The 72089-nt window shown below is 40.8% G+C and overlaps 1 protein-coding gene across 1 annotated transcript; it reads left to right on the top strand.

Annotated features, from left to right (window-relative positions):
* The first annotated feature begins 31457 nt into the window (after nucleotides 1–31457).
* On the top strand, nucleotides 31458–37469 carry APELA (apelin receptor early endogenous ligand). The gene is made up of 2 exons (XM_021938918.2): nucleotides 31458–35438; nucleotides 36931–37469. Exons 1-2 carry the CDS (start codon nucleotides 35363–35365, stop codon nucleotides 37017–37019), a joined length of 165 nt encoding a protein of 54 aa, XP_021794610.2. The 5' UTR covers nucleotides 31458–35362; the 3' UTR covers nucleotides 37020–37469.
* Nucleotides 37470–72089: the final 34620 nt, after the last annotated feature.

The raw sequence follows: 72089 nt of genomic DNA, 5'->3' as shown, positions 1-72089 counted from the left end.
TTTAAAATACAAATAATAATTCAACCACAGTAAGTGTAAAAAACAAGGGTATTGTGAGGCACAGTGGCTCACACCTGTAATCCCAGCACTTTGTAAGGTCAAGGCAGGAGGATTGCTTGAGGCCAGGAGTTGGAGACCAGCCTTGGCAACACAGCAAGACTTGTCCCTACAAAAAAATAAAAATAAAAAAGTAGGGGGTGAGGCGGCACACACCTGTAGTCCTACCTGATCAGGAGGCTGAGGCAAAAGAGTCGGTTGAGCCTAGGAGCTCAAGGCTGCAATGAACTATGATCACACCACTGCTCTTTAGCCTAGGCAACAAGGTAACAGAGCTAGACCCTGTCTCTGAAAAAAACAAAAACCCAAGGGCATTAATAACATGTCGTAGACTCATATTACCCAAGGATACACAGGAAAGCCTAGTAGAGGCTGATATTTGAGCTGAAAATCAAACTTTGAGGTAGGCTGGAGGAGAGAAGTGGGGAGGCAAAGCTTGTGCTCAAGTGCAAAGAAATGTGTAAAATAAATGCAACGGTGAACACGTATTATGGGCCTACTGTGTGCTCTGTACCAGCCACTTACTAGAATTATTTTAGCATGTGACACTTTCAGGAAAGAGCAAGGGTTCTGTTGGTCCTGGACTTTCAAATGTTCTTCTTGATGACAGCCATGAGGCTAGATATGAGGAAGTGTTTTCATCAAAGGTGAAGCTCAAAAATAACAACAATGTGGAAATTTTATTTTGTCTTATTTATTTATTTTTATTTATTATTTATTTATTTTTTGGAGACAGGATCTTGCTCTGCCACCCAGCACCCAGGATAGAATGCAATCTCGGCTCACTGCAACCTCCACCCACCAGGCTCAAGCAATCCTCTTGCCTCAGCCTCCCAAGTAAATGGGACCACAGGCATGCACCAACATGCCTGGCTATTTTTTTGTGTTTTGAGTAGAGATGGGGTCTCACTGTGTTGTCCAGGATGATCTCAAACTCCTGAGCTTGATCTGCTCGCTTTTGCCTCCTGAAGTGCTGGGATCACAGGCATGAGCCACTGTGCCTGACCAGAATTTTTTAATAAAGTTAATTTGACTCTATTTTTTTAATGTTCTTTTTTTTTTTTTTTTTTTTTTGAGACAGAGTCTCACTGTGTCGCCCAGGCTGGAGTGCAGTGGCCAGGTCTCAGCTCACTGCAAGCTCCGCCTCCCGGGTTTACACCATTCTCCTGCCTCAGCCTCCCAGTAGCTGGGATTACAGGCGCCCGCCACCTCGCCCGGCTAGTTTTTTGTATTTTTTAGTAGAGACGGGGTTTCACCGTGTTAGCCAGGATGGTCTCGATCTCCTGACCTCGTGATCCACCCGTCTTGGCCTCCCAAAGTGCTGGGATTACAGGCTTGAGCCACCGTGCCCGGCCTTTTTAATGTTCTTTACCGTACAATCATCACCTTCCTATTTTTGGTATTATAATATCACTTCTTTTGTTAAATAAATGTAATAATAATAGTGTTATGGATTGGTTTGTTTGTTAGTTTTTAATATCCCAGCCTAGCGCTTTTACTCAACAAATAGTCAGTGAGCTTCTGCTTTTTTACCAGGTGCAGTGCTAAGCCCTGGAGATACATCAGTGAATAAGAGTTGGAAAAAGGAAAAAAAAAGGTCCTTCTCTTCACAGAGCTACATTCCGGTTGGGATGCAGATTATAAACAAGTAAACTAACAAACCATAACCAGGATAAGTAGAGATTGAAATATAAGCAATGATGCATATAACACAGATGACATGACAATAATTGGGGCTGCCTGTTTTGGTTGCTGGCATCAAGGAGAAGTCTATCGGAAGGAATAAAATTTAAATTGAGAAAGTACATTCTAGGCAAAACATAATGCCTGGAATAGAAGCACTAATAATCAATGACTATCATGCTTTTTAGTTCGCTAATCTCTAGAGACTTAATTGTCAATTATATTGGACAATAGATTCCACACTGCAAAGCACTAAGCTGTTGAGGTCTGAATACATTTTGGCTTTAGGAAGATCTATTTGTCAGCAGCAAACAGATTACACTGGATGAAGTAGAGGAGCACAGAAACAAAAGAGATGACTATTAGAATACATCAAGAAATGATGAAAACCTGGATAAAATCAAAGATTGAAGTGACAAGATATGGTGACACCAAAATTAAGGAAATTGAGAAAGGTAAAGTCAATAGGACTTTCTGGCTTGGATGTAGGAAATGGATATGGGAAGCATCAAGGATTACTGTGAGGTCACTAGCTTTTGTAAAGCAAGATTGTAATGCTATTAACCAAAATGCAGCACCTGAAGATAACATTACTAGGATTTATTGACAACCTACTGCATGTCAGGTACAAACTTCAGGATACCCAAATGCTAGTTTTGTCTCTGGGATCACGGAGTAAAATGCACCTTACTGCCTTTATGACCATGGGCAATTTTACTATGAAAAATAATTTTAAGGCCAGGTCCAATGGCTCATGCCTGTAATTCCAACACTTTGGGAAGCCAAGGAAGGTGGATCACCTGAGGTCAAGAGTTCAAGACCAGCCTGGCAACGTGGCAAAATCCCATCTCTACCAAAAATACAAAACAATTAGCTGGGCATGGTAGTGTATGCCTGTAATCCCAGCTATTTGGGAGGCTAAGGCAAGAGAATCACTTGAACCCAGGAGGCGGAGGTTGCAGTGAGCCAAGATTGCGCAACTGCACTCCAGCCTGGGCGGCAGAGTGGGACTCCGTCTCAAAAAAGAAAAAAAGAAAAGAAAAATAATTTTAAAATTACAAATACAAATTCCTAGGACCCTCCCAGAATCTTAAAAGAGACCTGTGCAAGTGAAGAGACCTTAAGCTTCATCAGCTTCCTGGTGACTCCTCCTTTGCATAGCCTATAGGATAATGAGTTTGAGTTGCTTGCAAGACACCAAAGAAGAATGTAATGTGGAGAGTTGAACCTGTGAGTCTGTAGACTGTGAAAGATAGCCCTGCAGGCCGGGCGCAGTGGCTCAAGCCTGTAATCCCAGCACTTTAGGAGGCCGAGACGGGTGGATCACGACGTCAGGAGATCGAGACCATCCTGGCTAACACGGTGAAACCCCGTCTTTACTAAAAAAAAAATACAAAAAAAACAAGCCGGGCGAGGTGGCGGGCGCCTGTAGTCCCAGCTACTCGGGAGGCTGAAGCAGGAGAATGGCGTAAACCCGGGAGGCGGAGCTTGCAGTGAGCTGAGATCCGGCCACTGCACTCCAGCCTGGGCGACAGAGCGAGACTCCCTCTCAAAAAAAAAAAAAAAAAGATAGCCCTGGGAATCACTGGTCATGGTTGAAACCTTGAGAGAAGGTGAAATCTCCAAGCGAGAAAATGTAGAGAAAGGAGAAAAGAGGGTCCCATGTGGAGCTTTGGGGTAAAACAAGGGTTTAGGATAGAACTGATAAAGGTACAGTATGTTAGTTTCCTACTGCTGCTATTACAAATTACACAAATTAAGTGGCTAAAAATAATAAGTATCAGCTGGGCACAGTGGCGCATGCCTGTAATCCCAGCATTTTGGGAGGCCAAAACGGGTGGATCATCTGAGGTCAGGAGTTTGAGACCAACCTGGCCAACATGGTGAAATCCCATCTCTACTGAAACTACAAAAATTAGCCAGGCATGGTGGTGCACGCCTGTAATCCCAGCTATTCAGGATGCTGAGGCAGGAGAATCACTTGAACCTGGGAGGCAGAGGTTGCAGTGAGCCAAGACTGTACCACTGCACTCCAGCCTGGGCGATAGAGCAAGACTCCATCTCAAAAAAAAAGAAAGAAAAAATAAATAAATAAATAAATAAATATGTATTCTCTTACTGTTCTGTAGGTCAGAAGTCCAAAATGAGCATTACGGGCTAAAGTCAAGGTATGGAAAAAGCCTGTTCCTTCTGGAGGTTCTGAAGAGACAGTCATGTCTTTGCCCTTTCCAGTTTCTAGTGGCTACACCTGTATTCCTCAGTTTGTGGCCCCGCCTTCAACTTCAAACCACCTACTCCACTTTCTGCCTATGCTGTCATATTACCCTCTCCTACTCCAACTCTGATGACTGCTGCAGTCCCCTTATAAAGGCCACTGTGATTGCAACTTCTCTACTAGTTAATCCAAAATAATCTCCCCCTCTGAAAAGTGTTAATTTAATCACATCTGCAAAGTTTCTTTTGCCATAGAAAGTAACATTCACAGGTTCTGGGGATTAGGATGTGAATTTATCTGAGGGCCATTATCAACTCACCACACAGAGCAACAAAGGAAACTGAAATAGAAGGGTAATAAATGGAATCAGAAAAAAATGAGAGATGCTACGGAAGGAAAAAGCCCAAGGATGTCTTACTTGACTACGTCAGTTAACTGAGTTAAAAAAGGGATATAAGTGGAAAAGTCAGAAAAGGCTATTTGATGTGTTAATAAGAGAGCTTTCCCAGGTTGATTTCAAACAGCAATGATATTGCAGGAGATTGAAGAGCAAACAGGAGAGAAGGACTTAAAGTTGGTAAGAGTTGACTTAATTATTTTAAAAAGAAAAGGTAAATGATTTGTTGAAGAAGGAAACAGAATCCAGAGAAGATTTTTGCTAGGGTTTTTCTGTTTGTTTGGTTTCAGTCTTGCTTTTTTTTGGCGGGGGGTGGGGGGAGAAAAAGACTTGAGCGTGTGTCTATAACCTTAAGTTTATTTATTTATTTATTTTTGAGACAGGGTCTTGTTTTGTCAGCCAGGTTGGAGTGCAGTGGTAAAATTATGGGTCACTGCAACCTCCACCTCCTGGGCTCAAACAATCCTCCTGCCTCAGCCTCCTGAGTAGCTAGGATTACAGATGTGTGCTATCACATCCAGCTATTTTTTGTATTTTTAGTAGAGATGGGGTTTCACCATGTTGCCCAGGCTGGTCTCAAACTCCTGGCCTCAGCTGGGCGTGGTGACTCACGCCTGTAATCCCAGCACTTTGGGAGGCCGAGGTGGGAGGATCACGAGGTCAAGAGATTGAGACCATCCCGGCCAACATGGTGAAACCCTGTCTCTACTAAAAATACAAAAATTAGCTGGGCGTGGTGGCACATGCCTGTGATCCCAGCTACTCGGGAGGCTAAGGTAGGAGAATCTCTTGAACTAGGGAGGCGGAGGTTGCAGTGAGCTGGGATCTTGCCACTGCACTCCAGCCTGGTGACAGAGCTAGACTCTGTCTCAAAACAAACAAACAAACAAAAAACACAAAACACAACAAACGAGCAACAACAAAAAAAAAACACCTGGCCTCAAGCGATCCACCTGCTTCAGCCTCCCAAAGTGCTGGTATTACAGGCATGAGCCACCACACCTGGCCTATTTTCAACTTTTTATTATAAAAGTTTATAGCCAGGAGCGGTGGCTCACGCCTGCAATTACACCACTTTGGGAGGCTGAGGTGGGCGGATCACCTGAGGTCGGGGGTTTGAGACCAGCCTGACCAACATGAAGAAATCCTGTCTCTACTAAAAATACAAGAATTAGCTGGGCATGGTGGTGCATGCCTGTAATCCCAGCTACTTGGGAGGCTGAGGCAGGAGAGTCACTTGAACCCAGGAGGCAGAGGTTGTGGTGAGCTGATATCATGCCATTGCACTCCAGCCTGGGCAACAAGAGCTAAACTCTGCCTCAAAAAAAAAAGAAAAAGAAAAAATTGCAAATACAGAAAAGTTTAAAAGAAAAGTACATGGAACACACACTTACCAAACAATTAGATTTAACAACATTTTAACAATTTATCCTATTTCCTTTATCTCCGTGTTTTTGGCTGGAACTTTTCAAAATATGTTTTAGACATCATGCCACTCAACATGCATCTCCTAAGAATCAAGACATTCTCATACATAACTACAAAGTCATCACCTGCCCAAATATCATCTACACCGAATGTAGAGAAGTTTTTAATTGTCTCACTAAAAACTTTGCACCCACCTAAAGCATTTAGATGGGTAAAACCATACAGTTACACAGAAGGAATACATACTAATATTTGATAGTAGAGTAGGGTGACTGTAGTTAACAACAATGTATTGTACATTTAAAAATGGCTAGAAGTAAGGACTTGCAATGTTCTCAACACATAGAAACGATACATGCTCATGGTGATGGATATGCTCAGTGCCCTGACTCGATCTTTACACATTCTATGTATGTAATAAAATATTACATGTACCCCACAAATATGAACAAATATGTACCAATAAAAATGTTAAAATAAATCAGTCTGTTAGTATCCAAAATCAAAGAAGATGGCTTTCAGTGACTCAATTCGTCATTTAAATTTTCTAGCAAGGCTGTAACAATCTATACAGATCATTAAAAAAAGAAATTTACTTTGCCGCTGGCACTCTTATTCTCCCCACTTCACGCCACAGCTGCAGTGAAGATCAGTAGAACCAGGGAATTCTCCCTAGGTGGTGAGAAGCTCTCGTCACCCTTGATCATCCCGTCTTTCTCTATTCTAAATATTCCTCATAAAGTAATTCAAATGAACCCAACAGCTAAACAGGAGACACCTGGGAACAACTGCCTGAAAGGCTGCAGTGGAAGTTGTTAGCCTCATATAAACATGAGTAAACAGACCAAATAACAGCTTGAAATATTTAGTTTAACCCTCCGTGAATCTACCGGATACGCGAGTCATTTGTCTTGTAATTACCTCCCATCTCCTAGGCACAAATTTATCTACTTCAAACATTTCCCAGGAGAGCAGCTTTCCTTTCAATACATCTTGGTGTGCTTAAAAAGAAAAGAAAAGATTGTGTTCCCAGAACTTTTGTGCAACCAAATATGTAATACAGACAAATTTGTAATTTTTTCCAACCTTTTATCTCCACTCACTATTCCATCAGAAGATCATTTTGTCCTTCAAATCCAAACCAAATGATGCAAAATAGAGGTTGCAAAATGTGTACTCATCTGAACTCTTTCACTAGAGTGACTATTGAAATTTGAGAGAAGCTCAAATATTTTATTTTTAAGTGTGACTTAGCAGAGACTGGAAGACATTAAAGACTGCAGAGCTCAGCACCTGTTCAGCAACATTTAATGAAAAGCAGAAAGTTCTCTCTTGGGCCATGAATTCAAACAATTTAAAATTATTACCAGTAATGGGCCTGAAACCCATTATAAAAAGTGTGGGTTTTTGTGCCCTGGAATTTATATCATCAGCAAGTTGTTAGAACCCGGAGGTTTGGTTGTAACAGCAGAGAGAGAGGCGGGAGTCCACAATTGCCTTGCATTCAATGAGGCATTCATGACGGTCTAATCCAGCCAGCCAGGCATGTTAAAATACAACAGGAGAAGTAGGTGAGTGTATTCTCTTACGTTCAACCACACTCTTTCCTTGCATTTAAGACGTCTCCACATCTTACTGATTCATCAAAAACATAGGCTGGGTGCAGTGGCTCATGTCTGTAATCCCAGCCTTTTGGGAGGCTGAGGCAGGTAGATTGCTAGAGGCCAGGAGTTCATAGACAAACCTGGGCAACATAGCAAGATTCCATCTGTACAAAAAAATTAAAACTTAGATGGATGTGGTGGCATGCACCTGTAGTCCTATCTACTCAAGAGGCTGAAGTGGAAGGATCACTTGAGCCCAAAAGCTCAAGGCAAGAGTAAGCTATGATGGTGTCATTCCAATCTAGCCTGGGTGGTAGAGTGAGACCCTGTTTCCAAAAAGTAAATTTGTTTAACTTAAAAAAAATTGTAAGTAAAAAAATAAATGTAGGAGCTAAGATGCTGCTTGCTGTTGCAAAGTCAAATCCCTGCTAAATGGTGAAGGTAGACATTAAAATCCGTCACTTTAGGAAGCAACAAGAGAACCTGAGTGTTTGTGAGAACAGAAGATAGAGGAAACAGAAGTCACACTACAGAGTTTCAGAGAGATTTCACTATGCTCCAACACACTGCATTTCTGGTAGAGGACTGAAGTCAGAGCTTTCAAAGGTAATCATTAAAATGTACAGTCAAAGTACTAAGACTGTTAAGGACCCCACAAATCATGAAAAGTTTAAAGGTACCCAATTCAACGTGTGATGTCATGCCTCTCTAACTTCTGCCACCAAATAAAAATCCCACTGTTTTGTTCCCTTTTCTTGCAGTCAAATCTAACGTTCTTCCCCACACACCCTACACAAGGACGGGTGAAGCAGGCAGCAGGAAATGAGACTAAGGAGCCATGTTATTAAAAATAAAGAAACTGGATATGCTGCATGATCACACTTTACTAAGTATGTCATTCACCAGCTATTGTTGTCTCAACCTGAATGTAATTCTAAGTGCAGCAGGGTTGCCATTGATAATCAATGCAAGCGTTTAGCTCACAGGCCCAGCACTGAGTGCTTTACATGCATTCTCACTCATTCCTCACCCTTCTCCAATCAGGCTTTATTCCCATTTGCAGAGAAGAAATTAGAGGACACAGTCAACATGTAAAGAGCTAAAATTTGCACCCAGATCTTTCTGATTCCAGAATATAGGACTCTTAACTACTGCATTATACTGTCTTTATTGAAATGCAATGAGATGCCTAAAAATTGATATAAATGAAAAGAAAGAGGGAAATCAAAACGGAAAGAAATGCATGAGGCGATGTCGCCCAAGTTCCTTCAAAAAGGCAAATTCCATTCCCATGTGAAACATGCAGATGATGTTTCCTGTGATACATTCAAAATGTCACTGTAAATAATATCAATAAAGCATTTTCTGTACTGCATGCATGCTGCGCAGTTGGGTAAATGGGGTGCCCGCCTGGGACCGGCTACCACAGATAGTTTGGAGAGGATGGAGAGTCTTTACTGCTCTCCTGTGACCTGATATCCATGGTAAAATAAATATCTGTCATGTCACTGCAAATCGCAATGTTTTAATTCTTTTTGATTTAGGGGCAGGAGTTAAAATATGTAATGTACATAGAAGGAATAAAGAGGTATGGGCTTCGTCCTCTTGGGAGAAAATCGGTTTATATTATTAGCAACATTCCAAAGCTGAAAAGTGCTACTGTTTAAAGGATACTTATGGGGCGTAAGAATCTTCCTTGGCAAGAATAATTTGATTCCATGGCAGAGAAAGAAAGAGAAGGCCTTATTGTCTGCAAAAGTAAAAGTGGTTTTCTGTCTAATCTTTAGTTTGACCACTACCATTGTGTAATTAGCTACTTCTAGATTGATTGTTAAAGCCCATTTGATCAAATGGAAAACTTTAGGAAATAAAATCACAAATCGATGGCTAAATTTGTGTGGATTATTCTAAGTCATGAAATGATAATGCTTTTAGAAGGGTTGAGCTTCTTGAAAGCATCTGATGCCAAAAGAGTGTTGGTGGCCTTAATAAGCATTTTAATAATTAAGAGATGTATAAAGTTATTTGTTGAATTATTTTTAAAGTCAGTATGTTTGTTGGCTACTCTGACAATAGCTAAGTCTATTTCAAATGCTTTACTTAATTTCATTTAAAGAGCCTTTTAAAAGAGAAATTAGCCCAGGCATAGTGGCTCACGCCTGTAATCTCAGCACTTTGGGAGGCCGAGGCAGGTAGATTACTTAAGGTCAGGAGTTCGAGATCAGCCTAGCCAACGTGGCAAAACCCTGTCTCTACTAAAAATACAAAAATTAGCTGGGTGTGGTGGTGTGCACCTGTAATCCCAGCTACTCAGTAACCTGAGGCAGGAGAATTGCTTGAACCAGGGAGGCGGAGATTGCGGTGAGCTGAAATCACACCACTGCGCTCCAGCCTGGGAGACTGAGTGAAACTCTGTCTCAAAAAAAAAAAAAAAAGGAAAGAAAAGAAAAAAAAAAAAAGAAATTACAAATCTATAAGTTTAAGTACAGCCACGAAAACACTGAAAAAGTCATAAGGACTTCAATATGAAAACACCTTTAAAAACAGATCTTTGCTTGATATGTAATTTTAACATTCTGTGGGGTGAATGACAGTGGGGAATAAACTTCCCTTCTCCAATAAAGGTCTTGACTATGTCTCCTTCCCCATAGTAATTCAAGAGGTGATGGTGGAACCATTTCATTTCATTGTCATTTCCTTGTCCCTTAACATACAGATATTGGTTCTTCTTTTACAATAATGATATTGGTTCTTCTTTTTCTTACATCTCTAGAAATCTATCTTAGTCCTAAAAAATAAGTACCTTATAATTTAAAAATTCTCCAAATTACAAATTAACTCAATATTTCATATGTGAATTCCATATAGGGAAATGGCTGAGGAGGGTGATGGTCAAAGAAAGAGGCCTACAATTCTGTGATATCTTAATTTGTCCCCTCCCATACCCATTCACAGCACACAGACACACACAAAACTCACACACAATCACATGCACACTCACACAAACATACTTGTACACACAAATTCATACACACATCCATGCACACACACACTGCCTGAGCCCTCTTAACTTGTCCATTCTCACTGGGTAGTCAACATATTCTGATAAAAGATGAGGGTCAAAATTTTTCTTTGATAAGGGATGAAACTAACACCAACAACACCAAAAGCCACTTACATTTATCTTAGGATATGATAGGACAAAGAAAACTAGAAATAGCTTTGCAATCAAACAAGATGTGGAGCTAAGTAAGGCAAATCTCATAGACTCATGTTCCATGATGTACGGTTTCATTCACAACTTACACACACACACACACACACACACACACATATATATATATATTTTTTTTTTTTTTTTGAGACGGAGTCTCGCTCTGTCACCCAGACTGGAGTGCAGTGGCTCGATCTTGGCTCACTGCAACCTCCGCCTCCCGGGTTCGAGCAATTCTCTTGTCTCAGCCTCCTGAGTAGCTGGGATTACAGGCACACGCCAAACCCGGCTAATTTTTGTTTTTTTAGTAGACATGGGATTTCACCATGTTGGCCAGGCTGGTCTCAAACTCCTGACTTCAGGTGATCTGCCCTCCTCGGTCTCCCAAAGTGCTGGAATTACAGGCATGAACAACTGCACCCGGCTGCAGCTTCTATTTTTATGCACAAGTGAAAGTTGGTAAGAAGTTGAACACTGGTCCTCTATAATAAATCTAAGTGCCACTTTTGATTAGCTGGAAACCGTTAAATGTCCTTTCCTAATTCCTTTACCATATAGTGTGCACAAAATGTGAATTACTTCCCAAAGCAAGTCCATTAATTAGGGGGAATATTTTTACCTTTCCCAAGTTTTTGTATCTCTCTCTAGAGAGGAATATGACATGTTGCCCTAATTTGGAGTATACAATTTCATAGAAGAATATTTACTTTATAAATTAATTCTGACTGATGATTTAAAAAAAGAGAAGCATCCAGAAACTAGGCACAATTTTTAAAAATATTTTTATTAGTGGTACATCCCTAACTCTTTTTTCCACTTGTATTTAGTTGTTATTTTCTTACTTTCACTTTATTTTTCAGTCTTCCCCACTCCCTGCTGAGACGGAGTCTCATGTCTACATTCTCATGCCTGACACCATTCTAATGTATAAAATGATAGATCAACACATCAATCATAAAGTGTGTAGAGAGGTATTTTTATTAGAAGATAAAGGGCAACATTAGAATGAGAAGAATAGGAGAAAATATTTTTAAAGAAGAGAAGGGATAGTCAATAGATATTTATGGCTGGGCGCAGTGGCTCATGCCTGTAATCCCAGCACTTTGGGAGGCCGACGCAGGCAGATCACCTGAGGTCAGGAGTTTGAGACCAGCCTGACCAACATGATGAAATCCTGTCTCTACCAAAAATACAAAAATTAGCCAAGTGTGGTGGTGGGCACCTGTAATCCCAGCTACTCGGGAGGCTGAGATAAGAGAATGGCTTGAACTCGGGAGGCAGAGGTTTCAGTGAGCAGAGTTCGAGCCATTGCACTCCAGCCTGGGCAACAAGAGCGAAACTTTGTCTCAAAACAAAACAAAAAAAATTACGGTAGCTGTCTTTAAGTGGTGGGATTATGAGTCACTTTTTCTTCTTCCTCATACTTCTTCTACACGAGACTCAAATTTGGAATGGGTGCAGAAAGATCTATGGTTGGCTGGCTGTGGTGGCTCACATCTGTAATCCCAGCACTTTCGGAAGCCGAGGCGGGTGAATCACTTGAGCCCAGGAGTTCAGGACCAGCCTGGGAAACTTAATGAAACCCCATCTCTACAAAAAAAAAAAAAATACAAAAATTATTTGGGCATTATAGTGCACACCAGTAGTTCCAGCTACTTGGGAGGCTCAGGTGGGAGCATCACTTGAGCCTGGGAGACAGAGGTTGCAGTGAGCCAAGATAACACCACTGCACTCCAGCCTGGGCAACAGAGTGAGATCCTATCTTGAAAAAATGGAAGGAAGGAAGGAAGGAAGGAAGGAAGGAAGGAAGGAAGGAAAGAGGGAAGGAGGGAAGGAGGGAAGGAGGGAAAGAGGGAAGGAAGGAGGGAAGGAGGGAAGGAGGGAAGGAAGGAAGGAAGGAAAGGAGGGAGGGAGGAAAGGAAAGAGAAAAGGAAGGCTCTACTGTTTAAAATTTCCAGATCTAAAAAAAGACTCAAGTGATCTTGGTTGGGGGTGGTAATGCCAAACTATTAAGGTAAGTAACTGTCATACATCACATATTTGACAATTCTTTTGGTTCAGGCAACTTTCGTGGAAGATAATACAGGCAGTTTTGCCAACATGACAAAATAATACAGTGGTCCCTTGGTATCCATGGGGAATTGGTTCCGGTACCCCCACGGATATCAAAATCTGTGGATCCTCAAGTTTCTTATATAAAATGAGGTAGTAAGCTGGGCATGGTGGGCCAGGCCCTTAGTTCCAGATGTTTGGAAGTCTGAGGAGAGAGGATTGCTGAGTCCAAGAGTTCAAGTCCAACCTAGGCAATATAGAAAAATTGATGTAGTATTTGTATATAACCTGTGCACACCCCCCTGTATGCTTTACATCATCTCCAGATTACTTATAATACCTAATACAATGTAAAGTCTATGTAAATTATTGTTATATTGTATTATTAGTATCTTTTATTGTTATTTTGAAATTTTTTTCTATATATTTCCATTGGTTGAACTGGGGATGTGAAACCCAGGGATTCTAAGGGCCAACTGTAATTGAATTAAAACCCTTCCTCCTGTTTAAGACTTTGAAGAAAATGAAAATAATGTGTAAGAGCTGGCCTTTTCAATACCCCTCTGTGAGTTTATTATCTTGAAAACCTGGATATAGTTTTTAACTCAAAGTAATAATTGATGCCTTCAGACCAAGGTGTTTTAATTTCCCAGAGTTTACAAAATCTCCAAAATAGATACTATTAATCTAATTTGTAAAGCACATAGATTGACGCTTATATATTTGCATAAATTAAACCTACCAGTGATTAATCCAGAGGTGAACTTTGCCAGTTGGTGGTTGTTTTCTGGTTCTCTGGACACAAAGGGAGCAAACAAGACATTTGAATGGCTCCCTCTGTGTGATATTTTGTAACCCACCAGGCAGGTCCTCCCTACCAGTCAGCCCTGGGCTGCATTTTCTGTTCTGTGTGGACAGTGACAGTGTTCTCTTGGAATTTAACTCTTACCTTTGTCTGGAGGCTGTGCAAATTAGATTATTTTATAAAATAAGAAAAATAACTTCCCAACCACATTACAATATAAACACCCCGAACTTAATGTAGTTGAGCCATAAAAATGGTTTGTAGCACGGGTAGTCAAAATATAGAAGCATATACAAGTCAGATTGAAGTTATTCCGGAAAATATCATTTTCTAGTATGGTAAAGACTCCCAGACATTAGCTGTTTTTGCAGAAATGTTAAATTATCTTCCATTTGTTCTTTGTCCTTCAACATTTATTTGCCTCATGACTACTAAAAGTTCATTAGTTCCTTCATATGCATCTATAACTTCTTTATATTTTGTTATTTAGAGTTAGGCTTTTTGAACTTACAAAGGTTAGTAATTATGAGCAAAGGGAAAGTATTATCATTCAATATTATAGCAAAAGTAGGAGGGTTTCCTGAGTGATAGCTAAGTCTTCAAACACATTTCTTCACACCCAGATGCATTTTGAAGTCCTTCAGCTCATGCAGAGACTATCTTCACATTCATTCAGTTATTTATCAGGTATTTCTTGACTGCTTGCTATGTATCAGGCAGTATTCTAGAATCTATGGATAGAGTGACGAGCACAAGAGACAACATCTCCACTGTTGTTTTTGTTTTGTTTTTGTTTGTTTTGTTTTGTTTTGTTTTAGAAAGAGTCTTGCTGCAACACCCAGGCTGGAGTGCAATGGTGCTATCTTGGCTCACTGCAACCTCTGCCTCCCGGGTTCAAGCAATTCTCCTGCCTCAGTCTCCCAAGCAGCTGGGGTTATAGGCGCCTGCCACCACATGTGGCTAATTTTTGTATTTTTAGTAGAGATGAGGTTTCACCATGTTGGCCAGGCTAGGGTTGAACTCCTGACCTTAGATGATCTGCCCACCAAGGCCTCCCAAAGTGCTGGGATTAGAGGCGTGAGTCACCACGCCCAGCCAACATCTCCACTTTCACAGAGTTTATGTTCTAATGGAGAGAGACCACCAACATTAAACAAACACATACAAAGAATTGTAGCCTGCATTAAATGTTCCCAAGATAAGAAAACAGTAATATCAGCTGGGCACGGTGGCTCATACCTGTAATCCCAGCACTTTGGGAGGCTGAGGCGGGAGGATCACCAGAGGTCGGGAGTTCGAGACCAGCCTGACCAACATGGAGAAACCCCATCTCTACTAAAAATACAAAATCAGCCAGATGTGGTGGCACATGCCTGTAGTCCCAGCTACTTGGGAGGCTGAGGCAGGAGAATTAATTGCTTGAACCCAGGAGACAGAGGTTGCAGTGAGCCAAGATCACACCATTGCACTCCAGCCTGGGCAAAAAGAGTGAAACTCCATCTCAAAATTAGAAGAAGAAGAAAAAAACAATAATATGTGAGAATGTAACAAGAAAGAGTGGGTCGGGCGCGGTGGCTCAAGCCTGTAATCCCAGCACTTTGGGAGGCCGAGACGGGTGGATCACGAGGTCAGGAGATCGAGACCATCCTGGCTAACACGGTGAAACCCCGTCTCCACTAAAAAATACAAAAAACTAGCGGGGCGAAGTGGCGGGCGCCTGTAGTCCCAGCTACTCGGGAGGCTGAGGCGGGAGAATGGCGTGAACCTGGGAGGCGGAGCTTGCAGTGAGCTGAGATCCGGCCACTGCACTCCAGCCTGGGCAACAGAGCAAGACTCCGTCTCAAAAAAAAAAAAAAAAAAAGAAAGAGTGGCTGAGACCAGAAGGAAAATCTATCCATGTGAAGATTTGGGGAAGAGAATTCCATGACGGGGAAGAACAGGTGCAAATACCCTATGTGTGGGTTTCACAAGACTGGAACATAGCAAAGGAAGAGGAGGAGTAGGAGGTTACAACAGACAGATAGGCAAAAGACAGACGACAAAGAACTCGGAAGGAATTTGTGCCATATTTGACTTTGAGTGGGAAATCTATCCAAAATACCTCCCATCATTTAAGACTTTGCTTCTGGGACTCCATAGAATCTTTTCTCTAGAAGAGAGTCTTTTCTGTAAGCATATTCCTGCTGCTCACTCAGCCACACTTATCCCACAACAAGCCCCAGCTATACAGAGTTTTAGTCTGTGTTTCAAATAATTTGTATCATCTAAAATTATTTCAAAACTAATAAGGGTGTTTTAGAAATAAACAAACAGAAAGTTTAGTATAACAAATCCCAAGTTTCAACAAGGATACACTAATTTTTTTTTTTTTCCTGAGACAAAGTCTTGCTCTATCACCCAGGCTGGAGTGCAGTGGCACGATCTCCGCTCACTGCAACCTCTGCCGCCCAGGTTCAAGTGAACCTCCTGCCTCAGCTCCCGAGTAGCTGGGATTACAGGTGCCGCCACCACACCCAGCGAATTTTTGTATTGTTGGTAGAAATGGGGTTTCACCATATTGGTCAAGCTGGTCTCGAACTCCTGACCTCAGGTGATCCACCCACCTCCCTCCTGAAGTGCTGGGATTACAGGCATGAGCCACTGCACCCAGTCTCCACTAATTATTTTAAATCACAAAAGCAATATATGCTGTCTGCAGGTAACACAAAAATCTCGAAGAAGAAACAGCACTCAGAATTCAACTCCATAGAGATAACCACTGATAAATACAGTAAAATAGTACGTCTCCTTCCAATTTTTAAGAATGTATAGGGCTAGGTAAGGTGACTCTGTCTCAAAACAACAACAAAAAAAGAATATATATAAATACATAGAGAGAGAGTTTTTGTTGGTTTGTTTCTTGTTTTTGTTACCAAATTGAGTTCATGCTGTATGTGCCGTTTTTTCACCTTGCTTAAGCAATCTTTAAGCCATTTTTTCTTCTTTACCCTTCCACCTCCTGAGGAATTCCCCATTTTATCTGAACTCATGACACATTTATTTTAAAATTTTGATATTTCCAATGTTTATTCATTGTTTGTGCATGTCTAGCATAGCAGAAGTGTGCTGAGAATAATGTTCCTATGGTAAACCACCCACATAGTTGGGAACCGCAGGTTAGTACAGTGGATAGCAATGTGGAATCCAGGTTCTAATTCTGACTCTGACTCATCCCTCTGAGGACAGCCAAGTTATTAACCTTTCTGTGGTTCAACTGCACTGTTCCTCCAGTAAAATGGAGCAACGATAGTTTCTACCTCCTAATGTGGTGGATATTGTAGAAGAATATATGCCTTCAAGGTGTTCTCACATACCATGGACTTGATAAATGGTTGCCATGTTTTAAATTACAATGTTTGTTACCAATGAAGTGTATTTTCCCTCCAAATAATATCTAGGATATTGCTTTAACTGCCCAAAAAGCTGTGGCATCTTTGGTAAGTCATTGTCTTATAATTGTATAATTCAGAAAGCACATTTGCTTGTTAAGCCCTTGGTTGCTGTCAGTCCATAATGTTATGTTGGCATTTGTATTTATCAATCAATATATCCCATGGAATATCCCACTTGAAGAGCAGCATTTACTAATAGTATATTGATGTTGAAAATATTAGGTCTTACTCTGTGTTCAAGAAGGACTACTTAGTATTTGATCTGTTCGCACTCCCAGAAGGGAGATGGAAAAATCATTGGTATGGAGATAAAAGTTATCACCTTTCATTAATCAACAGTTGTGGGCATTTGAGAGTAGGAAGAGTCTTGCTACCGCCCACCTATATGAGAACTTGGGAAACAGTCATCTGGGCCGCACCTAGCAATCATCTGAGCTTCACTCCTAACCTGAGACAATGCCCTGTTCTTGGCACATTACTAATTGTATTAGCACAAGTCCACTTAAATATATTTGCGGAGGCCGGGCACGCTGACTCATGCCTGTAATCCCAGCACTTTGGGAGGCCAAGGTGGGCAGATTACCTGAGGTCAGAAGTTCAAGACCAGCCTGACCAACATGGAGAAACCCCATCTCTACTAAAAGTAAAAAAATTAGCCGGGCGTGGTGGCACATGCCTGTAATCCCAGGTACTCAGGAGGCTGAGGCAGGAGAATCACTTGAACCTGGGAGGCAGAGGTTGCGGTGAGCCAAGATCCCACCACTGCACTCCAACCTGGGCAACTACAGCAAAACTCCATCTCAAAAACAAACAAACAAACAAACTATATTTATATATGTAGTTTTTTATATATATATATAGTTTTATATCTTGTATATATATTTTTATATATATATAAAATCTGGGGAAGGAATGCAGAATAGTGATTTTTGCAAATTGTATTAGTATTGGAAGTAGTCAGATAACAGTTATTCCTAAACTGCTTAGTAGTTTTTTCCCTTCCTATTTGGCTCTGCAGGGGTAGACAGTAGTACTTTCGCAAACTGGTTATCCTTGAACTACTCTTTAAAACAGATAGGTAAACTAGGCCGGGAGAGATGGCTCACGCATGTAATCCCAGCACTTTGGGAGGCCGAGGCAGGCAATCACTTCAGGTCAGAAGTTCAAGAATAGCCTGGCCAACATGGTGAAACCTCGTATCTACTAAAAATACAAAAGAAATTAGCCAAGCATGGTGGCGGGCACTGGTAATACCAGCTGCTCAGGAGGCTGAGGCAGGAGAATTGCTGGAACCAAGGAGGTGGAGGTTGCAGTGAATTGAGACTGTGCCACTGCACTCCAGCCTGGGCAACAGAGTGAGACTCTGTCTCAAAAAAAAAAAAAAAAGGTAAACTAAATTTATCAAAAGAAATATTTACGGAAATTTTATTTTATTTTATTTATTTATTATTATTTTTTTTTTTGAGACGAAGTCTCGCTCTGTCACCCAGGCTGGAGTACAGTGGCCAGATCTCAGCTCACTGCAACCTCCGCCTCCCGGGTTCACGCCATTCTCCTGCCTCAGCCTCCGGAGTATCTGGGACTACAGGCGCCCGCCACCTCGCCCGGCTAGTTTTTTGTATTTTTAGTAGAGATGGGGTTTCACCGTGTTAGCCAGGATGGTCTCGATCTCCTGACGTCGTGATCTGCCCGTCTCGGCCTCCCAAAGTGCTGGGATTACAGGCTTGAGCCACCGCGCCCGGCCTTACGGAAATTTTAAAATCATCAGTATGAAAGTATTATCTCTGTTCATTGGCTAAATATTGACTAAATCTGAAACTGAAATTCTGATAGACTGACGGAAATTAAATTTGCTTTTAAATAATATATTAATTTAAATGTAATTAGAGTTATAATTGAAATAAAACATTTGAGTATTCATGATACAAATAAGACCAGGTTTTAGCTTTGTAAAAATCATAAATAAAAATATTTAATTTAGACTTTTATAATTTCGAGCGGTTAAAAGGTTTTACAACCAATCTCAATGTGAATAACATTCTATGTAGAATAGCAAGAGATCAGTTTTCTAAACTACTTAGTAATGAGAGGCAAGTATCAGAAGAATGTTTATCTAGAAAACTGTCAGGTCCCTATCAATCTTTAGAGTTCGAAATTTTACAATTCTCTAACAGTATTAAGAGTTTTTCATGGCCTTCCTCTGAATGTCTTAATACGATTCCACTATCTGTAATATAAAAATACTGTTAGAATATGATCACTAATTAGAAAATTATTTTAGAAAGTAATATATTCAACTTTGAGTTAGTTTAGATAACCTTAGTGATGCAAAATATTTCATTAATATAAAGCAAGAGGCCGAGCGCAGTGGCTCATGCCTGTGATCCCAGCACTTTGGGAGGCTGAGGTGGGTGGATCACGAGGTCAGGAGTTCAAGACCAGCCTGGCCAACATAGTGAAACCCTGTCTCTCCTAAAAATACAAAAATTAGCCAGGCGTGGTGGCAGGCACCTGTATTCCCAGTTATTAGGGAGACTGAGGCAGGAGAATCGCTTGAACCTAGGAGGTGGAGGTTGCAGTGAGCCATAATGAGCGACAGGGCAAGACTCCATCTAAAAAAAAAGATATATATACACACACACACACACACACAAACACACACACACGTATGTATATATACACATATATGTGTGTGTGTATGTGTGTGTGTGTGTGTGTGTGTATACAGCAAGTAAGTTATTTTTTGTCACTTATTTATTTGAAAGCTTAAAAAGAAATCCTGGAAAATGTAAATAATTGCTATCTTCCTTGAGACCACTTCAGACTCCTCAGTAATTTTTCCTGTTGTCTCGTAAGTTGAATTTTCTTTCTTTTTTTTATTTTATTTTTTTGAGACAGAGTCTTGCTCTGTCACCCAGGCTGGAGTGCAGTGGCACAATCTCAGCTCACTGCAATCTCTACCTCCTGGGTTCAAGCGATTCTCCTGCCTCAACCTCCTAAGTAGCTGTGATTACAAGCACACGCCACCACGCCCAGTTAATTTTTGTATTTTTAGTAGAGATAGGGCTTCATCATGTTGGTCAGGCTGGTCTCGAACTCCTGACCTCGTGATCCGCCCACCTTGGCCTCCCAAAGTGTTGGGATTACAGGCATGAGCCACCGTACCTGGCCATAAGTTTATTTTTCTAAATGTGGCCAGATGCGGTAGTTCACACCTGTAATTCCAGCCCTTTGGGAGGCAGAGGCAGGAGGATCACTTGAGCTCAGGAGTTCAAGACCAGCCTAGGCAGTGTAGTGAAACCTCATTTCTACAAAAAATTTAAAAATTAGCTAGGTGTGGTCGGGCACAGTGGCTCATGTCTGTAATCCCAGCACTTTGGGAGGCTGAGGCAGGCAGATCACAAGGTCAGGAGATCGAGACCATCCTGGCTAACACAGTGAAACCCCGTCTCTACTAAAAATACAAAAACTTAGCCGGGCATGGCGGCACGCGCCTATAGTCCCCGCTACTCGGGAGGCTGAGGCAGGAGAGTGGCATGAATCCGGGGAGCAGAGGTTGCAGTGAGCTGAGATCACACCACTGCACTCCAGCCTGGGCAACAGAGCAAGACTCCGTCTCAAAAAAATAAAATAAAATAAAATAAAAATTAGCTAGGTGTGTGGTGATGTGTACCTGTAGTCCTAGCTACTCTGTAGGCGGAGGCAGGAGGATTGCTTGAACCCAGGAGGTCTAGGCTGCAGTGAGCCGTGATCATGCCACTGCATTCCAGCCTGAGTGACAAGGAGATACCCTGTCTCAACAAAAAAAAATTCTAAATGTCATCATATTAAATGATAGAGTGCCCACTTTTTCACTAGCAATTTTTCATGTCACTTTAAACATAGTCTTCTGAAAGCAGAGACTAGAATTTCACATGATAGACCAAATTCAAACTTTTAAGATGTAAAACATTTTAATCTGTAAAAACAAAAGCAAAGATTGCAAATAGAATGTCTAAAATCTCCTTATTATAAGGAAGCATAAGGTATGTGTAACATTAACATCGTGAATATGAATATACTACCCTCAATCTTAATGCCCTCCCCAACTTGCCTCTTCCTTTTCTGAACTGTTCAGGAGGAAGAGGCTCTACAGGTGGCTGAATAGGCTGGGCACAGTGACTCAGGCCTGTAATCCCAGCATTTCAGGAGGCTGAGGCAGGCTGATCACCTGAGGTCAAGACTTCAAGGCTGGGCCGGGCACGGTGGCTCAAGCCTGTAATCCCAGCACTTTGAGAGGCCGAGGAGGGTGGATGACCTGAGGTCAGGAGTTCAAGATCAGCCTGGCCAACATGGTGAAACTCCATCACTATTAAAAATACAGAAAAAATTAGCTGGGCGTGGTGGTGTGTTCCTGTAACCCCAGCTACATGGGAGGCTGAAGCAGGAGAATCACTTGCACCTGAGAGACAGAGGTTGCAGTGAGCCGAGATCTGCCACTGCACTCCAGCCTGGGTGACAGAGGGAGACTGTCTCAAAAAAAAAAAAAAAAAAAAAATAGTTAAAGACCTGCCTGACCAACTTGGTGAAACCCCATCTATACTGAAAATACAAAATTGTCGGGCATGGAGGCAGGCGCCTGTAATCCCAGCTACCCTGGAGACTGAGGCAGGAGAGTTGCTTCAACCAGGGAGGTAGAGGTTGCAGTGAGCTGAGATTGTGCCATTGCACTCCAGCCTGGGCAACAAGAGTGAAACTCCACCTCAAAAATAAATAAATAGGCCAGGAGCAATGGCTCACGCCTGTAATCCTAGCACTTTGGGAGGCCGAAGGGGGGCGGATCATGAGGTCAGGGGATTGAGATAATCCTGGCCAACATGGTGAAGCCCTGTCTCTCCTAAAAATACAAAAATTAACTGGGCGTGGTAGTGTATGCCGGTAATCCCAGCTACTCAGGAGGCTGAGGCAGGAGAATCACTTGAACCAGGGAGTCGGAGGTTGCAATGAGCTGAGATCATGCCACTGCACTCCAGCCTGGGCGACAGACCAAGACTCAGTCTCAAAATAAATAAATAAATAAGAAAAAAATAATAAATAAATATAAAGGTGGCAGAATATTCTGCAGTTGTATATAATTCTACGAAAAGAAACTAATGAGGCCAGTCATGGTCTGAAACAATGCGAAAGCCAGTATCTAGATTCACAGAGGAAGTAGGTTTGCTCTGTTCTTTTAAGAGCTATAAAATGTCTGGTTGTTTTTAAATTAAAATTCCAGTGTTCATCCATATGTTTGGCATTAGGGAGACCTAATCTTTTTTTTCTTTTTTTTTTTTTTTTTTTTGAGACAGAGTTTTGCTCTTGTTGCCCAGGCTGGAGTGCAATGGCACAATCTCAGCTCACCGCAACCTCCACCTCCCGGGTTCAAGCGATTCTCCTGCCTCAGCCTCCAGAGTAGCTGGGATTAGAGGCACACGCCACGACACCCAGCTAACTTTGTATTTTTAGTAGAGACAGGGTTTCAGCATGTTGGTCAGAGTGGCCTTAAATTCCTGACCTCAGGTGATCTGCCCACCTCAGCCTCCCAAAGTGCTGGAATTATAGGCGTGGGCCACCGTGCCTGGCCAGGGAGACCTAATCTTAATCACCAGTTAGAAAAATGGAATGTATGGCCAGGTATGGTGACTCGTACCTGTAATCCCAGCACTTTGGGAGGCCAAGGCCAGAGGATCACGAGGTCAGGAGTTCAAGACAAGCCTGGACAGTATGGTGAAACCCCGTCTCTACTAAAAATACCAAAATTAGCAGGGCGTGGTGGCACACAGCTTTAGTCCCAGCTACTTGGGAGGCTAAGGCAGAAGAATCCCTTGAACCCGGGAGGTAGAGGTTGCAGTGAGCTGAGATGGCACCACTGCACGCCAGCCTGGGCGACAGAGCAAGATTCCATCTCAAAAAGAAGAAGAAGAAGAAGGAGGAGGAGGAGGAGGAGGAGGAGGAGAGGAAGAGGAAGAGGAAGAGGAAGAGGAAGAGGAAGAAGAAGAAGAAGAAGAAGAAGAAAAATGGAAAGTAGAATATTTACCATGCTACTTAGAGGGTAGTTCAAGTAACAGGGAAAAAAACAAATCCAGGTGGTAAAATGGCAGAAAAGTAAACGTTATGAGGGCTATGAAATATTTTAAGCAAACTGGCCTTGAAAAGATTACCTATTCTTTAAAATAAATCACTTGAATATGTATGAAAGAAAGTGTTTTATTTAAATAACATTCTTTTAGAGCAATCCAAATTTCAATCACTTTCTCTCCCTCATTAGTGACTTATACTTGACACTGAAATGAACAATTTAAACCTGAAATAGAGTTGTGAGAGAAAAAAAAGAGATCTATCTAAGAATCCTCATCCACTTTAGGCTACCAAAAATAACTTGGAGCACACCAAAAACAATAACCACAGTGACAAACAAAAAGTGCTCTTTAATGTTTGTGGTATTCATCACAATGCATACAGCAAGAATGAAAACTTTTTTTTTTTTTTTGGAGACAGGGTCTTGCTCTGTCACCCAGCTGTGGTACAGTGGTGTGTTCATGGCTCACCGCAACCCCTGCCTCCTGGGCTGAAGCCGTCCTCCTGCCTCAGCCTCCTCAGTAGCTGGGACTATAAGCACAAGGCACAACACCTGGCTATTTTTTATTTTTTTAATTTTTTTTGTAGAGATGAGGTCTTTCTCTTTCTCTCTCTGTCTCTCTCTCTTTTAATTTTATTTTAATCTAAATAGAGATGAGGTCTCAACATGTTGCCTAGGCTGGTTTCAACTTCTTGAATTCAAGTGATTCTCCCATCTCGGCCTCCCAAAGTGCTGAGATTACAGGCATGAGCCACTGCACCTGGCCAAAATTCTTTCCAGGTTAAAGAGGTGTTAAATGGAACATTAAGAACTATGTCTAGGTCCGATGCAGTGTCTCATCCCTGTAATCCTAGCACTTTGGGAGACCGAGAAGGGTGGATCACTAGGGGTCAGGAGTTCAAGACTAGTCTGGCCAACATGGTGAAACCTTGTCTTTACTAAAAATACAAAAATTGGTGAGGCGCTGTGGTGGGCCCCTGTAATCCCAGTTACTTGGGAGGCTGAGGCAGGAGAATTGCACCTTGGAGGTGGAAGTTGCAGTGAGCCACGTTCATACCACTGTGCCTCAGCCTGGGCAATAGGCTGACTCCATCTCAAAAACAAAAACAAACAAACAAAAAACTATGTCTGACCCATTCCAAAAAAGAGATCAAATTATAAACCGACTATGTGCACCATACGTTCACATTTATTAAGGTAAAGAAAGGTGACTACCTAGAATAAAAATGGCACCTTAGTGAATAACTTGAAACCAAATCAGCTCTTTTACTCTCATCAGAAGTGTAAGTCATGGCAGGTCCTTAGCAAGCACTTTATTCTTCTAGGATCACTTGCTTACAATTTAGGAAGAGATGTTCTTTCCATAACCGTGATAAATATAAAATCTTAGATTCAGGTAGACATGTAAATTTAGATACAGAAATAAAACATTCGCCAAATGATGATGTAATTAAAACAGATTTATAAATTTGTCATCTGGGTTCAAGAGCCAGTACGGTCTCAAGCCACCCAAATCACAGGGTCTGTTTACTAGAACTATTATGAGGGTAAATACATTTCACAGGAAACAGTCAAGTGCTGAAAAGATGCTTGTGACTGTGGAAAGGATTTTAAGCTTGAATTTTAAATATGTGTAATAAAACTACTTCTGTGAAATGCGGACTCTACTTACTAGACTTGCCTCTATAAAAATAGATTGTTTGTCCTATCCCTATAATCAAATGCACCCATTATGCCATATAACTTCCTGTAAGAATCTATACAAACTAAACACTTCGAGGTTATAGACAATCTGTTAGGATAATGTTACGATGTTGCAGGTTTCGACTATAAAATTCTAGTGCTTGCTTAACTCATAAAAATGCTCCTCAGAGAGTATAAGTATGTGGTTCCCTCTGATCTTATTCTTAAGGTAGAGTACACGTTCTTTTTCTCACTTTGGGCACCTCCTCTCTGATTACAATTATGTTGTTATAGAGCTTCGTTGCTAATTTAGGAAAAGTTTCTTGAACCTGTATGTAACATTGAAATATTATCAAAAATAAAAGAATATCATCTCCAAAGGGGTAGAGAATACAGCCATTTCCTTAGTAGCTTTGTGTTGAAGTTTTCCTTCCATTCTCTTTTCTAATATAAATTATGCTGCATCAGATGAAAAAAAAATAAATGAGACTAAAAAGGAATCAGAAGGAGAGCAGAGATCCAATAGAAAACGTCAAGGGAAGAGGTTGATCTCCTTTGTCAACTTTAAGGTGAGATTTAAAGAAAAATAACATTCCATTGTCCTTTGCTATAATCATGAAGAAAGATTGATATGTTAACCACCTTCTTTGCCTCTCATGCTGAGGTGTGATGAAATGACTAGCAAAGTATTTTCAAAATTTCGATTATTCCCTTGAGATTGTCATTCTAGCATTACAACTTCCTTAAATGCATTTAAATTGGTATTACTTTAGTGTTACATTTTACCAGGAGCAATTTTGTTGTGTGGGAATTAAATTTGCAAAACAGAACTTCCTAAAAGTAAACAAATAAAAGAAGTCATTGAAATTCCTTCTCACCCAAGCTCCCCCTTTATAGCTTTCCCTTTGTCTTGCTCCCTCCACTTCTCATTCTCTTTCTACATCTTCCCATTTTTCCTTTTTTTACTTCCCACTCTATTCTTTTTCTTTTCAAATGAGTTGATTACCATAGACATTTTTCTTCACAGGCACACACAAAACACACACACACACACACACACACACCCCATGCACCACTCACCCCACTGCATCTGCTACTGATTGGCTTCTTCTGAAAGGACAAAGGGTCAGTTAGAGGAGCCATCCTTCAGTTTGCATACAAAGTTCTGGCAGACTGGCTGAAATTGGTAGAAGTAACTGTCATTAGACTCCAGAAAATTAAGTAATTGGATCCATATGTGCTGGTTTACACACTTTTAAAAAGGAAGTAACTTCAATGTGTAGCTCTGATTTTAGTAAGAAAGGGTACAGAAGTAAAAGCACATACCTACAATTATTTATTTAATTTACTTCTTGGCAAGTTATTGTACCACTTTTTTTTTTTTTTTTTTTTTTTTTTAGTTTTTTCCTAGTAACTCACAGAACAAGTACTCCAATCTTTAATGGAGATTTTGTATCCATACATGTTTGACCTTGTGTTATAGAGTAACTGCATGTTTTGAACCTATTTATAAGAAAATAATATTCTAACCTAGATAATTTTCATTTAGTGCATACATATTTTACAACTCTGTAACTACTATATTTCTGCAAAATAGGATTTGACTAGTTCAGCCGAGTCAGAAATCCAATGTGATATGTATATTTGAAGACAAAACTACCAACACAATTTAAAATTTAAATAAAGCTTCAATAAAAATATAAAATAATATTCACTATAAATATTAAAGAAAACAACACAAGGCTTAAAATACAATAAGGATTGTTTTCTATCTGCAGCGGTGAAGAGGTAGCAACTAACAGCAAGAACTCTAGGATCTCACTGGTTTCAAATCCTAGCTCTGTTGTTTCCTAGATACGTAACCTTGGAAAAATCTCTCTTCTCTATACCCCAGTTTCCTAATTTGTAAAACAGGCACAAGAGGATGTTATGAGGATTAAATGAGACAATTCAAACAAAGTTCCTACAACAATTCTTGGTACAGAATAGGTGATATAGAGATGATCTTTCATATTAAGGTTGCTTTTAACAAAACCCATTACTGGAGCACATTTTGTTCTATCACTAACTTGCTTTGGACTTCAATTAGTCACTTAATGCCAGTTTTCTCATTTGTAAAACGGATGCAGACTGGACTTCATTTCTTTCTTTTTTTTCTTTTTTTTTTTTTTTGGAGATGAAGTCTCACTCCGTCACCCAGGCTGGAGTGCAGTGGCGTGATCTCTGCTCACTTGACCTCCACCTCCTGGGGTCAAGCTATTCTCCTGCCTCAGCCTCCCAAGTAGCTGGGATTACAGGTGTCCACCACCACACCCAGCTAACTTTTTTGTATTTTTAGTAGAGACAGGGTTTCACCATGTTGGCCAGGCTGGTTTCGAACTCCTGACCTCAAGTGATCCATCTGCCTCCACCTCCCAAAGTGCTAGGATTACAGGCTTGAGCCACCACGCCTTGCCTGGACTTCATTTTTAACATTCCTCCGAGAGAGAGAGAGAGAGACAGAGAGAGAATACATGTATAATATACACACATATATACATATATAATGTATACATGTATATAATATATATTTTCTATGACCTTACTGAACTTCAAAAGTACACAAAATAGTTTAAATATTGTTGTGTGTGATATGGGCTCAACAAATCTAAAATCCTCATAGTCATTGAGTAACTAATCACAAACATTTCTTGTTTAGGTACCAAGTTTGGGGAATGCAGAGGTAATAGGATAATGAATAATAATAAAATACACCTTCTAGCCAGGTCAGGAGGCACAACAGAGAACTGTATCCAATATTCTTATAAAGTAGCCTGTGTGGGTACTCACTGTAAAAAAGGAGAGTTGGCAATCGTTCTTGACTAGTTATCAGGATGAAAGTCAGGCAAAGCATGGCAGTGCTAGACAACCAGGCTGAGTATCCCAGGATAACATTAATTGGACTAGATTCTCTGGAAAAGAGAAATTATGTTTTTGCAGGATCTCACTAGAGAGTGAAATTAGGGTCCAAAAAGAAAGAATGAAAGTCTCGAATATTGCTCAATGAGGTTTTCTGTACTTTGTTAATCACACATTAATTGGCATGCTGTTACCCTCATGTGTTTGGGACATAATGTTTTGGTATTATATTTTTCTTTCTCGTAAAGTGCAACAAAATCCCTGCATACCCTAAGTATTCATTTCATTTTGATTAAATAAATTTATGAGCCCTCTTAAATAGTCAGCCAAGGCTGGGCGTGGTGGCTCATGCCTGTAATCCCAGCACTTTGGGAGGCCAAGGCAGGTGGATCACCTGAGGTCAGGAGTTCGAGACCAGCCCAGCCAAGATGGAGAAACCCCATCTCTACTAAAAACATACAAAAAATTACCCAGGTGTGGTGGTGGACACCTGTAATCCCAGCTACATAGGAGGCTGAGGCAAGAGAATCGCTTGAACCTGGTAGTCGGAGGTTGCAGTGAGCAGAGATCACGCCACTGCACTCTAGTCTGGACAACAGAGTGGCACTCCGTCTCATTAAAAAAAAAACAAAAAAACAAAAAAACACCTGGTGCAGCATGCCTGTAATTCCAACACTTTGGGAGGTTGAGGTGGGTGGATCACCTGAGGTCAGGAGTTTGAGACCAGCCTGGCCAATATGAAGAAATCGCATCTCAACAAAAAAATATACAAAAATCAGCCTGGTGTGGTGGCATGCACCTGTAATCCCAGCTACTTGGGAGGCTGAGGAAGGAGAATCGCTTGAATCCGGGAGGCAGAGGTTGCAGTGAGCCAAGACCGCACCACTGCACTCCAGCCTGGGCAACAGAGTAAGAGTTTGTCTCAAAAAAAAAAAAAAAAAAAAAAAAAAGATCTGTAAAGTCTAAATGCCTCACTTTTTAAATAAAGAATCTGATAAAAATAATTTGACCAAAGCCAAATGATTTAGTGACAGAAGCCAGGACTAAACAGTCAAGTTGTGTGACCTCTAAAGTCATCCTATTTCCATTAAACTAAACTACCTTCACTTTTGTTCACGAACCAAATCACCAAGCCTAATATTCAAATACAAAATTTCTGATTTATTTGTTTAATGCTAAACACTAGGCCATTCAAGCAGTGTAGTTCAAAAAAGACTCAAAATTTCATGTATTTCAAAGTCTTAAATATGCACTTAAAGAATTCCAGCCCAGAGTTTACTCACAGTTTTATATTTTATATAATTTATCCAGTAAACAATAATTGCTGCTTAGGAGTCACTTGGGTTTATTATGAAAATTCCTGAGACTGTTTTTGATTAAATAAGCACATAAACAAGGTTAACAGTGGGGATGGAGAGGATAAACCCAAATGTGTCTCACATTTTTTATTTAAAGAGAAGTATTGCTAATTAGGATCTCTTTTATTCAATTGAATTATTTATATCTAAGTTGTTCTTCATTAGAAAACCATCTAAAGATCACCATTATCCCTTTTATTTTCTCACAATACCAGAAGGTCTTCTTTACGCCATTTGGTCAATCACTTTAGTCAAGTAGCCTGGGTAAGAATCACCACAATGTAGGGATGTCTGAAAGTCCACGTATGTTGCTACCTCTGTTATTTCTGTACACAATATAAAGAACCTATTACTAGTATTCCTATGTTATTTTTCTCAGGTTTGCCAGACATATGAGGGTTAGGAAGGTATTCAAACTCTCAAAAGTATATGCCTTTTTTGGACTTATGATTTCTTGCAAAAATGTATGTTTTGGCTCGGATATTAGGCTGATGCAGCATTTATGATCAGTAATGTTTTTTCAACCAGCACATGTGCCCAAGGAGATCCTGGGAAAATTTTTGAATGATCATTGTACTGAATAAATGTTTTACCACACTCAGTATTTGAATTTTATATATTTGATATCTCCAACACATCTAATCCATCATTTCCTCTAAGCAAGGAGAATGCCAATTTAGTTCACACAAGTTTTCAAAACTAACGACTTTTTTTTATTTACTATGATTCTATTTTCTGTAACTTTGGCTGTTAACTTTCCACTTGGTGCTATTTGAGTTCCAAGAATGGCAGTAGATTAGGTAGGCCTAGGAGAACTAATTAAGAATTAATTAGATAATAAAATTAAGTAAAGGATTAGTTAATTAATTGGAGAATGAAGGAAGGCCTAAAAGAACTAATGTAGAGAATGAAAACTAAAAAGCATTATTTGGTCTATACCAAGAAGTGGTCAAAATGGAACAAAGGATCAAAAGAAAAATGCATACCAAAGCCAGGTCTGTCCAGCAAGAGTCAGAAAGCAGAAAAACGTAGTCGTCTGAAATCCAGCAAGCGTCAGAAAGCAGATAAATGGAAGAAATAGGAAGCCAGAAACAAAGAAGGCCACAGGCAGATACCTGAAGTTAAAACAAAGCTTTGGGAAGGGGTAGTGAACACCATCCAAACAATCGGGAATCAAATAGGAAACACACTTGAGAAGATACACTCTAAATTGAGCCACATTCTATCTCCACGAGGATTAGCTTTCAATGCTTCCATCTGAGGGCAGAAGCTAATCCCACCACAAATAGAGACAGGTGTGCTAACCAGGAATCACGAGCGGATCCTGATAAGATTAAGATCTTCTTTACTACACTAGTGTGGTTAGCGTGAAATTTTACTGATTCATCAAGTAGGATATTGAAAATATCGCAGTGAAGAAAGCAGTTAAAACTTCCTACCCTCATGAAGTTTACATTCTGTAGAGTTAGACAAATCCCAGATTAGAGAGTGTAGTTATAGAACACAGCTTTTCAGACTTGAAAGGTAACCTAGTTTCTACCCTTAACTTAGGTCAAGTTCCATAAACTGCCATCTTAGTACTTACTGTAATTAATTCCTGAAATCACCTCGTTTTTTATCTTTTTCACTTTTCCAGGTAAATATTTTTCACATATTCTTTTTCGTCATTACAGTTTTCGTTTCTGGAGCCATAGTGGTTTTAAGTTCTCACCCATGCATTCTTTTTAATATTACGATTTTCATACTTAATTGAATATGATTCAATATTTGTAGACTCTGGAGAAGACACTAAAATGGGAAAGAACAAGTTTCTTCATTCAAGGAGTTTTTATTTCTGCAGGATTCCATATGTGCTCAAGAAACTTTCAGACCAGGATGAATGTATTATGGCCCACAAGGGAGGCATTAAATGCTATGGTGATGAAAAGGCTATGATAACAGGAAAATTTCCAGATCCCTGAAACATGACTAAAATCACTTCAGTTGGTAGGAATCAGGAAAGGCTTATAGAGAAAATTCAATTAATTTATAAGAAAATTTAGCTAATTAAATTTAATGCATAAGCATTATATTCAAGAGTAGTGACATGCATGTCTGATTCCTGATTTTATCCCTAGTATGCACAACAAAGTCTGGGACACAAAAGTACTCTAAGTACCCAACAAATATTTGTTGAACTGATCTGGAATGATTGATTAAACCCTGTAGAACTAGTAGGACTTCAATTAAGGAAAATTAGAACAAACCCAGCAGATTTTTTTCTAAAGAAAAGAAACACAAGGCCGGGCACAGTGACTCATGTCTGTAATCTCAGCACTTTGGGAGGCTGAGACAGGCAGATCACCTGAGGTCAGGAGTTCGAGACCAGCCTGGCCAACATGATGAAACCCCATCTCTACTAAAATTAGAAAAATTAGCTGGGCGTGGTGGCACATGCCTGTAATCCCAGCTACTCGGGAGGCTGAGGCAGGAGAATGCTTTAACCAAGGAGGCGGAGGTTACAGTGAGCCAAGATTGTTCCCCTGCACTCCAGCCTGGGTGACAGAGCCAGACTCCATCTCAAAAAAATAAAAAGAAAAAAGAAAAGAAACACAAAGCACGACAAAACAAGAAAAGAGAAAAAGGTGAGCAGAGAGTAGTCTAATTTGGATGCAGTGAAGTTCCACAGAAAAAGTCATACTTGAAAGTTTAGGCCGGACATGATGGCTCACGCCTGTAATCCTAGCACTTTGGGAGGTCGAGGCAGGTGGATCACCTGAGGTCAGGAGTTCGAGACCAGCCTGGCCAGGAAGGAAGGGAGAAAGGAGGAAGGGAGGAAGGGGGGAAGGAAGGTTAGTTTAATGCTTGGACTCTATTTCAGACATCTAGCTGAATGAATGATAATGGGCAACGGGAGAGAAATTTTAGGTTGGAAAGAGTATTTTTACAGGGAGAGTGGGATGCAGTAAAGAAGGAAAGACTGAAGATGCAAGTGGCAAAGATGAGATCAATTGGGAAGGATCTCCTAGGAAAAGTTGGGGCACAAGATCCAAATCAAAGGGATAACAGGCCCAGGACTGAAAGACACGGGCCTCATATTGACTTTGCTATAAGCGATTTTATTTGGGTCAAATCACTTAATCCTCTGAGTTTGCTGCCTTTTCTGTAAAATGGAGACAGAGCTTACATCATAAAATTATGATGTGTAAACAAAATAACATTTGTTAAATAGCTGGCATATATAGTATACTACTATAAAATAAATGTATTTTTATTGTATTATATAGAGAATATTTATATCCTTATAGAATATATGTAGGTACAGAAATGTGTTGATTTTCTAGGGCTGTTAGAGAGCCACAAATTGAGTGGCTGAAAACAACATAAATTTGTTCTTTCAAATTCAGGAGGCTGGAAGTCCAAAATCAAAGTGTCAGTAGTGTTGATTTTTGGAAACTCAGAGGATGATTTCGTTCCATGCCTCTCCCCTAACTTCTGGTGGTTGCTGGCTATCCTTGGCATTGGTTCCTTGGCTCATGGCAGCATAACTCTCATCTTTGCCTCTATCATCACAGAGCTCCTCCCCACCATTCCCTCTGTGTCTCTGTCTCTTCCTTTTCCTATAAGGACAGCCGCCATATTGGATTTAGGACCCACCCTACTCCAGTATGACTTCAGTCTTAACTGATTACATTTGCAATGACCCTATTTCAAAATAAGGCCACATTTTGGGTTCCAGATGGACATAAATTTTATGGGGCACAATATTCAACCTCGTACAAGAAATATATTGTTAACTTATCTTTTGTTTTATAATAGCTTCAATAGCTTTTTTTTTTTTTTTTTAATAAGAACCAGGATTTGAGCCTTAAACGGGAGGATAGCAAAATGTTTGAGGGCTGAGATTATGGAATTTGGATCCCATCTATTCTTCTTCCAGTCATCTAGCCCTTTGAGGCTACACCTCTTCAGCTGTCAGTTTTCTCATCTAGTAAACAGGGAGGCATGATACTTCAGAGTGTTTTTTGGGAGGATTATGCGAAGTAACATATGCAACACACTTAACATAGGATTTGGCCCGGGGCACAGTGCTTGCCTCCCTCACAAAAGCTGTCTGTAGGGTGGAAGTCTAGGTTTGTGTTCATGTAAACAAAGAAGATTCCTTGTTCTCTTATACTTGCAGGCTAAAAGTGCTGTTTGCAGAGCCAGTTGCATTGTTCTGACATTTTCCTACCAATATTTCTCCACACCTAGTTATTCAGTACTAAGATGAATGATTTATTGCTATTGTTGACTCACATTCCACAGAAATGCTGGATCACTTTTCATTATACCTCCATGTCTAACATTTCAGTTTGCCCATTGACTGTATAATCATGTTATTACTATACTCCAAAAGTCAACTAGTTAAGCAACATCTTTTTCTTTGTTTTTGGAAAGAATAATTTTAAAACATGTAAATAAATCATGTCTAAATTTTTATGAGTTTAATACATAATCACTCTTTCAGGTAGAAATCCAGGTATTTTATCATATCTATTTTTTTAGTGAGAAAAATGATGTTCTATGTGGTTACATGACTTAAGTATAACAGTGTGCTCTGTCCTGATCAGTGGAGATTTGTATCTTCCACAGCCCCGGTGTATATTACTGACATTCTAGGAATTCATTGTTGATCACCTGGTAATGAAATATAAAAATGTTAGTCAATATTTGCTGTCTGTGGTCGGTCTCTATCTTATCTATAAAGAAGATTCACTACTACACCTTTGAATAGACTTGAAAGTTGGCCTGAAAATATAGTGCCAAAATCTATATTGATCTCTTATTGATTTAACATTCAACTTTGTTAGCACGCTGTTTTCCTGAGTGCTGTACTAAGAAGACTGGGGCGGGAAAGGGGGAGGGATTTAAAAATCTGAATAAACTCTTTGCCATTCATAAGTCAGTTTTATATCATGAGTTCAAACTCTATTATGTTCCATTGATTTTATGAAACGATGTACAGCATGGTAAAGTAGGACACTTTAACACTATGCTTCTAGTTCCCAAACAGGTCAATATATTCTCAAGACTTCAATAAAGAGATTTTAAGAATTTTTGTATGCCATTACCTACTATAAACTCCATGCCTAACTAGACAGGCAGGGAAATTTACAGATTGACTTATAAAATCAAGATAAATTGTGCATTAAATGCAAACCTCAGGAAGCCCAAGGTTATGTATCAACTACCCAAGTGGAAAGAAGCCAAATACAACAAAATTCCTAACAGTTCAAAACAAATTACACATGCTTTAGAGTTAGTACTTTGGCTGTCCTTGTGTTTCAGGGCATATCTACACTATTCTTTTGGCATTTTGCGTTTTACCTAAAATATGTTCGATATAACTGTTATAAATGGAATTTATTATACTTACATAATAAGTATAGTCATTTCCATTTATAACAGCTGTATCTGACATATAAGGGAGCTCTTGAAACAAAAAGAGATCTTGGTGCATGTGTGCAAAAGACAAGGCTAGACTGTTTTTGTGTTTTCTGAATTCATTGGGAGATGAACTAAGGCTTTTTTTCTCCATCTCCAATTTCTGTGACTGTGGTATGTTAGCCTGGTATTCCACCACATATAAATTTTTAACCGAACACAGATTTCATGAGTTTGTGGCTTGCCTTAACTTCCTTTTTTAAAATCCGGACATTTGCAGATGAAAATAATCTCTGTTACTTTTAAAATTGCACTTTACAAAATATTCATATAAATGTAAGTGTTTTGCAGATTTATTTCAAAACATTCTAAATTCCCAAAATCTTTACTGATACAAACCCACATGAATGAGGCAATTTGGAGAGTTAGTGTAAACAGGCACCACTTTGTAGTAAGTTTGGTAAAGATAAAGCATTTCAGCACATGTTCTGCCACAAAGCATTTGGGACTCTTATGTTAGAGCTTCAGAATTCCTTCTGAAGAAGACAAAAGAGAGACTTCCTGTCATTTCCACTGGTTTCTGCACGTGGGACCAATATGGGCAAAGTTTAAACAGATGCAAATGGTAAGGGGAGCAGGCAGTGTCACGTCTTGTTTTACGTATTTCTTCATATCCAGATTGGATTTAAGTCATTCTCTTCTTGGAGCTTTCAGAGTACACTGCCACTAAAGTTAGAGCATGCTTGAATGGTTTATTTCACCGATATTTGCTTATGGAAATAAAGGGGAGTGGCCGAGGGGAAAGGAGAAGAGGAATGGAGGAGGGGTTTGAGGCTGAGGGAGGCTCTGACCACAGCACCGAGCACCGGCAACCTTGTCTGATGTGATCATTAACCTTCCTGCAAAACACAGCTGGCAGTTCTCTGAGGTTTGTCATTAGAATGTGAAGACAGCCACACGGATATTGCACAGACTATTTACAGATCGTTCGGTTTACATTGAGAGTCATCGCTCCACTTCTGTGCGGTAGGAAAATGAAATTTCAGCAATTCCTTTTTGCATTTTGTATTTGTATTATGAGTCTTCTCCTTATCAGCGGACACAGACCAGGTAGGCCTTTGATATATTTGTACAAGTAACTTGTTTTGCCTCTTTGCATCCCTGGGTCTCTGAGCGTGATTGTGTTTATCTGAAAACCACTTAGGTGTGCTTGCAGTTAGTAGTATTGGGGATAAATGTGTAGGATTTTGAAAGTATGCTGTCTATCCTGTTGGGTGTATTATTTCAATATTAACAGCCAGACTTCGAAATGATAAGTATTTTACCACTATTTTTTCTAAATGCAAAGAAAATAGATCTCTAAGCTATTGCAGATGATGTTGTCTTTACAAGTAAAATGAAACAGAAATGTTCGTCTATTCATTATAAAGGTAAATAAATCTATAGATTTTTAGGTAAAATGCAAATTCCAAAGCAGTTTATTTAAAAAGTATGTTGCTGCCCAGAGTAGGGACTGAATTAACATGCAAAAAGCATAATGCAACAAAATGCAGATGAAATTTTAAAATTTCAATAGCTGTTATTTCTAATTATGTAACTAGGAATGTCACTTAAAACAAGTGCAGTTTTTATTATTATTATGCTTATAGAGCTAAAAAGCATCAAAAATATGTATGGTAAAGATACATAATATTAATTTACTTGACACATTTTCAAAGATGATATCAACTGTATTGTACTTAACCAACAGAAATTTAGTACACAAAAGTATTCTAATGTACATTTACTTCAAAACCAAATAGCTAAGATTTCAAAGAACTGGTAAGTTAAAAAGAAAGAAAGAAAGAGAGAGAGAAAAGAGGGAAGGAAAAAAGGAAGAAAAGAACAGGAAAAAAAATTAGAAAGTTAAAGTTTTCTGACTCAGGAAAACCACAAACCCAACTTTAAATAAAAAGATGGTAATATTTACATCCAAATATGTTAGATTATTCACTTGATAATATACTTCTTCAGTTAGAAAAGAAAATGATGCATTACTTGTTAAAAATTCAGACTTTGCTTTTTAGTGAATTAGAAGTTTGATCACTGTGAGTTTATTTCAAATGATGTCCCCGATCTGTTCTTTTACATAAATAAGAAAAAGTTCCAAGTCAGCAACTCTGAGAAAGCAGCTTGATCCCTTCTCATTGTTCACGGCAGTCAGTATTCAAACCATTTATACTTTTCGGAAATACAGAGTAGCTTGGACAATGTTCTTACAAAATATTTGTGATTAATTTACTACATAAAAAAAGATCTAGGAGTATTTAGGAAAAAATCATGTAAAAGGAGGAGGATATTACTATTAAGATGTTGCTATATTGCTTAATGATGTTAATAGAAAAATAAATAAGAGTAAAAGAAGATCTTGCTATTAACATTAACTGTTAGGAACACCCCTTTTGTATATGCATCACATTGATTTTTAATTTTATAATCACATTTGAACAAATTGCGAATAACCACAGTCTAGTTTGGCTCCAAAATATGTTTGAATTGTCTAGATTAAACAACAATTAAGCCTCTGAAAAATGCTCTTAATATTTCTCTCTTTTTCCTTCAGTTAATTTGACCATGAGAAGAAAATTGCGCAAACACAATTGCCTTCAGAGGAGATGTATACCTCTCCATTCACGAGTACCCTTCCCCTGAGGTATTTCTGACCAAAAATAGTTTTGCTACACTTAGGCGATGTTCCAAATTAGATATACCAGAGAATGTTTCTTCACAGTTTGTAACATGTGATAATGGCTTATGGCAATGTCAAGACTTTAGAGATGCATACCAATAAATGAAAGAGTGAAATGAATGACATGACTTTTGAGAATTACTTTAATAGCTAAGGAAGAAAATTAGACAGACGAGGACAATGTAGGAAAATCTTGATAACTGTTGAATCTGAGTAACAGCTATATGGGGGCTAATATTATTGTGGATGTTATGCAGAATAAGCCGATTCCCCTATTAAGCCCAGTGTGTATGAAAGCATTTGGACGTATTCACCCAACATCATACCATCAATGAACTACCATCAATACTTCAGGGTTTTCTTTTCCTCTTCTCCTCTCCTCCTCTCCTCCTCTCCTCCCCCTCCCTCAACTCCTGTCTCCTCTCCACTCTCCCCTCTCCCCCAGGGTCTTGCTCTGTCACCCAGGCTGGAGTGCAATGATGTGATCTCAGCTCGTTGCAGACCCAACCTCCCGGGCTCAAGTGATCCTCCCACCTCAGCCCCCCAAGTAGCTGGGACTACAGGCATGTGCCACCACTCTTGGGTAATTTTTGTATTTTTTGTAGAGATGAGGGTTCCCCATGTTGCGCAGGCTGGTCTCGAACTCCTAGCCTCAAGTGATCCACCTGCCTTGGCCTTCCAAAGTGCTGGGATTTCAGATGTGAGCCACCACACCCGGCCCTCAGGGTTTATTTTTTTCTGAAAATATTTCTTTTAATAGATAAAGTAAACTTAACACTAATGAAATGGCAGCTTTCCAGTCTCACCAATAGTAGTGACCTTGATAGTCACATCTTAAGGATAAATTCTGGTAGAGTTTTGCACCTCCCTTTTCTTGTTTTTACACTTGCTAAATACTTTTACACCACCACGATTACTGGTAATACTGCTTCAATCAGCTAACTTCAAACACTGTCCAAGTTTAAGTTACTTCATACTAAAAAATACACAGTTTGGCATTCCATTGTAAGTATTTCAAGCTCATTAATTCATTAAAGATATATCTTCCTTAAAAAATGTCACAGAAATATCCCTCATCTGGTTAACATACACAGGCAATGGCTAAATTAGCTTATTCAGTTGGCCTGTAGAGTAGCTTTTATGGTTCCCTTCATTCAGTGGAAAGAACCGTTGCTATGTCTATTGTTTAATGCATGCTTTTCAAAGCCAGGGAAAGCCCTGTAGTAGAAAATTAAATGAAGGAGGAGCAATTTAGTAAGAAACATTTATCAAAAGGACTGAGACAAAAAATGTCAAGTTCTCTATGCCTATATCTGTAACAAATTAATCTTTGTTATCAAAATACAAAAAAATAGCTTTGGTGGAGGAATCCAGAAAGATACAGTAGGAGGTTTACTGAGAAGCCAATTAATGGTGATTGAAACATGCTTTAAAAAGATGTTCTGTGTTAAAATATCCTTTGGTGTGTGTTGATAATGCTTCCAGCAGGGCATTTCAGTGTCATGTATAAAACAATGGTAAAAATCTGTGCTTAAGAGGAATAGAGACACCCCAGATTTTTCCAGCACTCCTTCATAAATAACAAAGAGGAGAGGACACATTTCACAATAGCAAGAGAATTCCTGCATATACAAAGAAAGACACCTTTCAAAATATAAACACAAGTCTTTAGATAACCACAGATTATCCTCAAATCACATACCATAAAAACCAGTGTTACAAGTAAGCATGAGTAGTGAAATTTGAATTTTTAAAGTTGAGGGAAATTTTGACTTATAAATCAAGTTTGTAAACCAAAAGGAAATGTAATTAAAGCTTTGCAAACTACTTAATAATAGCAACCCTTTACAAAAGTTGACTGATAGCTTATGAAACTGCTTGCGTTACAGCATCCATTTTCTCAGTTTTAGACTAGTTCTACATTCCAGCTACAGTTCTTTGAAGAATGCTTAAAAGTCACCTGTTGGAATCTACTGTAAGAGTTAATGTAAGATAAACATTAGATGATTTTTCAAGACCTTGCTCAACCAGCACTATAATAACAAGTGCTACCTTCAGATCTGATAACATAATTCTCACTGTCCTAAATACTTTCCCATTTTTTATATGTTTTGCAACAAAGGCACTTTGGTAACTGGGTCAATGTACTGTAAACCTAGGTAGTGGACTCTAAGGCAAAACACCCATTTCATTTCTCCCCCTCTAATTTTTTGGATGCTTTAGATAAAATCACATGTGGTTATTTGATCAGTTAGGATCAAGTAAGACTTCGTAAAAGGATAGGTAAGGTAAACAATTGACTTTGAAAGTTTTCCAGATGAACCCTTTATTAGAGTGTTCAGACCTTTAGCTCATTTAATAGGAATGTCATATTATCTTTACTCAGTCAATTTTTCCAGCTCCTAGGGTCATCCTCAATGATCCCAGCCTACGCAACTGAATTAATTACGCAGAAAAATCCATGCTGTATGCAGTTCATTTCCTTGATTTTTTTTCTTAAAAACATTTTGGCATCACCTTCAGTCCTAAGTGATTTAGAGTGAAGGAGAGCAAGAGAAGGGGTGTCAGGAAATGCAAGTCTACAGGTTAATGTGAGGGCCCTAGAGTGGAAAATGAGGTCGCAACTTAAGACTGGAATGACTTCTCCCTTCCAATAGTAAAATCTCACCACATCAATGCTTTTATCTATAAGTATGTACTCTAAGGCCAGGTCCAGTGGCTCATGCCTATAATCTTAGCACTTTGGGAGGCGGAGATAGGTGGATTGCTTGAGTGCAGAAGTTCAAGACCAGTCTGGACAACATGATTAAATCTTGTCTCTACCAAAAAAAAAAAAAAAAATTAGTACGGCATGGTGGCGTGTCCCTCTAGTCCTAGCTGTTTGGGGAGCTGAGGCCTCCAGGGAGGATCATTTGAGCCCAAGAGTTTGAGGCTGCAGTGAGCTATGATTGTGCACTCCAGTCTAGACCCTATCTCTAAAAAATTACTTAATTAATATGTACTCTAGATAACTACATACCCCATCAATATATACTCTACTCACTTTTTTTTTTTTTTTAATTTTTATTTTTTGAGACGGAGTTTTCATTCTTGTTGCCCAGGCTGGAGTGTGATAGTGCCATCTCAGCTCACCACAGCCTCCACCTTCCGGGTTCAAATGATTCTCCTGCCTCAGCCTCCCGAGTAGCTGGGATTACAGGCATGCACCACCATACCCGGCTAATTTTGTATTTTCAGTAAAGATAGAGTTTCTCCATGTTGGTCAGATTGGTCTCGAACTCCTGACCTCAGGTGATCTGCTCGTCTCGGTCTCCCAAAGTGCTGGGATTACAGGCGTGAGCCACCGCGCCCGGTCTAGCTAGCTTTTTAATAACAATTGTAACACATGTTCATGGTGTAGAATATATTTCTAACAGCATAGAATGTAAAGTCAAAAGTACAAGTTCCCCATCCTACCCTATTGCCCATTTTCATGTTCCAGAGGTAATGACTATGAAAAGATTTTTGGAAAAAGTATCTTTTAATACATTATTTTTAATTGAGTCCAGCTAACACTCTCTTGTCACCCTCACTTGCTATTCAAACTTTGCTTCTAGTTTCCTATTTTCTGCCTTATTCTTACCCCCTTTCAGTCATGAGCATCTGAACCCCTTAACCAAACCTGCCCTGCTTCCCAACTCTTCCTGCAATTATCCTAGCATCTTCATCCTTCTCACTCCATTCTCTCCACCTGTTGAGTTTAACTGAAACCCAACTCTGCTTTCAGCATAGAATCTCTACCTTCGTGGAGCACTTCATCTCCAACTTTAGCTGGGTTCTCTGGGAAGAACTCTTCCGCGCTTCATATTCCTATTCAACTATTATTTCAAACTAATAACCTCTAGTTTCTTTACACTTCTTAATCTCCTCTTTCAACTCACAGCAAAAGATAACTCCTCTTACTTCATGGTGAAATAGGAGGTCATTGAGCCTGGAAATCCAACCTTACCCTGAAGCTACAGACATCTACATCTACAATGCTTCTTTTGTGTTCCCTTCCTAGTCTTTTTTTTTTTTTTTTTTTTTTTTTTTGAGATAGGATCTCATTCTGTCACCCAGGCTGGGTGCCGTGGTGTGATCATAGTTCATTGTAGCCTCAAAGTCTTGGGCTCAGTTTATCCTCCTGCCTCAGCCTTCCAAGTATGTGAAACTACAGGTGTATGACACCATGCTTGGCTAATTTTAAGATTTTTTGTAGAGACAGGGTCTAACTTTGCTGCCAGTCTGGTCTTGACCTTCTGGGCTCAAGCAATCCTCCAACCTTGGCCTCCCAAAGTGCTGGGATTATAGGCATGAGCCACTGTATGTGGACCCTAGTCTTTCAATAAAAGATACCTCTCTTGGATATGGGTAATCTCCCTAACCTCAAGTACCTTGATCTAGCAATTATACTCCCTTGCTCCCCCAGAATGTTCAATATGTCAGCACTGATCTATTTTATCTTTAAAAAAAAAGACAGATGAAAGAGACAAAGACAGAAAGGAAGAGAAAGAGAAGAAATGAAACAAAGAAAGAAAGAAGACAGAAAGAGAGGAAGAGAAGAGAGAGAAGGGAAGAAAAAAGGAAAGAAAGAGAGAAAGAAAGAAAGGAGAAAAGAAAGCAGAGAAGAAGAAACAAAGAGAGAGGGAGAGAAGAAAGAGAAGGGAAGAGAAAAGGAAAGAAAGAAGGAAAAGAAACAGGGAAAGAAAGAGAGAGAAAGAGAAAAGAAAAGAAAGAGAAAGAGAGAAAGGGAGGGAGGGAGGAAGGAAGGAAGGGGAAGAGAAAGAAAGAAGGAGAGAAGAAAGAAACAGAGAGGGAGAGAAGAAAGAAAAAGAGGGAGGAAGAGAAGGAAAGAAAGAAAAGAGTTCCACCATTGACTCCATAGTGCTCTCAAGTGACCAACCCATGTTCTCTTCATCTCTTCAAAGCCACATTTTTGGAAAAGGCAGCTGTTTTCTTTCCTCCCAACTATTTTCAACACATTCTCCCCTTTTTCTTTCTGGGGAAGGTTCATTATGACTTCCTCCTTCTGAATCCAGTGAATGTGTTTCAGTCCTGATCTCAGTTATCCCGCTGTAGGTCAAATGGAACACAAAATAATAACAATAATTTGACAAACAACACCTTACAACATATGCCTTTCCAGTTTCATCTGTTACCTGATTCTTTCCCCTTTGCCTGCCCCAGAGGGCATAAGAGTTAAGACTGTGTTTGGACCAACTGGATTCAAGCTCTGGCCACATAGCTCACTCTCTGTGATCATTGTTGGTAAGTCATTTATTCTCTCTGAGCTTCCCTCCACTTCCAGATCTATAAGATGGAACGTGTTATGGCCCTTACCCTATGATAACAATACTTGGCGCATAGTAAGTGCTAAATAAATAGTAGTTAGACTTATTATTACTTTAAAATCAGTCCATTCTTCACCTCTTAGCTGTTCTTCAAGCTATGCTTTTACCTAAAAGGAAAATTTTTTCACTTTTGCTCTCAGTATCATTCATCCTTTAGGAAACCTCTGATTTTAATACCCCTACTAATTACAAGAGATATGCCCACTTTTGCTCTCAGAGCACTATTTACATACTTCTGTTAAAATCCTTAACGCCCGGCATTAGAAAGTGTTAACTGACTGCAGTCCTCCCCTCTTCCCTCTGCATGCTGTCAATTCCCCGAAGCCCGAGGGTAGGTTTTACTTATCTTTGTATCTTCCGCCAAAAAAAGTGCCTGCAATACAGCAGGCACTTCATAAGTGTTTTTGTTTGTTTGTTTGTTTGCTTTGTTTTGTTTTGTTTTTGAGATGGAGTCTTGCTCTGTCGCCCAGGCTAGAGGGCAGTGGTGCAATCTCAGCTCACTGCAGCCTCCGCCTTTTGGGCTCAAGTAATTCTCCTGCCTCAGCCTCCCAAGTAGTTGGCATTACAGGTTTGCACCACCACACCCAACTAATTTGTGTAGTTTTAGTAGAGACAGGTTTTCACCATGTTGGCCAGACTGGTCTCGAACTCCTGACTTCAAGTGATATGCCTGCCTCGGCCTCCCAAAGTGCTAGGGTTACAGGCGTGATCCATCATGCCCAGACTCATAATTTTGCTAAAAGAAGTAAAATAGGCTGGGAGTGGTGGCTCACGCCTATAATCCCAGCACTTTGGGAGGTCAAGGCGGGCAGATGGCTTGAGGTTGGGAGTTCGAGACCAGCCTGACCAACACGGTGAAATGCCATCTCTACTGAAAATACAAAAATTAGCCAGATGTTGTGGCAGGCACCTGTAATCCCAGCTGCTCAGGAAGCTGAGGCAGGAGAATCACTTGAACCTAGGAGGCGAAGGTTGCAGTGAGCCAAGATCACGCCATTGCACTCCAGCCTGGGTGACAGAGCGAGACCATGTCTCACAAAAAAAGAAAAACAAAAAAGAAAGATGAAATGAAATGAAGCTTTTACTTATTATCTTTTAATTTAATATAATAAATTTAATACTTGTTCTCACTAGACACATACACACATTTTCAGATTTATTTTCTAATATTTCTAGGATGGAACTATGATTTTCTATCTCTGTGGTGGAGATATTTCCTCTTCTAGGAATTCCTTCTCTCATCAAGTCCAAACTCTCTGCCTCCTTGAGAGTTCTCATAAATCCCATTTTCCTCATGAGGCCCACCTGAATTCAGTTAGTTTAAAATAATCTTCAATCCTCCTAACAGTCACAGCACTTTTAGCAGTAGGCTTTTAAAGCCATTTATCACATTCGACTTTGTTTCTTTAGATTTTTGTCAGTATTGAAATATGAGCTCCTTGAAGACAAGATGTAGCCCCTAAAGCGTAAGGTACAAACCTTTGCTTAATATGAATGGCCCAAGAACTGCGTTAAATATGGGACATTCCTGTGAGGGCTGAAATATCTGCAGGCCGTATTGCATAAAGCTAAATGAAATACAGAAAATTACTCTTTTCTAAATTAATCACAGCCCAGTGTCCAAAGGTCATGCTTGGAGGAAATCCCTAATGTCCCTAATTTACTGATGAGATAAAACTTTTCTGTAAAGATTATGATGCCAGCCGGCCACAGTGGCTCACACTTGTAAACCCAGCACTTTGGGAGTCTGAGGTGGGAGGATCTTTTAAGACCAAGAGTTTGAGAATAGCCTGAGCAACATTGCAAGACACTGTCTCTACAAAAAATACATTAGCTGGCATGGTGGTGCATACCTGTAGTTCCAGCTACTCAGGAGGCTGAGGTGGGAGGATTGCTTGAGCCGAGGGGTTGAGGCTGCAGTAAGCTGTGATCACACCACTGCACTCCAGTCTGAGAGACAGAGTGAGACTCCGCCTTAAAAAAAAAAAAGATTATGGTGCCTTAATGATAAATATATTTACTTATACATTTATATATCAAATACATAAATATAGTGATGTTTATATTATAAACATTAAGATAATTGTATATTCGTCTGAACAAAGTATGTATACAATGTTCCAGAGTTTCAAAGTTTTCTTTTCTTTTCTTTTCTTTTGAGACAGAGTTTCACTCTTGTTGCCTAGGCTGGAGTGTAGTACAGTGGCACGATCTCGGCTCACTGCGACCTCTGCCTCCCAGTTTCAAGCAATTCTGGCTCGGCCTCCCAAGTAGCTGGGATTACAGGTGCATACCACCACGCCCGTCTAATTTTTTTGTATTTTTAGTAGAGATGGGGTTTCACCATGTTGGCCAGGCGGGTCTTGAACTCTTGACCTCAGGTGATCTGCCCACCTCGGCCTCCTAAAATGCTGGGATTAAAGGCGTGAGCCACCACGCCCGGCCAGTTTTCGTCATTTCAAAAACTGATTTCTCCTTACAAAATGTGTAACAATTCTTTCCATAGTTAGCTAAACTAGCTGCTCTCTACCATGTTGTTCAGGAATCTAAAATTTCTTTTTAGCATAAATCCCATCTAATCCATTCCCCCCCTTACCCACCCCCATCTTCCTCTTCCTTCTTGGTATCACGGAAGGCATGGCCAGTCCTTCATATGTGCTGTGGGTACCATTCTCTCCCTAAGATTTCTTAGGAATTTCAAGCTGCCACTTACACCTTTACCTCTCTGGATCATCATGTCAAATTGAAAGTTTAAATGGTGATAAGCCTATATATTAAAACAAACAAGACACACATATACACATCCACACACCCCTTTGTCAATACTCATGATTTTTCTGTACTCATTGTCCCCGATTCATTATTTTGCATTCACATCTAAATCCACTTTAATCTGTCTTACATCTCCTTTAGAATTATCCTTATCTTACTAATTTTTTTTTTTTTTGAGATGGAGTTTCGCTCTTGTCGCCCAGGCTGGATTGCAATGATTCTATCTCAGCTCACCACAACCTCTGCCTCCTGGGTTCAAGCGATTCTCCTGCCTCAGCCTCCTGAGTAGCTGGGATTACAGGCATGCGCCACCACACCCAGCTAGTTTTTGTATTTTTAGTAGAGACAGGGTTTCACCATGTTGGCCAGGCTGGTCTTGAACTCCTGACCTCAGGTGATCCATCTGCCTCGGCCTCCCAAAGTACTGGGATTACAGGTTTGAGCCACTGCGCCCAGTCTGATCTTTCTAAATTAATTGACAAATTTTAGTCTTCTTCCTGATTTCACAGCAGAATTTAGCAGCTGGCTACTTGGCCTGCAAAAGTCCCTTCCCTTCAATTCCAGGGCACCATACTTATTTCCACTAAATCCTCAGCTGACCCTCTGCCCCTAAGCAGGCTGTTGTACCCTTCAAGGTGTAATAAAATGTATCTCTTCTCTCTCCTGCTCTGTTTCATCCATTCCTTTAGCCCCAATTACTGCTTTACACTTAATTATCATACTCCTGAGGGAAAAAAGAAAAATAGAAGACAACCACTCAAATGAGATCAAGCCAGGGCTATTTATTCAGAGTTTACATAGCAAGGGAGTCAGCCAGCATCACTTGAGTTTGGCAGGGGACCAAGACAGGCAGAGAATCTGGAAAGCTTCATTGTGAGAAACAGGGAAGGCTTTAGGTGTGATGTGACTGGAGATGGTTGGCCTGGGAAAGCTGAAGGCAGGCTATCTAGAAGCAGGATATCCTATTTAATTTGGGGAGTATATGTGGTTTCTTCAGTTAGTCCTAAGTTAGAATCAGGGGAGGAGGGATAGAAAGGACACTAGTAGTTCTTGACTAAATCTTGACCATCTGGGATCAGCTGCTGCAGAGGTTGTGATTCGGCTTCCTGGGCTGATTGTTGCAGTCTGTGGGTCAAAGCATTAATATAGGATCTGGCCATTGTACACTTGTACATATTCAGTCTCCCAGTTCCCAATTTGTCACCAGTTCACGTCACACAAGCTCAACTACTGTTTACCTTGCAGCAACCTTCACACCTCCACTTTTGCTTCTCTTCTATCCATTCTTTGTATTATGGCTTCTATACTGCTTAAGGTCCTTTAGTGATTTCTCATTACTCTTACAATTGAAATAAAACTCTGAATGTCAACCACAAAGGCGCTTCTCTGTGAGTTTGTCAAATATGTCATGTTCCTTAGCACTTCAGGGCTTTTACACATTGTTTTCTTCTGCCTAGACATGCTTTTTTCCTACTCTTCACCTTTTTCCTACTCAGTGAAAATTTTGATTAAATGTCACTTCACTTGAGTGTGTATGTATGTGTGGGTGTGTGTGTACCATATATAACTTTTTTTTTTCAAGACGGAGTTTCCCTCTTGTTGCCCAGGCTGGAGTGCAATGGCGTAATCTCGGCTCACTGCAACCTCTGCTTCCCAGGTTCAAGCGATTCTCCTGCCTCAGCCTCCCAATAACTTCTTTTATTACACTGGCCAAAGTAACCTTGGTGAGGGTGGGGAGGGAGTAGGGGTGAGGGTGGGGGGTATGCGGGGGCTTGGAGTTCTTTAGGTATCACATTTCATTTATGTCAAAATTGTGCTGGAGTTTAGTTCAATTTTATACTAGTTCTCTTCACATTTTTTTCTAATAGCAACGTTTTTATATATACAAAAATTATGTGCATAAATATGACATATATACACATTATTTAAACACATTTGAAAACCATTTACAGCTTCATCTTTTACTTAGCATCTAAATGACATTAAATCTAATTTACTTTTATATGTGCATAAATATGACATATATACACATTATTTAAACATATGAAATCCATTTACTGATTTGTCTTTTACTTAGATGTATTTATTTGTACATATGAAAACAGTAAGTTATTTTTATTTTACTTTAAGTTTCAGAATACATGTGTAGAACGCACAGGTTTGTTACATAGATAAACGTGTGCCATGGTGGTTTGCTGCACCTATCAACCCGTCACTTAGGTATTAAGAATGTCATTTTGAATGACACTGTAGTCCAGTCAGCCCTCCATATCCATGGGTTTTTCATTAAATCAGCCAATGGCAGATTGAAAATATTTGGGGAAAAAACCAGAATGGTAGTATCTGTACTGAACATGTTCAAACTTTTTTCCTTGTCATTATTCCCTAAACAATACAGTATAACAACTATTTCCATACCATTTATATTGTATTAGGTATTATAAGTAATCTGGAAACAATTTAAAGTATACGGAAGGCTGGGTGTAATTTATATGCAAATACTACACCATTTTATATAAGGGACTTCAGCATCCATGGATTTTGGTATCCAAGGGAAGTCCTAGAACCAGTTCCCAGGGACACTGAGGGATGATTGCATTTCACTGTATGGATAGCCTTAATTTATTTATCTTGACTTTATTGACCAATATTTACGTTTTGTAGTATTTATTTATGCTATTTTGAACAATGTTGCAGTGAACAGGCATGCATACATATTTGAACATATGTACACTTATTTTCTTACAAAATATTCCTAGAAGTGGAATTATGAGGATATGTATATTTAATTTTTTTTCAGATATCATTTATACACCAGACAATTCACCCATTTAAGGTGTACAATTTAATGGCTTTTACTATATTCCTAAGTTGTGCAACCATCACCATGATCAATTTTAGAACATTTTCATCATCCCATAAAGAAACCCCATACCCATTAGCAGGCACTCCCCGTTTCTCCCCAGTTGTTCAGTCCTGAACAACCACTAATCTACTTTCTGTCTCTACAGATTTCCCTATTCTAGATATTCCATATAAATGAATTCCTGTGATACATGGTCTTTGTAATTAGCTTTTTTTACTTAATGTTTTCAGGGCCAATCCATGTAGTAGCATGTATCAGTACTCCGCTCCAATTTATGACTGAATACAATTCCATAATATGGAAAAATCACAGTTTGTTTGTCCTGTCAACTATTGATGAACATTTGGGTTATTCCCGCTATTTGGCTAATATGAATCATTCTGCTGTGAACATTAGTATATAAGTTTTTGTTGGAACATATGTTTTCAGTTCTCTGGGAATTAAAAGAGAGGAATTGTTGGGTCATATGGTTATTCCATGTGTAACTCATTGAGGAACTGCCAAGCTGTTTTTCATGGGAGTGGCATCATTTCACATTCCCACCAGCAGTATATGTGGGTTCTAATTTCTCCACATACTTGCAAACACTTGTTGTTATAGCTATCCTAGAGGGTGTGAAGTGACATCTTACTGTGGTTTTGATTTGCATTTCCATAATGACCGAAATGTTGAGTATCTTTTCACGTGCTTATTGGATATTTGTGTCTCTTTGGGGAAATGGCTATTCAAATCCTTTGCCCATTTTTCAGTTGGATTATTTGTCTTTATATTGTTGAGCTGTAAGATATACATATATGTATATATTCTGAATACAAAGCCCTTATCTGAAATATGATGGGCAAATATTTTCTTCCATTCTGTGGATGTCTTTTTTTGGTGTTGTCCTTGGAGCAAGAAAGTTTTTAATTTTATTGACGTCAAATTAGTCTATGTTTTCTTCGGTAGCTTGTTCTTTAGGTATTATGTATTTTTTTTTTTTAATTAATCGAAGGTCACAAAGATTTACATCTACTTTGTCAATTTCTGCAAAGAGCCATCTGGTATTTGGATAGGGATAGTTTTAAATTTATAGATCAATGTAGCAAGTATTGCCATCTTGACAAAATTAAGTCTTCCGATCCATGAAATGGAATGTATTTCTCTTTGTTCAGGTCTATTTTAATTGCTTTTGTAGTATTCACAGTACAAGTTTCATACTTCGTTTGTTAAATTTATTCCTAAGTATTTTATTCTTTTGATGCTATTGCAAATGGAATTTTCTTAATTTCATTTCTGAATTGTCCATTGCTAATGCATAGGAATACAATTGATTTTTTATTGATCTTACATTCTGAAATTTTAATAAAATTATTGATTCATTCTCATAGGTTTTTCAGTAGGTTCCTTAGGATTTGCTGTGTCCAAGCTCACGTACAAGATCACCTGCAAATTGAGGTAGTTTCTTCTTCCTTTCTAATTTGGGTGTCTTTTTTCTTTTCTTGCCTAAGTGCTGTGATGAGAACCTCCAAAGTAGTTCAAGCAAACATGTTTGTCTTATTCTTGGTCCCAGATTTAGTCTTTCATCCATTAAGTATTACGTTAGCTATGGGTCTTTGTAGATGACCTTTATCGGATTGAGAAATTTTTTTCTATTGCAAGATTGCTGAATGTTGTTATTATGAAGGGAGGATGTTTGTTTTGGTCAACTTCTTTTTCTGTATCTAAATTATCATGTGTGACCAGGTGTGGTGGCTCACGCCTGTAATCCCAACACTTTGGGAGGCTGAGGGGGGCAGATTGCTTGAGCCAGGGAGTTTGAGGCCAGCCTGGGCAACACAGCAAAACCCCATCTCTGCAAAAAATGCAAAGAATTAGCCAAGAAGGTGTGGTGGTATGCACCTACAGTCCCAACTACTCAGGAAGCTGAAGTGAAAGAATTGCCTGATCCCAGGTCCAGAAAGTTGAGACTGAGTGAGCTTGATCAAACCACTGCATTCTAGCCTGAGCAATGGAGTGTGACCCTGTCTCAAAAGAAAAAAAAGAAAAAAAAATACAGAAAACCAAATATATATTCACACACACATATATATGTATATATATTATCATGTGTTATATGTTTTATCTCTTATTCTATTAATATTATGCATCACATTAAATGATTTTTGGATGTTAAATTAACTTTGTACTTCTGAGGTAAATCCCACTAAATCACAACGTTCTTCATATGTTGCTGAATTTAGATTGTTAGTATTTTGTTGAGAATTTTTACAGCTACATTCATAAGAGATATTGTTCTGTACTTTTCTTATGATGTCTTTTTCCGATTTTGGTATCAGGGTAACCATAAAATGACTTGGGAAGTGTTTTCTCCTCTTCTGAATTTTGGAAGAGTTTGGGAAAAAATGATACTAATTATTCTTTAATAGATTTATAGGATTCACCAGTGAAGCCATGTGGTTCTTTTTGGAAAGTTTCCTAATTGCTAATTCGATCTTTTTTCTTGTTATAGATCTATTTCAGATTTTTATTTCTTTTTGAGTCAGTTTTGGTAATTTGTGTCTTTCTAGGAATTTGTCTCTTTCTAGGAATTTGTCTATCTTATCTAAGTTATCAAATTTGTTGTCACACAGTTGTTTATATTATTTTCTTATAGTTATTTTTTGTTCTTGTAAGGTTAGTAGTGATGTTCTCTCTTTCATTTCAGAGTAGTATTTTGAGTCTTTCCTCTTTTATTCTTGGTCAGTCTAAATAAGGTTCATCAATTTGGTTGCTATTTCCAAAGAAACAACTTTCATTTTGTTGATTTTTGCTATGGTTTTTCCATTCTCCAGTTCATTCGTTTCTGCCATAATCATCATTATTTCCTTGCTTCTGCCTGATTTAGGTTTTGTTTGCTCTTCCATTTTTAGAGTCTTAAGTGAAATGTTAGGTATTCAATTGGGATCTTTCTTCTCTTTTACTATAGATGTTTATAGGTATAAATTTCTCTCCAAGTGCTACTTTAGCTGTATTCCCTAAGTATTCATTGTCATTCATCTCAAAATAGTCTCTTATTTCCCTTGTGAGTCTTCTTTGAGTTACTGGTTGTTTAGGAGTCTGTTGTTAATTTCCATATATTTGAGAATTTCTCAAATTTCTTTTGTTATTGATTTCTAATTTGATTCCATTGTTGAATCATCTATTTCTCCTTTCAATTCTGCCAGATTTTGCTTCATGTATTTTAGGGCTCTGTTTTTAAGTATATTTATCTTCTTAACTGTTCTATCTTCCTCAATTGACCCTTTTAGCATTATAAATGTCCTTCTTTGTCTCTAGTAACAATTTTTGTCTTTTTTTTTTTTTTTTTTTTTGAGGCGGATTCTTGCTCTGTCGCCCAGGCTGGAGTGCAGTGGCACGATCTTGGCTCACTGCAACCTCCGCCTCCCAAGTTCAAGCGATTCTCCTGCCTCAGCCTCCTGAGTAGCTGGGATTACAGGAGCCCGCCACCACGCCCGGCTAATTTTTGTATTTTTAGTAGAGATGGGGTTTCACCGTGTTGGCCAGGTTGGTCTAGAACTCCTGACCTTACGATCCACCCACCTCAGCCTCCCAAAGTGCTGGGATTACAGGCATGAGCCACCGTGCCCGGCTTTGTCTTAATTTTTTAAAATATGACATTATTATTAGTATATTCACTTCAGCTCTCTCTTATACTTGCTGCTTGCATGATATCTCTTTTTCCATCCTTTGACTTTCAATCTATTTTTGGCTTTGAATCAGAAACATGCCTTTGCAAAGAACATATGGTTAGATCATGTTTTTTGTTTGTTTTTTTTTTTACCCAGTCTGACACAATCTGCCTTTTGAATGGATTATTTAGTAAGTTCATGTTTAATTTTATTATGTATATGGTCGAACTTACTTATGCAATTTTACTTTTTCTTTTCTATACGTCTCATGTCTTTTTTTGTTACTCTCTTCCTCCTCTACTGCTTCCTCTGCATTAAATGAGTATTTTCTTGGGTTTGTTGTTTGGTCACAAAAAAAAAAAAAAAAAAAAGGAAAGAAAAATTAAGAATATTGTGCAGTATAACATTTTAATTTATTTAACAATTTTTCAGCTGGGAGAGGTGGCTCACACCTATAATCTCAGGACTTTGGGAGGCCGAGGCAGACGGATCACTTGAGATCAGGAGTTCAAGACTAGCCTGGCCAACATGGTAGAGTATTTGTCTCTACTACAAATACAAAAAAATTAGCCAGGTGTCTTGGCGCACGCCTGTAATCCCAGCTACTCAAGAGGCTGAGGCAGGAGAATCACTTGAACCCAGAAAGTGAAGGTTGTGGAGAGCCAAGATCGTGCCACTGTGCTTCAACCTGGGTAACAAATATGTATATATTGTAAGTTTGATAAGCAAAAAAAATCCATCTCATTTTCATCTGTCTTTTACAAAACACACACACATATATATATTATTTTCTTTTTTCTTTTTTCTTTTTTTTTTTTTTGAGACAGTCTTGCTCTCTTGCCCAGGCTGGAGTACAGTGGCATAATCTGGGGTCACTGCAACCTCTTTCTTCCAGCTTCAAGCAATTCTCGTGCCTCAGCCTCCTGAGTAGCTGGGAATATAAGTATGCACCACCATGCCCGGCTAAATTTTGTGTTTTTGGTAGAGACTGGGTTTCACCATGTTGGCCAGGCTGGTCTCAGACTCCTGGGCTTAAGCAATCCACCTGCCTCGGCTTCCCAAAGTGCTAGGATTATAGGCATGAGCCACCATGCCCAGCCACACATACATATTTTTCCTAGATGAGCTCTTGCTATGTTTTCCAGGCTGGTTTTAAACTTCTGTGCTGAAGCCTTCCTCTCACCCCAGCCTCACCAGTAGGTATGAGCCATCATGCCTGGCGCCATTTCATTTTTATGTTCAAATTTAGGCAATCTGAGTTGAGAGAGATGATTCCAGAAGAGGCATCTGCATATTTGTATTGCTAAATTAGTCACAGTTAGCACCCCACTATGACTGTGAGATGTGAAGTGAAAGTGAAATATGAAGGAGGTGGAAACTTCCAGAAATGAAGCAAGAAGCAGCCTTCATGTCTTCGGGAGGGGGCCAAAAAGAACCTACCTAGGGAAACATTGACACCAGTGGTGCACACCTGTAATCCCAGCTACTCAAGAGGCTGAGGCATGAGAATCACTTGAACTTGAGAGGCAGAGGTTGCAGTGAGCCGAGACTATACCACTGCACTCCAGCCTGGGCAACAGAGTGAGACTGTCTCAAAAAATTAATAAAATAAAATAAAAATTTAAATTCAACCTTTTAAAGACACACAGGTGCTGCATTTCTATTGAAAAGTAAGAATACATAAAGATGCTTTCAGCACTGAAAAACACTGGTAAACTTCCATAACTCATTATTTAAAAAAAAAAATTAAGCATGTGTTTATTGGTGTGCTGGATAGTATTTCTTTGATGTATTTCTTTTTCCTTTGCCTCTCAGATATAGATCTCTCTAGCTAACTTTACTGGATCTATCAGAAGAAGAAGAGGAGTGAAGGAAAGAGACCCAGCCACCCAAAAGAACTTCATGATGCCAACAGTGTGATTGCTTAGAAGTTCCTACACCAAAAAAAAGGATCTTTTGAAAGCACCTGGGATGGTTTATTAGCTTCAGAGGATTTTATTCTTCTTGGCTTCTCTTTAGAGGGAAAGTAACATAAATTCAAAAGGATTCCAATCTGAAGCCCAAATTGTTTGCCTACATAACAAAAATATTTCATCTTTTCCTGCACATTATTATTCTCTTATGGGTTAAAAAGAAAAATAGCTTTTAGTGTCTTACAACTCTCTCATGGTAAAAGGTGCAATAATTTAAAATGTTGCTTTCATATTCCTATAATTCTCCAAAAGTATATGTTTGAGTGATTTTCTAAAAACTGCTCAACCTGAAATCAACTGCATTGACCATTTGGCTTCTCACAAAAGGGAGAAAATAATTGGTTCTTTGATTATAGATAAAGACTAAGAAAAGCTATTAATTGCTGCCAATTTTATGATAGGCTTTAAGGTTTATGAAAGTATGATTTTTTGATTTCATGAGTAATGTTGTCCATTTGAAGGTAAAACATAAAATCCTAATTGTAGTTCATTTTATGTTCAAATGAAACCATTGTTTTTGTTTTTGTTTTTGTTTTGAGACAGAGTCTTGCTCTGTTGCCCAGGCTGGAGTGAAATGGCATGCTTTTGACTCACTGCAACCTCCACCTACCAAGTTCAAGTGATTCTCGTCCCTTAACCTCCCAATTATAGGCTGGGATTATGTGTGTGCCACCACACCCAGCTAATTCTTGTATTTTTTGTAGAGATGAGGTTTCACCCTGTTGCCCAGGTTGGTCTTGAATTCAGGCTGGAACCATTCATTTTTTAACCTTTCTCATCATGTAATTATAAGAACCCCATGTTTGATTTCCTTTGAAATTTTGTTATGTCCTTTATTATTTTGTATAGATAATTTCTTAAAAAGTCTTACTTAAAGTTGACATCTAAAATACAGTTATGCCAATGAAGTCCTACTCAGGGTGATACCTGTATCTAAAAGATGAGTGCTCAACATCCTATTAGGCTTTGTCTTGGTGTTGTTCATCCCGAGATGCTGAGACATGGAAATAAAAAATCAGAAGGAATTTAGGGATATGATTACTCAAAAAAGAAACTATCCTGTCTAAATTTGAGTTGTGTTGATAACTAGGTGTTCCTCAGATGCTAAGATGTTCTTAATTTGTATTTATTGAAGGATTGTTAGCTTAGTGCCACAGAATTTTTCTTACTTTATGTTAATTCCAGGTAAGAAATTTACAAGTTTATATCTTTTTTTTTCTTTTTCTTTCTTTTTTTTTTTTTTTTTTTTTTTGAGATGAGATCTGGATCTATCACCCAGGCTAAAGTGCAGTGTCATGATCTAGGCTCAACCTCCACCTCCCTGGCTCAAGCGATCCTTCCACCTTAGCCTCCCGAGTACCTGGGACTACAGGCATTCACGGCCACACCTGGCTAATTTTTGTATTTTTTGTAGAGATGGGGTATCGCCATGTTGCCCAGGTTGGTCTCAAACTCAGGCTGGTGAGCTCAAGTGATCCGCCTCCTTGGCCTCCCAAAATGTTGGGATTACAAGCATGTGCCACCATGCTGGGCCAAAAGTTCATATCTGGAGTAGAAGTTTTACTTTGTAAACATTATAAAGTAGAAGAAACCATAAACCATTAACCCTTATTTTGCTAAAATGAAAGGTTGGGGTTAATATATATGTAATTTTAAATAGAAAATCTGACAACACTGTGGAATTTCAAAGCTTATTAAAAGTGTCTTTTCAGATGAATCGTACTTTCCACAAGTGCATTTGAGTAGAAACATAAGCTAGTCTCAGTTATGTTTATGTTTATATTTATGTTTAAAACACATACTTGTTTGTATATTTTGTACTGAAAAAAAAACCACTTGATTGTCAAGATACACCTCATTCAATACAAGTCTAAACTCTTTCAAGTACAAATTCGCATATTCACATAAAAAATTACAAATCGGTTTTACCATTGTAAAGTAATGAAATGGTTATACATTTCTTAATTGTTCAATAAAACACTCAATGATTTCAATGTCTGGCTGTCCTTACTTTGCATAAGAAGTGTTCAGTGTTGAGTATAGTATGGTAGAGATGTTCCTGATACCTGTCTGTGTTTCCAGTGTTTGTTCATATTAATTGAGGCATTTAAGACTGAACAGTCTCGATACATCCCTTACCACTGCAGATCTTTTACGTCATTCAAGATTATCAGAGCAAGGGCAAAGATTCTCTCAAAGTGTACCAAAACTCAATAACCAGTGGCACATATGCTTGTTGACATACCAGAACAGGTCCTTGACATACAACTATCTTTTATTCACTGGGAGGTGAATGAGACCAGATGGGTGCCAAATCTGTGTTCTTTAAACTTAACAATTTTTATGGGTTGGTATTCTTTTAAGTATTTTTCTTGGAGATAGAGTCTCACTCTGTTGCCCCGGCAAGAGTGCAGTGACATGCCTTCAGCTCACTGCAACCTCCACCTCCCAGGTTCACATGATTCTGGTGCCTCAGCCTCCCAAGTAGCTGGGATTATAGGCGCCCACCACCACTGCACCTGGCCTAATTATTTTTCTATTAAAAGTTTTTTTTGACCAGGCACGATGGCTCACATCTGTAATCCCAGCACTTTGGGAGGCTGAGGCTGGTGGATCACCTCAGGTAAGGAGTTCAAGACTAGCCTAAGCAACATGGAGAAACCCATCTCTACTAAAAATACAAAAATTAGCTGGGCGTGGTGTCGGGCGCCTATAATCCCAGCTACTCAGGAGACTGAGGCAGGAGAATTGCTTGAACCTGGGAGGAAGGGGTTGTGGTGAGTCGAGATCACGCCATTGCACACCAGCCTGCACACCAAGAGCAAAACTCTGTCTCCAAAAAAAAAAAAAAAAGTTATTTGTAATTTCTAACATTTTCAGAACACAAAGGAAAAGACTTTTTACAGAGTTTGATCAAGGTGGTTAAGGGGATCAGTAGTAATGGTGTCACCCCAATTTGGATCCCAGGGGTGAGTCAGTGAGTAGACCAGATGGAGGGTAGTGGACCAAAGAAAATCGTAAAGCCTGATCCCTTCTTTCATGTTTTGCCGTTCTTACAGCTTCCTTTGAGGAACAAAAATCATTGTTTGTTGTACATTTGATCAGAAGGAAAAAGAAAAACTGAAATTAGTGGTCAGTGAAGTCTTCGGTCCCATCCTGAATCATTTTACCCTCCGTTCAGGGACAGGTCTAGAATGAGTGAGCACAAAACTGAAGAGTGTGCTGAAAATCTCTGCAATCAAGTTAACATTTGAACTCCATTTTTGGAAAAAAAAAAAAATTAACACCCACGGAAAACACATGATGAATAAAACATCAAAGTTTTAGATAAACACAGGATATATTAGGAATGAGTGTGGCGGCTCACTCACCCAAAGTGTAATCCCAGCACTTTGGGAATCTAAGACAGAAAGATTGCTTGAAGCAAAGAGTTAGAGACCAGCCTGTGCAACATAGCAGGTCTTCACCTCTAAAACAAAATAATTAGCCAGGCATGGTGGTGCATGCCTGTAGTCTAAGCTACTGGGGAGGCTGAAGTGGGAGAATCACTTGAGCTTAGGAGTTGAAGGCTACAGTCAGTTACGATCACCACTGCATTCTAGCCTGGGCAACAGAAATACCCTGTTGAAAGGAAGAGAGAGGGCCGGGCGCGTTGGCTCACACCTGTAATCCCAGCACTTTGGGAGGCTGAGGGAGATAGATCACTTGAGATCAGGCTTTCGAGACCAGTCTGGCCAACATGGTGAAACCCCGTTTCTACTGAAAACACAAAAATTAGCCAAGTGTGGTGGTGCCTGCCTGAATCCCAGCTACTCAGGAGGCTGAGGCAGGAGAATCTCTTGAACCCAGGAGGATGAGGTTGCAGTGAGCCGAGATTGCACTACTGCACTCTGGCCTGGGCAACAGAGCAAGACCCTTGTCTCAAAAAAACACCACCACCACCACCACCACCACACCGGAAAGGAAAGAAAGAAGAAAGAGAGAAGGAAGGAAGGAAGGAAGGAAGGAAGGAAGGAAGGAAGGAAGGAAGGAAGGAAGGAAGGAAGGAAGGAAGGAAGGAAGGAAGGAAGGAAGGAGAAAATTAGTTAAACCATGTTAAAGCCTTTGGCAAAATGAAAAATCACTCGTTTGAATCTCATCAATAACAAGAGGCTTCTCTAGGCATATTGGGGCCTGAGTTTCAGCCCTCTGCTTCCTCCCTTCACTCTCACTTCCCAAAATGACCTCACTCCCCAAACTCCATGTCTGTAGCCCATTTTCCATTCTTGGCTTCCACTTGCTAAAGTGTTCATGGAAAGAACACCAGATTCTAGCCCTGGCTTCTTTTGCATCTAAGCTTTCATTTCACTATAAATCGTATTATTGGATTCCAAGGAGTAAGACAGTTCAAGTGAGGTTGATGATTTGAGGCTCTGGCCCCTGTCAACTGCTCTGCAGAAAGTATTATTAACCCCATCTGGAAGTCGGCCATCTGATTGTGCACCAGGAATTCACAAGGACTATCCACACCATCTCCTGATTCTGAACACTTTTAGAATTACTACAACACTCCCTATTTTTTTAAGTGTCCCCTTAATACTTCATATCAGCTTGGTTTTGTGGCACTTGCCATGTAAGTGACTTTATACTAGTCTTCAAGCTGGGCACAGTGGCTCGTGCCTATAATCCAGCACTTTGGGAGGCTGAGGCAGGAGGATTGCTTGAGTCCAGGAGTTCGAGACCAGCTTGGGCAACATAGCAAAACCTTATCTCCATAGAAAAATAGAAAAAAATAGCCAGGTGTGGTGACATGCACCCATGGTCCCAAGCTACTGGGAGTTCGAGGCTTCAGTGAGCCATAATTGTGCCACTGCACTCCAGCCTGGGAGACAGAGCAACACCTTGTCTCAAAAAAAAAAAAAAAAAAAAAGTCTTCAATAGGTGAAAGTAAAAGAATATTATGGGACATGCTGATGTGGGAGTGACTAAGCTCATGGGGGGACGTGAGAAGCAGTGGTGCCATCTTGGGAGTGGCAAAGGCAAGGTCCCCATGTTGATGTAGTCCAGTGGGCCCTGGGCACAAGCACAGCTTTCTTTTGGGGATCTTGGGGCTCATAGCAGGTACAGAGGACTCCACATCCCAGGGTAGGTGAATGAATAATATGCATCTTGGCCACGGGGCACCTCAGAAAGCGTGGTCTGCATTGTGAAGGGGCTTGCGGGGCAGGGCTATATGGGTGGACATTTTGGGAAGATTGGAAATTTTGACCTCTGGGTACTCTATTGGAAAAATGTTCCTCTTTCCGCACCCCAGGAGTGGGTATAAACCTTGTTGAATCCAGTTCCAAGAGGCTTTATGTCCAGTAAGGAGCCCTAGAAGCTGCTGTTGGGCTTAGGGAGTGGAACTTAGGGTGAGTGAACTTCCTGGGATAAAAGAGGAGGCCTGGTCGAGGCTGGGGATGGCACTCCCCAGGAAAAGAACAGGGGCAGTCCCTTTGCCCCAGGAGTCTTGGGTACCCATCTGCCTTCCTGACTAGCTGCATTCTTGCTCTGGAAGGACCTGTAGACTTGATTTCCTTGGTTGGCCTCTCCTTCCACCAAGATTGTCCTTCTTTGGTGTTAGATTGTCATTTTGGTGGCACCTCAAATTACAGTCACACCAAGTGGGGCCAGACAGCCTACACTTGGTTGTTGATGGGCATGTGTCTGAGGAGACACACTTAGAGACAAGCCAGCATGTTGCTCTGGTCACCTAAGAGCTCTGCAGTCCTGGGGCTGTGAGTTGAGGGTTGTTGAGAGTGTGCAGAATCTGACGCTGCTGCTGCTGCCTGCGTCCTACATGGCGCTGGTGGCCAACTGAGCAGTTCTAGGCTCTGCTGCTGACTCTGTGGCTTTGGGCTGCTAACCTCATCAAGGCCAAGTTTCCTCCTCTTTAAACTGTGATATGAACAGTTTGTAAACTGTGTAGAGGTCAGGTGTGGTGGCTCACTCCTATAATCCCAGCACCCTGGGAGGCCAAGGTGGGTGGATCACATGATGTCAGGAATTTGAGAACAGCCTGGCCAAAATATAGTGAAATCCCATCTCTACTAAAAATACAAAATTAGCCAGGCATGGTTGCACATGCCTGTAATCCCAGCTACTTGGGAGGCTGAGGCAGGAGAATCGCTTGAACCCAGGAGGCAGAGGTTGCAGTGAGCCAAGATCACGCCATTGCACTCCAGCCTGGGCAACAAGAGTGAAACTCTGTCTCGAAAAAAAAAAAAGTGTGTAGAGCCTCACCAAGTGTTAGTACCCAGCAGGTGTTTTCTAAGGTATAACTATAGTTATTATTACTTCTGCCATGTAGCTTTGGCTCCTCAGGAGTCTTCTAAAGTCCCTGCCCCTCGTGTGACTTCTCTCACTGTACCTCAGTGCAGCCCCTACCCCTGACCCCAGGGCAGCCCTGGCTCCCTCCTGGCTCCCAGGGCCATGAACAATCCCAGCCCCTGCTAAGCCTCTCTCTCTGCTCCATGCCTGGAGTCTTGAGGCAGTGGACAGGTAACTGGTGGAAAGACGTCTTGGCCAGGCTGAGTGTTTCCTTCTTAATCTCAGCATCTTTAGGTACAGAGTTGGCAGCTTTAGTTCCTGTGCTTCTAAGGAAGGAGAGCAAGGGGAGGGTGTGGATAGTGGGGACCAAGAAGTTCCTAGAGGTAGGCCAGCAGGTGCCCCTCATCCCCCAGATGAGGCAGGTGGAGATGGAGTGGAGAGATTTGGGAACAGGAGGGGCCCCGTCCAAATGGTGATGTCCTGTGTGCATCGTCCTGAATCCAGACTCTGTCCAGACTTCATCGGCAGAGACCAGCGAGTGGATAGCCTGGCTTGTTAGGGATGCCACAACTGATGCCCCAGCTGAGGATGTCCACCTGGGTTCAAATTTCAGCTCAAATCTTGGACAAGACACAGAGCCTCCATTTCAGTGTTCCCATCTATGAACAGGGTCACACAGCATGAAACCCATGGGGCATTAGGGAGTATTAATGAGCTGATGCATGAAGAGTGCTCACACATTGCCTTGGCTCAGCAATGGATGGTGTCTGTCTCTGCTGTCAGAGATCACATGGACCCAGTGTGAGTCCTTCCCCACAGAGAGGGTCTCTGTACACCCTGCAGTGCTGTCCACTTGATCACGTGGCCACAGGAGGTGACAGCAGGCCACGGTGTTATTTAGTGCAATGATACCTCCTGCAGTGGGAACAGGGTCAGGAGGGATTTTTGGGGAGCAGGGCCACTCACTGGCCTAGCCCGAGGTACCCACCTGCCCTGCAACTGTGGTCTCGTGGGATCCAGGTGCTCTCCTCTTAAGGGCCATGACAAGAAATGGGAGTGTCAAGTGGTGGGGGAGTGAATGGCTGACTGCCCCTGCTTCTCTTCCCCAGACAGACCTCTTCCTATATCCTTTCCCCCCGCTTGCATCTCTTCCCAACTTCACCACAGGGACCCCTTCCCAGCCTCACAGAGTGGGGTTAGGGACTCTGCCTGCTACTTTTTTGTCTTACTATTGATTAATAAATAGTACTTACCAGTGACTGCTAATTGTTAATGTGTATCCTCCCTCCCCCTCCCTCTCTCTCTCTCTCTCTCTTTCTCTTTCTCTCTTTCTCTCTTTCTTTCTTTCTTTCTTTCTTGAGTTTCGCTCTTCTTGCCCTAGCTGGAGTGCAATGATGCAATCTCAGCTCACTGCAATCTCCGCCTCCCGGGTTCAAGTGATTCTCCAGCCTCAGCCTCCCAAGTAGCTGGGATTACAGGCACGCGCCACCATGCCTGGCTAATTTTTTGTATTTTTTGTAGAAATGGGGTTTCACCATGTTAGCCAGGCTGGTTTCAAACTCCTGACCTCTGGTGATCTGCCCACCTCGGCCTCCCAAAGTACTGGGATTACAGGCATAAGCCACTGTGCCCGGCCAATATGTTTCTTATTTGTAGAGTGGTTCATGACTATTTTCATGTCCAGAAGGAAAGTGACATAACTTGGTGTTAGAAGTATGGGATTTGAGTCCATGGCCCAGGTTCAAATCCAGCTCCATTTCTCAGTTTTCCTATTTTTAATGTAACATTTCCTGGGAGGCTATGCTAGTATGTCTATTTCAGCACTATTTTCTCTCCCAATGTGATGTAAACAAAGATTTTGTATTGTTTGTTTTTTGTTTTTTTTAAATTTACTGACATACCACTTGGTGGCTAAAGCATTTGTGTTTCATAACTCAAACAGTTATGCATACCTAAATATGACTTGTATAAACTGAATAATAAATGTTATGAAGAGTTCAAATACTACAAGTAAATCAAAAGCAAAAATATTTCTAATTCTTTAGCATTTGGTAAAATCTTTTAACAATATTAGCTTTGAAAAAATGACTCCTGCCTCAGCCTCCCGAGTAGCCGGGATTACAGGCACGCACCACCAGGCCAAGCTAAGTTTTGTATTTTCAGTATAGACAAGGTTTCACTGGCCAGGATCTCAAACTCCTGACCTCAGGTGATCCACCTGCCTCGGCCTCCCAAAGTGCTGAGATTACAGGCATGAGCCACCGTGCCCAGCCAAAAACTTTTTTCTTGTTTATTTTCCCTACTGTAGCTACCTCTGAAGATTAACTTGCAATTTCACAGAAAATCAGGATGTTTTGTGTTAAGGTTGGGCACTGTGGTGCATGCCTGTAATTCCAGCACTGTGAGAGGCCAAGGAAGGTGGATCACTTGAACACAGGAGTTCGAGACCAGCCTGGGCAACATGGCAAAAGCCTGTCTCTACAAAAAAAAAAAAAGAAAAAAGAAAAAAAAAAATTGCCAGGCATGGTGGCACATTCCTGTGGTCCCAGCTACTTGGGAGGCAGAGGTGGGAGAATCACTTGAGCCTGGGAGGTCAAAGCTATAGTGTGGTAAGATCACACCACTGGCCGGGCGCGGTGGCTCAAGCCTGTAATCCCAGCACTTTGGGAGGCCGAGACGGGCGGATCACAAGGTCAGGAGATCGAGACCATCCTGGCTAACACAGTGAAACCCCGTCTCTACTAAGAAATACAAAAAAGTAGCCGGGCGAGGTGGCGGGCGCCTGTAGTCCCAGCTACTCGGGAGGCTGAGGTAGGAGAATGGCGTGAACCCAGGAGGCGGAGCTTGCAGTGAGCTGAGATCCGGCCACTGCACCCCAGCCTGGGCGACAGAGCAAGACTCCGTCTCAAAAAAAAAAAAAGATCACACCACTATACTGCAGCCTTGGGCGACAGAGTGAGACTCCCTCTCTCCCCCAAAGACAAAGGAAAAAGTAAAAATGACGCTTTCTGTTAAGAAGCTCTTCCAGATGATGGGGTTGTAGAAGATAGATTTTATTCTCCATATTAGAATTTTTGGAGTTAGGTTTTTATAGTGTCTAAGCCCTTTAGGAAAAATTTTAAGATATTTTGTTTAATTAAAAAAGTAGGCCGGGCGCGGTGGCTCAAGCCTGTAATCCCAGCACTTTGGGAGGCCGAGACGGGTGGATCACGAGGTCAGGAGATCGAGACCATCCTGGCTAACATGGTGAAACCCCGTCTCTACTAAAAATTACAAAAAACTAGCCGGGCGAGGTGGCGGGCGCCTGTAGTCCCAGCTACTCGGGAGGCTGAGGCAGGAGAATGGTGGGAACCCGGGAGGCAGAGCTTGCAGTGAGCTGAGATCCGGCCACAGCACCCCAGCCTGGGCGACAGAGTGAGACTCCGTCTCAAAAAAAAAAAAAAAAAAAAAAAAAAAGTAATTGCACTTGTTAGAAAGGAAGGAAAAAAAAAAAAAAGAAGGAAGGAGGAGGGAAGGGCTTCAATCCCTGCAAAGCTGTTTCGCAATGACTGTGAGATTAAGAATTATTTTGCTTATTTTAAATGAGAAAATAGAAACTTAGAAAACAAAAGTGGTCAGGCACAGTGGCTTATGCCTATATTCCCAGAAATTTAGGAGGCCAAGGTGAGAGGACTGCTTGAGGCCATGAGTTCAAAACCAGGTTAGTCAACATAGCGAGATGCCCCCGATCTCTACCAAAAAAAAAAAAAAAATTAGCCAGGCATGGTGGCCCATGCCTATAGTCTTAGCTGTCTGGGAGCGTAAGGCAGGAGGATGGTCTGGGTGTAGTTATTCAGGCTGCAGTGAGCTATGATTGTGCAACTGCACTCCAGCCTGGGCAAGAGAATGAGACCCTGTCTCTTAAAAAAATAAAAAATAAAAAGTCACCTAAAATCACACATGTTAGTATAATGGTAGACTTGGAATACCAATCTAAGTGGCTGCCAAGTTGTGGGCTTAAGCTCTAAGATGTAAGAGGGAGCTTTAAATTATTTATTAAAGTCACACATTTTGTAATGGAACAAAATATAGTCTTGCGACCTGCAACTAAAAAATTGGAGGCTATTTTCTGGGACACAGACTTATAACTTCTCTACGAGGCACATCAGCATAGTGATCATTATAGTTTAGCCAGAGACCTGTGTACTTCTCTGTCTATGACTCACACTTAATTCAACAAAGTTTGGATTTGATCCCTTTCAACTTTCCTTCCCTCCCTTTTAAGGAAACGTAAACATTATTGTTTTAACACTTTTTTCTTTTTTAAAAACCTTCTGTGTGTGTGTGTGTATATATATATATATATATGAAATGAGGTTTCGAGATGTTCCCAGGCTGATCTCAAAACCCTCAGCTCAAGCGATCCTGCCACCTCAGCCTCCCAAAGTGCTGGGATTACAGGCATGAGCCATCTCACCTGGCAGCTTTAACCGCTTTTTAAAAAGAAAAGGTATCTACATAAAACAGCTCTTCTAGCCAGGCACGGTGTCTCACACCTGTAATCCCAGCACTTTGGGAGCCGAGGTGGGCAGATCACGAGGTCAGGAGTTCGAGACCAGCCTGGCCAACATGGTAAAACCTCATCTCTACTAAAGATACAAAAAATTAGCCAGGCGAGGTGGCACACACCTGTAATCCCAGCTACTCAGGAGGCTGAGGCAGGAGAATTGCCTGAACCCGGGAGGCAGAGGTTGCAGTGAGCCAAGATCACACCATTGCACTCCAGCCTGGGAGACAGGGTGAGACTCTATCTCAATTAAACACACACACACACACACACACACACAGCTCTTCCTTTTCCTTTTGTTTAGCACCATATTTAAGCAGAATATTTCAATCTATTCTAAAAATAATTGCATCAAAAAAGCTTGATTTTTTTTCTTTCAAAAATTACTTTCAAATAGAAAATACATTTTGATACTTTAAAAAATGCTCAAAATGATACAGAGCAAAATGGTACACAAATATCCTCCCTCTGTAATCTTACTTCCGCCCTCAGAGAGAAACAGAAAAATTTTTTAGAATTTATAAACAATTGGTATGTATTTATGTTAACAAAATATGTTTTATGTGTATTTTACACTACGTTTACCACAGCAGTCACTGTTCAATGTGCTTTCACTCATGAAAATTCATTTAGTACTCAACAAATCTAAGAAGTAAGTTGAACTATTTTTGCCCCATCCCTTCTTTTTTTTAACTAGATGAGAAAGGCAGAAAAAGATAACCTGCTAAGGTCACACAAGGTAGAAGATGACAGAGCATGGATTTGAACTCCTGGAAGCCTGGTTTAAAGTTAAGCCTTCACCACCACTCTTTATTTTCTTCCTCTAACCTGCACAAGTACACAGACACACATATGTGTATGCACACATATATACACAAACGTACATATTTCAGAGTACCTGTAAAAAGTCTGTCATATGTCCTTCCAGAACTTTACATATATATATGGACAGGAAGAGGAAGAGTAATCTGCTAAATCCAGATTGAACAGACACGGAGCAAGGCTACAAAGCATCTTAGAATGTAACAGGCATGAAAAATATTCCTTGGCTGAAAAACTAGATAATTGATAAACTTGGAACAGTCTCAGTGAAGGAGTATGGGTGAAAGCCAGATTGCTTCTGACCTCTTTTTGTAGGGAAGAACATAATAATTCAAAACAATTGGGCGGCGGTGGCTCAAGCCTGTAATCCCAGCACTTTGGGAGGCGAGATGGGGATCAGAGGTCAGGAGAGATCCGAGACCATCCTGGCTAACCCGGTGAAACCCGTCTCTACTAAGAAATACAAAAATAACCCGGGCCAGTGTGGCGCCCTGTAGTCCCAGCTTCGGGAGGGCGCTGAGGCCCGAATAAAGCGTGAACCAGGGCCAGACTTACAGTGAGCTGAGATCCCGGCCACTACCTCCAACCTGAAGCGGCAGAGCGAGACTCCGTCTCAAAAAACAATTGGTCAGAAGAATAATTCATGGAATCATGCTTCAGGTTAATTAGCATCTAGCAGGTGGGCCCCATCCTGTTAAATTACACTGTACCCTATGAGGTATGGTCAGCCATGCAGGAGGATTCAGTGCCATATTGATGGGGTTCTCATCTTTTTTTTTTTTTTTTTTTTTTTTGGAGACAAAGTCTTGCTCTGTCACCCAGGCTGGAGTGCAGATGGTGCCATCTTGGCCGGGCGCAGTGGCTCACGCCTGTAATCCCAGCACTTTGGGAGGCCAAGGCGGGTGGATCACAAGGTCAGGAGTTCAAGACCAGCCTGGCCAACATGGTAAAACCTCTGTCTCTACTGAAAAAAAAAAAAAAAAACCTGGGCATGGTGGCATATGCCTGTAATCCCAGCTGCTCGGGAGGCTGTGAGGCAGGAGAACCGTTTGAACCCGGGAGGCAGAGGTTGCAGTGAGCTGAGATCGCATCATTGCACTCCAACCTAGCAACAGGGCGAGACTCTGTCTCAAAAACAAAACAACCACAACAACAAAAACAAAAAACAAAAGCCGTGGCGCCATCTAGGTTCACTGCAACCTCTGCCTCCCGGATTCAAGTGATTCTCCTGCCTCAGGCTCCCCAGTAGCTGGGAGTACAGGCGCCCGCCACCGCGCCCAGCCAATTTTTGTATTTTTAGTAGAAACGGGGTTTCATCATGTTGGCCACGCTGGTCTCGAACTCCTGATCTCAGGTGATCCGCCTGCCTTGGCCTCCCAAAGTGCTAGGGTTACAGGCATGAGCCACCACGCCCAGCTGATAGGGTTTCTTTCTATCTTAAGTAATTTTTTTTTTTTTTTTTTTGAGACAGAGTCTCTCTGTCACCCAGGCTAGAGTGCAGTGGCGCCATAGCAGCTCATTGTAAACTCTGCCTCCTGGGTTCAAGTGATTCTCCTGCTTCAGTCTCCTGAGTGAGTAGCTGGGATTACAGGCACCAACCACCAGGCCTGGCTAATTTTTGTATTTTTAGTAGAGATAGGATTTCACCATGTTGGTCAGGCTGGTCTGGAACTTCCGACCTCAAGTGATTTGGCCTCCCAAAGTGCTGGGATTATAGGCGGGAGCCACCATGCCTGGCCTCTTGAGTGATGTTTTTGTTTTTTGTTTTTTTTTTAAGTTTTACTTTATGTTCCAGGATACATAAGTAGAACGTACAGGTTTGTTACATAGGTATACATGTGCCATGGTGGTTTGCTGCACCTATCAACCCGTCATCTGGGTTTTAAGACCAGCATGCATTAGGTATTTGACCTAATGCTATTCCTCCCCACACCCCCTACCCCCCAACAGACCCTGATGTGTGTTGTTTCCCTCCCTTTGTCCATGTGTTCTCACTGTTCAACTCCCACTTATGAGTGAGAACACACACAGCGTTTGGTTTTCCATTCCTGTGTTAGTTTGCTGAGAATTATGGCTTCCAGCTTCATCCATGTCCCTGCAAAGGACATGATCTCATTCATTTTTATGGCTGCATAGTATTCCATGGTGTATATGTGCCACATTTTCTTTATCTAGTCTGTCATTGACTGGCATTTGGGTTGGTTCCAAGTCTTTGCTATTGTAAATACCAAGTCTTTGCTATTGTGAATAGTGCTGCAATAAACATACGTGTGCATGTGTCTTTATAGCAGCATAATTTATAATCCTTTGGGTATATACCCAGTAATGGGATGGCTGGGTCATATGGTACATCTAGTTCTATATCCTTGAGGAATCGCCATACTGTTTTCCATAATGGTTGAACTAGTTTACAATCCCACCAACAGTGTAAAAGTGTTCCTATTTCTCCACATCCTCTCCAGCACCTGTTGTTTCCTGACTTTTCATGTTCTCACTCATAGGTGGGAACTGAACAATGAGAACACTTGGACTCAGGAAGGGGAACATCACACCGGGCCTATCGCAGAGGGGAGGGGGAGGGATTGCATTGGGAGTTATACCTGATGTAAATGATGAGCTGATGGCAGCACACCAACATGGCACAAGTATACATATGTAACAAACCCACGCTATGCACATGCACTTACAATCCATATAATAATAATAAATAAATTTTAAAAAAAGTAAATAGTGCTGCAATAAACATATGTATGTGTCTATAGTAGAATGATTTATAATCTTTTAAGTATCTTAATTTTTTTTTTGAGACGGGGTCTCACTCTGTCACCCAGGCTGGAGTGCAGTGGCGGATCTCGCCTTTCATCAGAAAGTTGGGCCCGGTTTAATTATTTCGACTCAGTTTCGAGTAGCTGGGACTACAGGTGCCCACCACCACACCTGGCTACTTTTTTGTATTTTTAGTACAGATGAGGTTTCACCGTGTTAGCCAGGATGGTCTTGATCTCCTAACCTCATGATCTGCCCACCTCGGCCTCTCAAAGTGCTGGGATTACACGCATGAGCACCGTGCTCAGCAATCTTAAGTAATTGGTAACGCCATGTACTGTGACGGGGAAAGAAATCACCATGCCCGGGTGCACAGTTTCAGTTTAAATACTATAATATACATGTTGGGCATGGTGGCTCACATCTGTAAGTAATCCCAGCACTTTGGGAACCTGAGGCGGGTGGATTGCTTGAGCCCAGGTGTTCGAGATCAGCCTGTCCAACACAGTGAAACACCCGTCTGTACTGAAAACACAAAAAATTAGCTGGGCATGATGGTGTGGGCCTGTAATCCCAGCTACTTGGGATGCTGAGGCGGAAGAATCACTTGAACCCGGGAGGCTGAACCCAGGAGGCAGAGGTTGCAGTGAGCGAAGATGGCGCCACTGCACTCCAGCCTGGGCATAAATACATACATACATACATACATACATACATACATACATACATACCATGCACCCACCCCACCACAAAGTAATATGGGGGAAGCTGCTGCTACTGGTATTTCTTTTTCTTTCTTTTTCAGGAGCCACTGGAATTTCAAAAGTTTAGGAACCAGACTTCATCTGTTGATTGTCTAGGTCACACCTCTATTTAACTGCCCACCACACACCCTTTCTAGGATCTATTAAAGGCATCAACAGGTCTTTTTCCCGAATTGTAAAGTCATTATTTCGCAATTCAAATTATTATTACGTCATGTTTAAAATGCTTGACCGGCTTTCCTTTGCATTTGATAAAAGCAAAAATCCTCAACTTTGCCTAAAGGGCCTTGCAGCATTCATTCTCGCCCATCTCATCAGCCTCACAAAAGCTATTTTCCATCTTTTCTACTTCTTACACCTCCCTACGTTTTAATGCCAGCCAAATGGCCTCTTTCAGTTCCTCTTGTACCAAGTTTTTAAAAATCATCATCTGTAGAGGCAAGGCCTGGCTATGTTACCCAGGATTGTCCTGAACTCCTGCCCTCAAGTGATCCTCCCACCTCTGCCTCAGAAGGTGCTTGGATTACAGGTGTGAGCCACCATGCTAAATTCTTTAAAGTTGAGAGGCTCCATATTAGCTCTTCCTTCAGCCTTGAACTCTAACGGTGGAATTGATCCAACGAATGCCTCTTCATCCCTCAAATTCTGCCTGACGTCACTTCCTCAGGTGAACCTGAGTTCATAGGGTGGGGCACAATACCACAGGGCACGCTAGATGTACCCACTCATCCACTGAGATGCAAACTAATCCAAAGGGGAGTTTGTTCCTCTTTCAAGGGTAAAGGATGCTCAAGGACTCCACCCTGTGACCCCAGGCTATGGGAAGCAGCTGACCCTGCAAAGCTCTCCACTCTCTCACCATCTGGGAGGGGATGCTGTGCTGGTGAAGCTTTTAAAATCAACTTGCAGACTTACTTGGACCCTCAAGTTTGATCAAAAATTATAAGAATCTGAAAAGATCTGCCGGGTGCAGTGGCTCATGCCTGTAATCCCAGCACTTTGGGAGGCCGAGGAGGGCAGATCACGAGGTCAGGAGATCGAGACCATCCTGGCTAACACAGTGAAACCCCTTCTCTACTAAAAATGCAAAAAAATTGGCCTGGTGTGGTGGCGGGCGCCTGTAGTCCCAGCTGCTTGGGAGGCTGAGGCAGGAGAATGGCGTGAACCCGGGAGGCGGAGCTTGCAGTGAGCCGAGATCGCGCCACTGCACTCCAGCCTGGGTGACAGAGCTACACTCGTCTCAAAAAAAAAAAAAAAAATCTGAAAAGATAGCCAGGGGAATTAAATGTTAGTTGGGGTCAACTGGGCCCTCATCACAGAGGAGGGCGCCCCCAGCTCTCAGTCTTCACACGGTCCCTGCACCCGGGGTCACAGAGCATGCGCAGAGCCTTCCCACCCACTTCCGGAGAAACCGCCAATCACCGCGCAGGCTGAGCCCCAGGCAGGAAGCCGCGAACTTGGTGGGATTGGGGTTTGAGTACTTCCTCGCCGGCTAGGTGGCTTCTGTCTATCCTGTGGCCAGGGTTACCGATCTGTGTGCTTCAGGTGAGCTGAGAAAGCCGGAGGAAAGGCCCAGAAGGGTCTCGACAGGAGGCTTAACTGGTCAGGGGCTTCCTGAACATTCTCTGTGCCCAGACCTCCGAGTCGCTGCCTGCCCACGACTGGATCTCCTTATTCTCTGGCGAGGCTTTTGTGAGAAATTCAAGATTGTAGCGTTAGAATGGGGGTGGTGGGCCTGCATCAATCAAGCTTTCAATGTTACGATCCAAGTTAGGGTTTATGAAGTGGCCATGTTTCTTCAAAGAGTTAATGTACGTGTTTGGGAGTGGGGTTTGGGGAGTTAAGGGAGTGAAGTGGTAGCTGCCAGTTGAGAACCCACCAGCCTACATCGCCTGCACCCTTGACCTATGTAAGCATCCGTTAATCCTCACAAGGGTCTTACAGGTACGAATTATTACTTCTACTTTGTAGATGAAGCGCATTAGGTGCAGGCATGTTAACAATCAGCCAGTATGATGACGGTTGAAACTGAGAGCTTGGAATCTACCACAGGTTTTATTTATTCCTTTAACAAGCTAGAGACATATTCCCACCAATAAGCTTGCTGCCTGATGAGGGATTTTTACACGTTAGGTAAAGAATTGCAGAGTAGCTGTAAAATCACATTATAACGGTGATATATGACATGATGGGGAGCTAGGCAAAAAACTCGAACTAGATCTTAATGGATATTTTTGCTTTGTTTTCCTTAAAGCGTAGGTTCACAAAGTACATCATCTGGGAACTTAGGAAAAAAACAGCCCTACTGAATCAGAAGCTGGAGATGTGGCCCAAGCAATCTCTTACCAAGACCTCCACGTTATTATAATGCAAGGTAAGATTTGAGAACTGCCTCCATAAAGTAATAAAAGACCAGTGGAATGTTTTCACTTGGAAGATGAAAGGATTCTATTTGTATTTGAGAAGATCAATTTAGCTACAGACTTAAGAAATTGGAGGCACCATTGTGTATCTAGGAGAGAGACATAAGTGGTTTAAACGAGCGTGGTGACCATGCCTGCAGAGCTGTTGTGTTCACTTAATGTCCTGATTTTAAATAGTAGAGAAGACTGATTTGTGTGTATGCTTGGGGAAAGGAGGGCACAATGATACCTGGAGTGAATACCTGTCGTGTCCTTTGCCCCGTGCTAGAGTCCTTTTTTATACATGTTTTCTTAAAAATATATTTTTTCTTCTGATTTGACAATTTTTTGTAATGATGCTCTGCAGTTTACTAACTGTTGACATTGGGCAAGATTCTTAAAATTTCTTCAGCCTCAGTTTTTTCCAGTCTCTGAGTGTTTCACACGTCCGTGTGAAGAGATCACCAAACAGGCTTTGTGTGAGCAACATGGCTGTTTATTTCACCTAGGTGCAGGTGGGCTGAGTCCGAAAAAGGAGTCAGCAAAGGTAATGGGATTATCATGAGTTCTTATAGGTTTTGGTATAGGCGGTGGAGTTAAGAGCAATGTTCTGGGGGAGGGGGTGGATCTCACAAAGTACATTCTCAAGGGTGGGGAGAATTACAAAGAAACTTCTCAAGGGTGGGGGAGATTATAAAGAACATTGATCAGTTAGGGTAGGGTAGAAACAAATCACAATGGTGGAATGTCATCAGTTAAGCACTATTTTCACTTCTGTGGCTCTTCGGTTGCTTCAGGCCATGTGGATGTATACATGC

The sequence above is a fragment of the Papio anubis genome, chromosome 3, assembly GCF_008728515.1.
Source record: "Papio anubis isolate 15944 chromosome 3, Panubis1.0, whole genome shotgun sequence".
Taxonomy (NCBI): Eukaryota; Metazoa; Chordata; class Mammalia; order Primates; family Cercopithecidae; genus Papio; species Papio anubis.
This window is presented reverse-complemented; position numbering and strand designations above follow the sequence as displayed.

Coding starts and splice junctions, on each gene's coding strand:
- APELA (XM_021938918.2), top strand. CDS start 35,363: ATGAAATTTCAGCAATTCCTTTTTGCATTTTGTATTTGTATTATGAGT. Junction 35,439..36,930: donor TATCAGCGGACACAGACCAG/GTAGGCCTTTGA, acceptor TTTTTCCTTCAG/TTAATTTGACCATGAGAAGA.